The 71,173-nt window shown below is 47.3% G+C and overlaps 4 protein-coding genes, 1 long non-coding RNA gene and 1 other non-coding gene across 7 annotated transcripts; 5 read left to right on the top strand and 1 right to left on the bottom strand.

The window, feature by feature from the left end:
* Positions 1-9,041: 9,041 nt before the first annotated feature.
* Positions 9,042-9,113, top strand: Trnap-ugg (transfer RNA proline (anticodon UGG)). The gene has a single exon. It is a non-coding gene; the product is annotated as a tRNA-Pro (tRNA).
* A 14,710-nt stretch (positions 9,114-23,823) lies between these two features.
* On the top strand, positions 23,824-51,514 carry LOC135817655 (lipoamide acyltransferase component of branched-chain alpha-keto acid dehydrogenase complex, mitochondrial-like). Of its 2 annotated transcripts, XM_065330880.1 has the most exons (11): positions 23,824-24,038; positions 24,147-24,212; positions 25,835-25,904; positions 26,112-26,190; positions 28,350-28,413; positions 28,810-28,939; positions 33,621-33,697; positions 34,474-34,536; positions 34,817-34,895; positions 46,576-46,660; positions 50,559-51,514. In XM_065330880.1, the coding sequence occupies exons 1-10, from the start codon at positions 23,994-23,996 to the stop codon at positions 46,629-46,631; spliced, it is 729 nt and encodes a 242-aa protein (XP_065186952.1). In that variant the 5' UTR covers positions 23,824-23,993; the 3' UTR covers positions 46,632-46,660; positions 50,559-51,514. The 2 variants fall into 2 exon arrangements, with proteins under 2 accessions (XP_065186952.1, XP_065186954.1); XM_065330882.1 differs by lacking the exon at positions 46,576-46,660 and having other exon boundaries at positions 23,826-24,038.
* Positions 30,049-32,518, top strand: LOC135817657 (uncharacterized). The gene is made up of 2 exons (XR_010553570.1): positions 30,049-31,606; positions 32,318-32,518. It is a non-coding gene; the product is annotated as an uncharacterized LOC135817657 (long non-coding RNA).
* On the top strand, positions 34,921-41,705 carry LOC135817653 (uncharacterized). The gene is made up of 7 exons (XM_065330878.1): positions 34,921-36,455; positions 36,811-36,890; positions 37,102-37,185; positions 37,337-37,420; positions 38,063-38,146; positions 38,293-38,376; positions 38,748-41,705. The coding sequence occupies exons 1-7, from the start codon at positions 36,448-36,450 to the stop codon at positions 41,663-41,665; spliced, it is 3,342 nt and encodes a 1,113-aa protein (XP_065186950.1). The 5' UTR covers positions 34,921-36,447; the 3' UTR covers positions 41,666-41,705.
* On the bottom strand, positions 41,982-45,461 carry LOC135817654 (uncharacterized). Its single transcript, XM_065330879.1, has 3 exons — positions 45,329-45,461; positions 42,917-43,207; positions 41,982-42,766 (listed from the first exon to the last, which is right to left on the bottom strand). The coding sequence occupies exons 1-3, from the start codon at positions 45,444-45,446 to the stop codon at positions 41,982-41,984; spliced, it is 1,194 nt and encodes a 397-aa protein (XP_065186951.1). The 5' UTR covers positions 45,447-45,461.
* An 8,659-nt stretch (positions 51,515-60,173) lies between the features above and the next one.
* Positions 60,174-69,617, top strand: LOC135817656 (lipoamide acyltransferase component of branched-chain alpha-keto acid dehydrogenase complex, mitochondrial-like). The gene is made up of 2 exons (XM_065330883.1): positions 60,174-60,515; positions 68,813-69,617. The coding sequence occupies exons 1-2, from the start codon at positions 60,411-60,413 to the stop codon at positions 68,978-68,980; spliced, it is 273 nt and encodes a 90-aa protein (XP_065186955.1). The 5' UTR covers positions 60,174-60,410; the 3' UTR covers positions 68,981-69,617.
* The last annotated feature ends 1,556 nt before the right edge of the window (positions 69,618-71,173 follow it).

The following is a 71,173-nucleotide window of genomic DNA, read 5'->3' as shown; positions in this document are numbered from 1 at the left end:
TTTTTATTTCACTTCGCACATTCAAACGGGATGACGACCCAATAAAATGACGGCGAAGGCTTAGCCTAGAAGTGGCTATGGAAGAACATAGTAAAAGCTATGGAAGCACATAGTAAGAGAATAGGATACTAATAACTGCGGGTAAACGGGGGGAGAGAGAGAATACGATGTATCTGTGATACTACGTGCGGGTTACTGAACTGCACGGGGAGGAAGAGCAGAGCGATCAGCAGCAACTCCAACTACTCCCTACAGGCGTATGGTACACATGCATGCTTAAACTCAGGTAGCCGGGTAATTGTGCGGACCTCACCAGGGAGAGCGTTCCACAGCAGAGCACCAGCAACAGAAAATCTACGCTGACCGCGGCGGCTACGGTTTGCCTGGCTTAGTAGGCCATTTGACTGCTGATGGCGGGTAGGGGTGCCTTGTGCTGGGGTCAGAAGCTGGGCGAGCACAGGGCTGGTGCGGGCGTGGATGCACCGCCAGATGGTGATCAATATTTTCTGCCTGTAGAGCTCGCTGACACGGTACAGGGAGTGAGCAGTGAGCAGCGGCTGCATGGCTGTCCGGGGCGGGTTGCCATCTATACAGCGGATGGCTCTGTTTTGCGTGGTTTGCAGTCGTTTCAGTTGACCCTCTCGCATTGCGGCTGAGAAACAGCAGGAGCCATAAAGCAGGTCGGGCATTATGACCGCCTTCACATACACCTGACGAGAGCGTCTTGATAGGCTTCGGCGTGCCCGCCACAAGGCGCCAATTTTCTTGGCAACCTTGGTGACCACATAGTTTACATGGGTGTCCCAATCTAGGCGATTGTCAAGGTGAACGCCGAGGTAGCGCGCAGAAGACGCTGAGGGGAGGAGACAGTCGCCGCTTTTGACTGTTACTTCCTGTACATGCTGCTGGGGAGAGATAGTCAGAACCTGGCTCTTGGTGGCGTTCAAGATGAGGCCTCGGGACTTCAGCCAACCGGCCAGAGCAGTTGCCGCTGTGGTGAGGGTTCTGGACGCTTCCGCCGCTGAGGCCTGGGAGTCGTACAGGGCTATGTCATCTGCAAATTGTACACTTGGCACAGGCCAGGAAACCAAAGGGACATCGCGTGTGTATATACTGAAGAGGACAGGGCCGAGAACAGAGCCTTGGGGCACTCCGCAGGTGCAAGCCAGAGCAGGGCTGGTTGAAGGCGAGATGAGGATCTGCTGCTTGCGGCCGGACAAGTAGTCGACGAACCAACTAAGGGCTTTTCCAGAAATTCCAACCGCAAGGAGGTCTTGAATTAACTTGTCGTGCTGCACTTTATCAAAAGCCTTCGACATGTCTAATAGGCACAGCCCTGTGGTCTTGCCACTGTCTCTCGCCTTCTGCAGATTATCAGTCAGCACACAGAGGGCGTCTTCCGTGGAACATTTCTTGCGGAAGGCAAATTGTGTTTCGGGTAATGCCTGGGTCAAGTCCAAATGACGAACTAACTGGTGTTGCACTACCCTCTCCAGCAACTTGGACACTATTGGGAGAAGGGATACAGGTCTATAGTTGGTGGGGACTGATGGGTCACCGGCCTTGTACAGTGGCACGACAGACGCCAATTTAAATGCGGATGGAATGGTTCCAGTCCTCAGCGAGGTGCAGAACAGCACAGCAAGAGAATATGAAAGCAAGTCAGCACACTGCTGTAGCAGAGAGCCCGGTATGCCGTCACTACCTGTGGCTTTCCGCGCATCCAACTTCTCAAGGAGACGTCGGACGTCAGCAGGAGTCACAGGATCAAGTTCGGTTAAGGAGACGAGTCCAGCGGGACCGTGCGGGGTACAGAGTTGTTCAGGACGGTTGGGATCGGTGACAATGGAGTGGAACGTGTCGGCCACCTCGCTGATGCTACAACTAGGATCTTGGCGGCGACGTGAACGCCCAGTGACTGCATTTAGAATGGCCCAAGACTTCCTAGGGTTGGCCACATTTTCTTCGCACTGACGGGAGAAGTACTCGTTTCGCTTGCGCCGATACGCGTTCCGAGCAGTGCTACGTGCTTGTTTAAACTCTGCATACAGTGTGCCGTTTGTCCTATCCTTCCGCCAACGACTGTGCAGCCGCCGTTTACGCTGTTCGAGCTGGTGCAGCTCTCTGTCAGACCAGGGAGGTATCGCCCTCCGAGAAGGCTTAGAGTTGTGCAGCGGGGCATGCTTGTCCAAAACGTACAGGAACTTAGTGTGCCACTCTTTCCACATGTGATTTACATCATTGTGATCCGAAAAATCATGTAGAGAAGCCTCAAGGATATCTTGCCGAAAAGAGTTAATGTCAACACCACGTATATTCCTGGTCAGCCGCGACGTCGTGGATGACGCGGGTGGAACGTCAACGGCAAGCTGAATAAAGGCTTCCACAGCGCTGTGGTCACTAATATCAGTGGGCACAACCGTTGCTAGGGACACTAGCGCCGGGTTGGTCAATATGAGATCGATCATCGTGCCTTCAGGGCACTGTGGAGTTTCACGGGTCGGCTGCATGACGATGTTCTGGAGGCCAAACGCAGCACAGAGGTCGGTGAGGTGTTTGTGCTGGGGTGCCGGATGGGCTGGGTCCATATTTACATTAAAGTCTCCAACTAGGGTCACGGAAGAAGACTGCACAGCTGCTCGTACAATATCTGCTTCCAAATCTGCCCAGTAAGACACTGGCTCCCCCGGTGGCCGGTACACGCAACCAACCAGGTGCCGACCTGGTTTTCCGTTTATTTCTACCCAGACTGTTTCTGTAGATTCAGAATGCAGATCTGGGCGGGATCGAACTGGGAGATCTTGACGGTAGTAGAAGCAGACTCCGCCACCCAAGCGTTGAGTGCGGTCTTTTCGAATCAGATTGTACCCGTCAATACTGAGCTCTCCGTCTGTGATTTCGGGATCTAGCCATGTCTCTGATAGACCCAAGATGTCGTACTGACGCGTGCGGATGAGGCTGGCAATCTCTGGCAGTTTGTATCTTAAGCTACATGCATTGAGCGTGGCTATTTTTATGCCAGACTGAGTCGGCGTAGATGCATGGGGTATAAAAGGTGGTGCATGAGGATTGAGAGGGAGAGTCATAGTAGGGGCTAAATGTTGATGCAGATAGATACAGACAAGTGCGGAATAAAGTTAAGCCAATGAGACAAACAATGCAAGGCGCGCAACCTCTAACAACTTACAAGCTGTCCCTTCGCCTGCTCCCGAGCTTTCGCTGTGGCATACTCATCCGAAGCCTTGTGACGAGTTGACGAATGGCTTTGCTCTCCTCACTCTCAGTCACCTGGACTCCCTGCTTTGTAGCCGGAGTAATAACACGCGCTGGGAACGTGTGTTTCCCACGAGCCAGCTTGAAGCCTTGGTCATCGGGTGATGGGTGACCAGCTTTGCCTCTACTCATCGGGAACGCGGGTGTGGATGAAGATGTGGGGGCAGTCGCCTTGGTTCGAGCACTCGTGCAGGGAGTGTGAACTCCCAACGCATTGGCGTACGTCCACGGTTGTGGTGCATCAGGGACATGATCCTGTGCCTCCTTGTTCACACTGCCTTCTTGTTGCTGTTTTGCTGGTGTTGGTAGCGCTGCCACTTCTTGGTTTTCCTGCCCCTGCCCAAGTGGTTCTTGGGGTGGTCCAAGCTCGCTTGTTGACGTTGCAGCTCCCGGACTGGGCTTGGTGCCCTGCTGCGAGATCGCCCTGCAATCCCTCGCCACGTGGCCGGGGGTGCTACATTTCCAGCACGTGGGGGTCTGCCCTTTGTGCCAAACTCGCAGTTTGTACCGGCCTACGGTGATGGAGCTGGGGACAGCGATTGTGGGTACCATGGTGTAGTATACGATACCTGTACTGAAGGTGCAGCCCTCAACCGTCTTTTTCTCGTTTTTCGCGGGCCCCAAGAGTGTCCCAAAACGACTCAGTGAAGACGCAATGGCCGACAGCGCCATGTCCTCCGGAACTCCAAACACATGCACCGTTTCAGCAGTGCCATCCCCTGGCAACAATTCCAAGGTCTTCCCTTGGGCCGACAGTCCGCGGGAGAGCAACGTGTCACGGGCAGCTGTCGAGGCAAGAGTTACTTTACACGTACCTCTCCTGCCCTGAATATCAATAACTCGGATGTCCGTGCTCCGAACCCCTGCTCCGAGAAGCAGCTTGACGAAGAAGGCATGGTCCTCTGACGCAAGATCCTTAGTAAGGTTGATGCAGCAACTCCTGGAGGTACTGCTAGACATACTTGGGACATAAGCTAAGAAAACCGCAGAGCGAGAAAATCTGCATCCGCACTCAAATTTGAAAAATCGTGACACTGGTTCAAAGGCATCGAGGAGAAGGAACGACATTCCTTCCTGGTGTTTGATATAGTAAACTTCTATTCATCCATCACGAAGGAACTTCTCCTCGATGCCTTGAACTTCGCCCAGACGCAAGTGCAAGTGAGCCAGAACGATATGGACACCCTTATCCTGGTTATGCATGCCCGGAAGTCGCTGCTATTCTCAGATGGCCAGGTGTGGTCGAAGCAGGGAAGGGGAGACATGTTTGTGGGTGCATATGACGGTGCGGAGGCTTGTGAGCTAGTCGGACTATACCTTCTCGAGAAGCTCACTGCGCACCTCAGCAGACAGTCTGTGGGTCTGTATCGGGACGACGGTCTGGCAGTACTGAAGGACGCTAGTGGGCCTATGCCTTGGCAGACAGAACAAGGAAGCAGGTTACTGAAGTCTTCAAAGCATGCGGGCTGAAAATCACGCGGATGATTGCGTCCAATATGAGCACTGTCAATTATCTGGATATCACCATGTGCTTACGATCGGGAACATTCAAGCGGGGTGGAAGCCACACAGGAAACCCAATGACGCCCCCCCCCCCCCCCGTATGTGAGTACTCAGTCTAACCATCCGCGACAGGTCCTGAAAAACATACCAGCGGGCATCAACAAGCGGTTGTCTTCGATATCAATCTCCAAGAAGGAGTTTGAGGAAGCGGCGCTGGAGTATGCCAACGCACTTGCCGCCGGCGGACACACCACACCTCTAACCTACAGCGATGGCGACACGCAGCCGCGTAGAAGGAAGGGGCGAAAGCGAAACGTGACTCTGGTTCAACCCTCCATACAGTGCGAACGTGAGAACAAACATCGCCGGACAGTTTCTCGCGCTGATATCGAAGCATTTCCCCAATGGATCCAGATTGAGAAAGCTCTTCAACCGCAATACCGTAAAGTTAAGCTATAGCTGCATGCGGAGTATGGAAACCAGAATAAAAGGACACAACAGGAAAGTACTACAGTGTGCAACCGAAACGTGATGATTTACCATGCAATTGCTGTGTTGCAGCGCTATGCCCACTGAATGGTGCGTGCCGGACCACCAACATGGTGTACGTGGCAAGCATCAAGTCGGGCAGCACCTTGACTGAAACATACACTGGGATGTCGGCGCCAGAGTTCAAGAGCAGACACTCCAACCACATGACCATGCTAAGACATGAGCGCTACGATAGCGCCATTATAGATAGACCTTACGAGATTTCCTGGGCTGTCAAGGAGCGTGCTAATGCCTACTCTAACGTCGCAAGGCGCTGCAACTTCTGCATAGCCGAGAAGTACCACATCCTAGCATCAGACCGCAGTATCTCGCTCAACAAGCACACGGAGATTGTGTCCAAGTGTCGCCATGCTGAAAAGTTCCTGCTTGGCAAGTACAACGGCACGCGGTGAGACCTAAATCACTCTTGCTAGGCCCGCTGAATCCATGTCTGAAATTCCTCACTCTTGCTTACACACATCGCTGCCTCTGTAACACCACTGCATAGCCTTAGCCTTAGGGTTATTATTATTATTATTATTATTATTTAAATTTTGAATAGGGCAATCCCCACAGGCCTAAGGCCTTTTTACAGGGTACCCTATGTGGTCACGTATAGATTTGCGGAATAGTGAAAGCGAGGAGCAAGAGCGAATGTCAGCTGGAAGAGAATTCCAGCGGTCAGAAGCCAGAAAGCTCAAAGCGAATAAGCCATAACGAGTGCGTGCTTTAGGCAGAGCAAGTGAATCTATGGACTGGGAACGTGTATGGGCAGCTGTGCGTGTTGTGGCAGAACGAAGGCAGAAGCAATCAGAGAGCAGAGTGCTACACATGCCACGTATGGCCCGAAAGACAAGAATATACAGTTTAAGCTGATAGCGCAGTGCAATAGGAGCAAGGCCATATCTGGTGTGTAAGACTGAAACATCATAGTGCCAAGGGAAACCAAAAACAATCCTAACAGCGCGGTTAGCAATACGAGTTAGTCTATCATGTTGTGTGGTGTGAAGGCAGTGTACAAACGCATTAGAACCATATTCGAGGAGTGCTTGAATAAATGAGCAGTAGAAGGTCTTTCTCGCAGCCGGTGTCAGATTGTCCCTGATCTTCCGGAACATGGCAAGTTTTGTTCCGACCTTTTTCTCAACTTCAGTGACATATGAGGAGAATGATAGATGTTCGTCAATGGTGAGGCCAAGATACTTCACCGTTGGTGTTGGGGATATGAGGACATCGCCGAGCCGAAGGCAGATGTTAGGAGGAACACATTTTGTTTTTTGTCTTATGATGATAAATTGAGTCTTGGAGTTATTAAGATTGAGACCTCGGTCACGTAGGTACTCTCTGATGACAGATATGTCAGCAGAGAGATCATCAGTGAGTTTCTGCAAGTTTGTGCCTGCCTTATACATAGACACGTCGTCTGCAAATTGCCGAACCTTGCTCGTGATGGTACATGATGGCAGAGCTCGGACAGATAGGTTAAAGAGGGCAGGACCCAATGTTGACCCTTGAGGTACACCTCTTGTAGGTGTGTACTGTTCACCTTCCTGATGCTTCGTGACTACTCGTTGGCGACGGTCACATAGGAAACTAGCTATCCATTGCAGTGCAGTACCACCGACACCAATAGAGAAGAGTTCTTGAAGAAGGGAGGCATGATTGACTGTGTCAAATGCTTTGCTGAGATCGAGAAAAGCAGCGACAACAAATTGGCCCTTGTCTAGACATGCTTGCCAGTCGTTTGTTGTCGTGGCTAAAAGATCTTCACAGGAATGCTGCTTGCGGTAGGCGAACTGTTCATTCGGCAACGCGTTCGGAAATGATTCACCTTGTATGTGCGACATGATCTGCTCATACGCGCACCTCTCCAGCAGCTTGGAAGCGATCGGGAGGAGGGAAATAGGTCGATAATTACTGGGATCAGATGAACTCCCGCGCTTGTGAATTGGACGAACGTTGGCAATCTTGTATAAAGAGGGAAAAATACCTGATCTGAAAGAGAGGGTGAAGAGCTGGGCAAGAGAGGGAGCGATTTGTTTCTGGAGGAGTTTGTAGATGGACGGAGGTATTTTATCTGGACCACTTGCTTTGTGGCTGTCAAGGCGTTTCAAATGGGGGTTGGTTCACATATCGCCGGTACGCCCCGGGAGTCACCGGCGGCGGGCTTCTTGCAACCTCTCCCGACGCATTGCGATTGTGTGAACCAGTGCAGTCGTAACAAAAATCATACTGTAAAATATCGCAAGGGACCGCTGGCAAAGTTGGACAGTGCCCAACTCTTGCGATCTGCCCCGGCGCCGATCCCGTACAATTTTGACTAAAAGTGGTTTGTGAACCGTTCGCGCCGGTGATCGCGGCTGCCGGGAGCCAGACTTTTAATATCAAACCAATACTTGTCCTAAAATTTTCCTAAATTGAAGCTAGAGAGGAGGTCCGTTCGCCATTCTTGTAGTCGCTTCAAGGTGGCAAATAAGTCAGCATACCAGCCCGTCCTTCTCGGATGATCTGCTTGACCATTGTGCAACTTATGAGACAAATACAATTGAAACAAACAAAAAATATGATGGATACATTGGCAAGTTCTTGTGACTTCACCTACGTTTGCAAGCATAATTTCGACACAATCGCTTACTAGACTGCAATAAAATGTGTAGAAGTATTTTCATGATCTCCAGTAAAAGGTAGCACCGAGTGGCCATCACCGAAAGACCTTGAACTACTGAAGAAACAAAGAATTCAAGCTTCAATTGGCAAACCTGTCGTAGCATTTGGGCACATTCTGTACTACTTTGTAGGAGATTTGGTACTCGAACCGTATGCGCAACGGATCGGGAGCTGGCTCACCGCCGATGTCTTGCGGCGCCGATTTTGAACCAACCCATATGCATGTGATCGGATCTTGGCTGTTCATCCGGTATCAGTTGTCTGATGATTGCCTATGGGCATGACACTATTAGTTACAACGAACGATGCTTGGTGCTCTGTGACGTGTGTCACTTTCACATTAATATTAATTTTGCAAAATGCACCCCGTAGATCTACCGTATGAGCCATCGTACGCATCCCGGATCCCGTAGCGATTTCAGGTACGTGAGCGTGATGGGCGAAAGAACTCACTTTGTCCGTGAGTCGTGACCAGGTGACCAAGCAGCTGCAGCTAGCAGTCAGATCAGCAGGAGCTGTCTTTTCAGCTGGGCTAATAATTATAATAAATAAAAAATATGAAAAAGGACGTCGAATGTCTCAGTACTCTGTCAGTTTTGTGCCTAGTTGTTGCACTTTCTGACTGTATATAGTATCTAGTTACAGTAAGTAAATAAAAGTTAATTATCGTATCCGTTCCCGAAGGGAACTCACGACGGCCGCTAACACCCGATAAACCCTAGCGTGTGTGTCTAGTTACAGTGGTGGAGAGTTACTCTAAAACTCGTTTCCATATGACTGTCCTTTTCCTTTCTATAAATAAAAAATATAAAAAAAGTTAGTTAGCCGGATTCTAATAATACCCCCCCCCCCGAATTGGGTTCGAGGGGTGTGGTAGCATCACTTGCAATGCCATCACTCATATCAAGAGTATACTAAAAGAAGTACATCCCTGAGCGAATTGAAATAAAAGAATACATGTACAACAACATAACAACCCCCCCCCCCCGGGTTATGTACTCTTTATATAAGGCATCTGTCTGATTCTTTGGGACTTGGTGTTCCACCGGCCGAGGTAGCATGTGGTTGGCCTGTTGGTCTAGGGGTATGATTCTCGCTTTGGGTGCGAGAGGTCCCGGGTTCAAATCCCGGACAGGCCCATTTTTTTCCAAACTGAAAGTAGAAACTTGAAGTTGCGACTTCGGCGGTACGTTTTTTTTTTTTTTTTTTACTATGTTCACATTCCCAGCTCGAAAATAATAAAGAAAGACAATGATACTGAGACTAGGCCGAACGTGACAACTATTGAGCAGGGGCTACACGGAGACGCAGCAGTGATGGTGGGGCATTGATGGCTCTGCCGACCTGAGGTCTCGGCATCATGGCCAAAAACACGCACCAAAAACAAAAGATAGAGCTGTACGAGTCAGCAAAATGAAAAGAAAGGAAGGGTTAACACCAGCGAGTGTGCGGGAGAAACTGTGTGACTATTTAAAAGTTACTGAGAGGAGAATCATCATGGCTGATCATGGCGAGTCGGTTGTCTGAGCCAGTTGTGGTGCATAGATAGGGATAGAGGAGAGCGACGAGAGCATCATCATAGCGAGTCGACTGCCCAGAGCCAGTTTGTGCTTCGCAGATGGCGATAAACATAAGTTTTGAATGCTTGCATTCCCTTGCTGTGGGGCGGCTGGGCCAGAAGAGCGGCGGGGTTGATTGTTCCAACTAGGAACACACGCTTCTTGCCCAACTTAACACTTGACTGACTCACGACTGCCATCCGGAGCACACGAGGAGCACGTCGCACCTTCCACTCGGCAAACCTGCAAGCCCTCGGAAAGCACCACTCCCTCGGCCTGCTCAATACACAATCAAGTTGTCAAGTAGTTCGGCAAGAAGCGTGTGTTCCTAGTTGGAACAATCTACTTCATGACTATTACCGCCGAAGTCGCAACTTCTAAGTTCGTATTGTTGTCCCTCACGCGGACGTGCGACTAGTTGTTGGAGGTGACAGCGTTGAACTCCATGAGCGACTCTGACTCACGCTGCTACCTGGGGCTTCACGAGGTGTTTGTCGCGCTGGAAACAAAGTGTCTCTGTAAGTTTGTATCCCTGGTGATGGTTTGGCCTGGAGAGCAGTATAAGTGGTGCTTTTCAGGCACAATCTTCCTCAGCCTACTAGCTCAACTGTTACGGGGTGAATTCCCCGAAACACTGTGTATTGAGCAGGGAGTGGTGCTTTCTTGCAGGTTTGCCGAGTGGAAGGTGCGACGTGCTCCTCGTGTGCTCTGGATGGCAGTCGTGAGTCAGTCAAGTTCGGTAAGAAGCGTGTGTCCCTAGTTGGAACAATCAACTTCATGAAAGTAGAAAGCATCTTTTTGGGTGGGGGAGGGTCCTAACTAAACTTCTTCCTTTCGTGAAAATTATTATGATAGCCCCATACGGGGGTCGCCATGGCAAATATTAATAATTGTAATTACAAATGACTATGATGTACTTAGTACAGTCATGTCAAAAACCGGCCTTCGACACCGAACACACAACTGCCTCAAGACCGGATAGCCGCTTCAGCCACCGCCCTCACGACAGAGCCTCAGAGGTGTCCATGGCTGGCAGCGGACGAATTCGCGCGCCCCGCAAACAAGCAGTGCTGGATCTCAGAAGGGCAAAAGACAGTCGACACCGGATCCACGACACGACTTGGCTGTACGGCTCCTTCGTCTTCTCTGAGATTAGAGACGCAGCACGCTTGTAGAACTGAGCTGGTGGCGGATTTCCCCATCCCACCACTGGCTGAGAAAACCAATGGTAGGAAGGTGTCATGCTCAACATCCCTGACGCGGTGACCCGTGATAGTTTCGACGTTTTTCCTTCTCATGGCGCTGGTACGGTACGTGCTGGTGAGTGAGGAGGTCCGATTCGATTGTGCGAAAGGGTTGAAAACCCGTACATCAAGAAACACACGCTCGAATCGTCCACCCCACACACAACTAGCCGCCACATCCAATTGGGCCTGGTCGTCAGTGATTGTGGTTCGGTACTGCTGCCTTTCTCCAGTAACTGTTAGCGGCTGGAGTCGAGGCTCGACTGCCACATTCGTGGCAACTCTCTTGAGCAGGTTCGCTGTCACGTCACAAAGCTCGTTGTGACGGATTGTCGGGTAGCCGCCAGTGCTGCAGGAAAGAGCGTGGGTTACACCGAATGGCTCACCACACACACGCTGATGGTAGGGCTGCCATCTATACCGCAGAGCTAGACTATCCATAAACTCACTCTTGCTTGTCTTGGATAGTGAGAACTCATGAGCCTTCAGTGGACGGCAAGTAACTGTTAGTTAGCCAGCTGGATGCTCGATTCGCGGGCCAGGTGGATAGCGCTGCAGGCTTTCAGGAGCTGTGCCAGGGAGTCGTATAGACGACTCCCTGAGCTGTGCTGATGAACGACGCAGCAGCCTCCTGAATCCGGCGGCGGGCTTCATTGCGTACTTCGAAGTACCTTGATCTTCATGTGGCTGACGGTGACACGCCGTCTGAAATAATGTTCTGCCTAGTACGAAGAGGTACAAACAAGAATGGACTCGGATGGAGAGCCAAGGATAAATTTATAGAAAATAATTCTGAGAAAGGACCAAGGCACTACAAGTTACGCTATAATGTCCATTAACACCACCAGTTACTAAACAATCAGCTCATGCAATAACATTGCATTCCCCTCCTGGGAGACTTCAATTCCAAAGTGGGCCGTAAGCAATGTTATGAAGAGTGCCTGGGAAAATACAGTAAAGGCAAGCGGAATGCCAATGGAGACGCTCTCATTGAATTTGCGCAAATGAACAATCTTCTAATGAGCAATACGTGCTTCCAACACCCAAGCAGACATCTAACCACCTGGGAGGGCAAGAGCCCAGCCGGTAAAAGGATCTTCAATCAGATCGACTTCATACTATGTAACTCGAGACAAAGAGCTATGCTGCAGGACGCCAGGTCATACGCTGGCACAAGAACCTTTTCTGACCATCGCCTAGTTATGGCCCGTGTAAAATTTAAAGCTCTTCACCATGTGTGGAACCGAGGCAAAACAATCCGCAAACGCAAGTTCAACACCATGAGACTGGTCAATGACAAGAAAATGCAGAAATTATACCAAACGAAAATGGAAGAAGCGGCACCTCAACTCCTCAATGTGGCAGAAGCAAGCGCAAGACTCACGGCAACATGCTCATCCATTCGCAAGGTGGCAACTGGAGTAGTCGGATACACACCGAGCAGAAGCAAGCTACCCTACGCTACGTATGAGGTAGACAAACTCTCAGAATTGCAGAGGAAGCTGCGTATGGATCTTAATAGCACACCAAACATGAATAGAAGAAATGAGCTGCGAGTGCAGCGTAACAGAGTGCAGAAGGAAATCCGAATCCTGTCTCGACAGCTGGCGTTGCAGCATCTTGAGAGCCGCATCAGAGAAGTGGAGTCGCTCAAGAACGGGCCAATGATGTTTGCAGCGATAAAACTGCTGAAACCAAAGTGCCCACGAGATTTAACCATTGTAGACAACAACGGCAAGGCTGTCCTTGGGCCAGGAGAGCAAGCGGATAGAATAGCTGAGCATTACACTGGGAAATTCTCTCCTACTGCTGCAGAGCCAGCGGTTACGCCATTCACAGGAACACCGAAACCCCTCGATAAACCGATTTCCACAGCAGAGGTAGCGAGCGCAATGAGTCGTCTAAAGAACCAACGCTCCTGCGGGCCTGATGACATACCGGCCGAGCTGGTCAAATACGGAGGCCCAGCACTTGCAGAATGCCTAAGCAGCATTTTCAACGATGTATTCACTCAGCACAGCCAAGCGTCCCTTGGAGATGGTGTACTAATCGCTCTGCATAAGCCAGGTAAACCCAAAGACCCCATGAACAATTTGCGTCTGATAACATTGCTGACTACTGCCAGAAAAATCTTGTCCCTCATCACACTTAGCCGGATCAGAGCTGACGTAGAGCGATATATATCTCCATCGCAAGCCGGGTTCCGTCAAAACAGATCAACCGCAGACATTGTGTTTTGCAAACGGATCCTGGCATCAATTGTTGAACGCTTCAACACTACTATCTACGTGCTAGGGCTGGACCTGAGCAAGGCTTTTGACACAATAAACCGCACAAAGCTGCTTGATGTCATGGAGCAAGAGAAAATTGGAGACGCGGACGGTTTACGACTGGTTACAGTTTTGTAGGTACCTGCTATCTGGCACGGCGCTGACAGTTCGCGTGAACGAAGCACAGTCCGCACCTTTTGAGACAGCTCGGGGGGTCCCCCAGGGCGATGGATTGTCACCGGTACTGTTCACGGTTTATTTGGAAGCAGCCCTACGAATGGTACGTGACCGACTGCCAGCCCGACCATCAGCAGACAACATTCTACCTGAAGAAACAGCTTACGCCGATGACGTAGACTTCATCTCCACATCAAAATCATTCCTTACCAGCGCCCTACCCGTCATCGCAGGCGTCTTCTCCGAATGGGGTCTTACCGTCAATACCAGTAAGACTGAATGGATCCGTATTTACCTGGAACCCACTTTGGGAGATGCCACCTCTACAACATCTAGAAATGTCGGCACAACTCGTGGTAAAGAAGCTTGGCGACAGGTGAAGACACTCGGCTCGCTATACGGCTCCGGGGAGGACGTAACGCGCCGTATTGGCTTGGCCGCAAGAGCATTTGGAGACACTCTGAAGTTATGGTTCAAACACAACCTGCTTTCTACACCCATCAAAATTCGTTTATACAACACTTTCGTTCTACCAATCTTGACCTACAACCTTGCTTACCATGGCCTGTCCCGTGCACAAGAAAAGCGCCTAGATGTGTTTCATAGGAAACAGCTGCGGTGTACCCTTGGAATTACCTACCCAGATGTCATCTCGAATGCAGATTTATATGCTGTTACTGGCCAGTGCTCTGTATCTGAAATGGCCAAGCGGGACAGGTGGAAGCTATTAGGACATATATTACGCCAGCCAAGTGACATCCCTGCAAATGTTGCTCTCACTGCTTTCTGTACATATGCTACCAGTCAGCCCTTTCGAATAGGTGCACCCCGCTCTTGCCTCACCACAAGTCTCCAGCGAGACGTCCGCCTCACACCTATCTGCATTTTTAAGCCCAGCTGCCTTTGTGATCTCGGCACCTATGCCCGCGACAGAAAACAATGGAGTAACATCTGCTCAGCCATTTAGTCTAGTACTGCTCTTCTTAAATCTGACCTTTATTACAAGACTCTTCTTTTCTTTTTCATTTCGTTCTCCCACTCTCACACACACATGCTCACAGTTAATTCTGCCGTCGTGAGTCCCATTCGGGACGGATACGAGAATAATAATAATAATAATAATAATAATAATCCCCTCCTAATATCACATAACTTCAAGTTTCCAAGTTGGAAGGCTGTTGGAGTGCGCATCCAAGATGTGCTAGAGCTAATAGCCAGTTAGTTGTAGAACGCCAGTACCGTCGGTCAGTGTCGTGCAATGTTATCGCATGAGCTGATTGTTTAGTAACTGGTGATGTTAGTGGACAGTATAGCGTAACTTGTAGTTCCTTGGTCCTTTTATTTCACACAAAAAGGCACAACAGAGGTTTACAGATTTGTCGCAACTCAAAGTTTCTTGCTCAATGCAATCATCAGGCGACTATTACACTCCGCTGGAAGAAGGAAGTGCACAATAGCAGCGCTTCCTTCTTGCTACTGATAGTGCAAGCGTTGTGATGATCCCTGATTAGTCTAGACGTGAGGTTTTGTCAACCCATTCTCCTCGTTTGCCGTCTACAAAAGATACCCGTTCATTGATTGTCCACGGATCATTTAACTGGCTTCATGTGATCATTGATCTTTTAAAATCGTCTCCAAGCTTCAGCTATCACTTATCAGTGTAACCAAGAGTACATAACCGTGGCTATGTAGTCTCGTGGTGTAAGTTGAAAGTTGAACTTGTATGCTTCCACGATCACTGCGCCGAAGGTTCAATATGCAATAGAACCTCGCCATGCCCATGGTCGTTTACTGCTCTGGAATCACGCTGCAAATAATAGCAAGAGTTTATCATGGACTCTTGATATTAAATAGGACGTAGACAATTATTATATCTTCGCACAATGCCACATCATCAGTAGGATCGTGTGCTTTAAACATAAAACATGTAAAATTTAGAAATACTTCCATGATGTTTTTAAAGTAAATAAATGGAGCAAACACTCATCCTTTGTAAAGGTTTAAAACATTTATTTTAATTGAGATGAACGTTGTGAAAAGCAAAGATGGCCATTTAGAAGTCCTCCAGGATTTTAGCAGAATAATGAAGAAGCTGTTGAAGTTTCTCCACCTTTGCCTTCAGATCCTTCTTTTCCTGCTCGAGGGTCGCCGCCTTTTCGCTAAGGGTAGCTATTGCTGCCTTGTCGAGTTCTCTCTGCTGCTTATAAGTGTCGAGCCGCTGGACCAGCCGCTCTGCGTCCATGGTGTACACGTGAAAGCAAAGTCGAAATCAATGATCGTTGAACCACAATGCCAGCAAGGGACAATGTCACATGCAAGATTGCTAGTTCAGAAGACGGCACGGATCTCTTGCGATGCTCGTTTTTATAGTGTTGCCGTCCAGGCCAGAGACATGCACACATGAGCGAAAAGAAACATTTACCTGGTACGGAGAGGGTGTACGTATTTTGTACGACATCATACAATTCAATGTACACTGTGATAGTGGGCAGGGATTGCCCTCTCCTTGTGTCTAAACGATAACGTTGTAGCGACCAGTAGGCTCCGGCGGATAATGCTAGCATTATATCTAGCATATTTACTTATTTAGCACTTTCTAGAAACTAGCATTGCACTAGCATAATCAGCAGGTTTTGCAGAAAACTAGCATATTCTTGCGAAAACTAGCATATTCTTGCGAAAACTAGCATATTCTTGCGAAAACTAGCATATTCTTGCGAAAACTAGCATATTATTGTTGCAAAACATGGGATCTTATTGTAGTTATTGTATACCGATTACCGGTAGTGACTTTACTCCCTCTCACCCAGACGCTGATTTTTTGGAAACAAGTTTCTATACTTCCGATGGGAGAATCCGACATGGCAGTGCATTTCAGCGTGGCCAGGTCAAATTGTAGAATATCGCATCGAGTGAATTGCTTTATCTGAGAGAGGAGATGTTCGTGCCCTTGAGACCCGAAGTCCCGTTTCCATACGACAAAATTTAGGAGCTCTGCGCTCAGCGCTTTTTCAGGGTATGAATTTCGGGTTGTTCTGGTCGGGTCGCAGCGTCGCGGACTATTCCATCGTCTTCAGCGTCGAAAAACTACTGGCCATGTGAAATTACAAGGTGGTGAGACGCTTTTGTCTTCCTCTACGAGCGAATTTGTTCTGCGCTAGCATACCAAAGTATGCAATTTCGTACGCGCACGGACTGTGCGGTCGTTCTCGATTCTCCCATCACTCCCATCAAGAGTACATAGCTACAGTGCATTTCAAAACTGTAGACACGTAGGGTTTTTGAAATATTTCAAATTTGGCTGGAACTTTTTGAGAATAGTTTTCGGAATATTGCTCAGGATCGCTCCACAATTACTCTCATATAGTTTCTAAAGGATTGGATAACAGACGCCCAATTTGGAAAAAATTATGCACAAAGTGATCACAGATTTTATGTGGTATAGATGCTGGCATAACGGTTTTTGCCTAGGTACGCGTCTATACTATAGTTTTGAAATGGACTGTAGTACTCTTGCTCCCATTCATTAAAGGGGAAGTTAAGGCAAAAATTAAAATTTCACCAGTTGTAGTCTTCGGGGTGCTGAGTCGAATGGTCTTGGTCCGAGAAAGCTGAGACGCTCCCTTCCTACTTGAATCCCAATCGAACTCGCGCACTTCCACCGAAACTGGGTGACTGCGCCCTACTAGATGGGGATTTGTATGCAAAATGTCACTAAAAGCGCCATTTCGTTCTTATAAAAGCACGGATGACCGCGATTCGATTGGCCCATATGTTGTAATCTTTTGGACGCTGAGTCGACTGGTTTTGGTCCGAAAAGGCTGCGATGCAGCGTTCCTCCTTTATTCCCAATCGAACATGGTTGAAGAAGCGGTCACGTGCTCCTGGGTGCCCAAATCACCTGGTCACCACGCCAGCAGGCGACAACTTTCACACCAAGGTTCAACTCGAGTGACAGGACTGCACCCAAAAAAGGTCAAACAGGCTAGTAAGTTGTACCCTGCAGGCACGGTGACCAGCTGACTGGTGTACGCAGGAGCACGTGACCGCTTGTTCATTATTATTATTATTATTATTATTATTATTTCTAATTTTCTTTCACCGCCCACGGCCGCACAAAGTCCTTGGCTACAAAAAAAAAATTAAAGTGTCTCCAAATCTCTCAAAACCAAACTTAAAACTCCTTTCCAAATTTTCGCCCAAGAGGGCATCTTCAGGGATATGTGACTCTTGTGAACAAAACAACAATATACCAACAACAATATACCCCGCGCCGTGGGCGCGGGGTATCTGCAGATTGTGCAGGAGAGATCCGGAGTTGCACACTCTTGTTTATCTACTCTTGCTTAAAGGGGAAGTTAAGGCAAAAATTAAAATTTCATCAGTTGTAGTCTTCGGGGTGCTGAGTCGAATGGTCTTGGTCCGAGAAAGCTGAGACGCTCCCTTCCTACTTGAATCCCAATCGAACTCGCGCACTTCCACCGAAACTGGGTGACTGCGCCCTACGAGATGGGGATTTGTATGCAAAATGTCACTAAAAGCGCCATTTCGTTCTTCTAAAAGCACGGATGACCGCGATTGGCCCATATGTTGTAGTCTTTTGGACGCTGAGTCGACTGGTTTTGGTCCGAAAAGGCTGCGATGCAGCGTTCGCCCCTAATTCCCAATCGAACATGGTTGAAGAAGTGGTCACGTGCTCCTGCGTACACCAGTCACCTGGTCACCGTGCCTGCAGGGTACAACTTACAGCCTGTTTTGACCTTTTTTGGGTGCAGTCCTGTCACTCGAGTTGAACCTTGGTGTGAAAGTTGTCGCCTGCTGGCGTGGTGACCAGGTGATTTGGGCACCCAGGAGCACGTGACCGCTTGTTCAACCATGTTCGATTGGGAATAAAGGAGGAACGCTGCATCGCAGCCTTTTCGGACCAAAACCAGTCGATTCAGCGTCCAAAAGACTACAACATATGGGCCAATCGCGGTCATCCGTGCTTTTATAAGAACGAAATGGCGCTTTTAGTGACATTTTGCATACAAATCCCCATCTCGTAGGGCGCAGTCACCCAGTTTCGGTGGAAGTGCGCGAGTTCGATTGGGATTCAAGTAGGAAGGGGCTGCTAGCTGCTGCTCTTCGGAGGTGTCCGCGTCCCAGCGGTCCGGGTGGGACACTTGTCCGTGGCCTTTGTACTGGAATCTGTGTGAGTAGTCACTGAGTACACACCTGGGTACCGGGTATGGACAAATCCCTGGTGCGCGGGGCTCCTTTTTTGTTCCTTTCCTTTTTATTTGTTTTTGCTGAGAAAGAAACGTTGCTGGATGGAAAGCTTTCTGTTCCCGCCAGCGCCTTTGCTCTAGTAAAACATTGCTGGCTGATAATGGTCATTGCTCGTGCTGTCAACTTAGAAGGTGACGGGAAGCTGGGTTTCTTGCCATTTCCAACTTCCTGACTCTGAAAATGTAGCTTGAACTACTTGTAAGAGCTCCGAATATTTCAGTTTTTCGATGAGCCAGACCTATTGTTGCGACCTGCAGAGATGAGGAGCAAGTGAGGCGTTGGATTAATGCCAATAATGGTGTTTATGGCTCGGACGACGCCAGCGGTTTTCACTTGTCGGGAGGACAGCCAAGTTGGAGCGGGCAGATGACACATTATTAACTTTGAGCATTTATAGCAGAGTGGGTGGCTTGCCAAAGAGAATCGTCTCAGTACTTCATGGTTACTAGTATCTGACAAATGCCTCTTATTGCTAGTCTGCACTAGAGCATTAGCAGAATTGATCATGTCACAAGTAGTGTCAAGACTTGATGTCCTACGATTATACTCAGATCATGTTGCTACTTCACGGGAATATTCGTCCTGCCACTGTACACTCTTCCAGAATTGCATGCAGAAGTCACATGCCTGTCACAGTTTGCAAGGGACAACGCGTATGCACTGCTTACGGATTCAAGCGGATGGAGTGCAGACCAGACAAGAAGACTTAATCCGGCTATTCAAATAGCTTGGGCTGCTAGACTCCTGGAAACATGGACAAGAATCTAAACCAGTCCACGGAAACAATATCACGCCACACAGGAAGCTAAATGGCAAACCAATCAAGTTCTTTGGTAATGAAGCCGTTCACCAACATTGTCCGGTTGCATGGCTAATGTCACTCAAACAAGACCAATGGATGTCACATGTACCTAAAAGATACGCTGTTGATCAACCACAACTCCAATACCACTGAGCAGCGTCTTCTATACAGATCCAATTAGATATTCAAGTATATGAGTGGAAGTTGCTGGTATAGTCTCTCCTAATGACCGCGTATTTGGCATAATGTTCTCTATACTACACTCTAGAGCTACTTACCTTTTCCGACATTGAACTCAGGCAGTGACCACTCACCCGCAGAATGAGCCAATTGACACAGAAGCTAAGTACCATGTGCATCCGTCGCAAGAGAAACACGCAAGTCTGCAAGTGAAGTGGATGTACACCCACTGATTTTCTCTTATGCCGATATCAGACATGACCTGAGTGAAACGTTTGAAGACTTGCACCACATTACTGCACAATTCCATATAATTATTGCGAGGTCTTGTGAAATGATTCTCAATGCGCACCCGGTCTACGCCACACGGAATACATCGGATTATAATCGCCAATACAGCTGCCTATGTCTGTCTCTCTCTGTCTGTCTGTCTCTCTCTCTCTCTCTCTCTCTCTCTCTCTCTCTCTCTCTCTCTCTCTCTCTCTCTCTCTGTCTCTCTCTCTCTCTCTATCTCTCTGTCTCTCTCTCTCTCTCTCTCCCTCTCTCTCTGTCTCTCTCTCTGTCTCTCTCTGTCTCTCTCTCTCTTTCTCTCTCTCTCTCTCTCTCTCTCTCTCTCTCTCTCTCTCTCTCTCTCTCTCTCTCTCTCTCTCTCTCTCTCTCTCTCTCTCTCTCTCTCTCTCTCTCTCTCTCTCTCTACCTATACCCAATCTGCGGACAGAACTGTTTCGTCCTTTGTGAACTCATCAGCGCAGCACAGAGAAAATGAGGCCGAACCTGATTGCAATGAAAAATAAATTTTCCAAAGCCAGATTTAATTTTCCACCTATCAACTCCCTTCTGTGTGTATGCGCGTGCAAGGGTGCAGGGTATATGCGTACATATCTTCTCTCTCTCTCTCTCTCTCTCTCTCTCTCTCTCTCTCTCTCTCTCTCTCTCTCTCTCTCTCTCTCTCTTCCTGTCTTTACCTGGTTTGTGAATCGGCTTTTTTTCGGCTCACTGTTTTATGAGCTCACCTCACTATATGTTTTTCTGCTGCTACCTACTTATATTATAGTAGTTGTCTGATGATCGTAGTAATATGTGAAACTGAAGAGTTGTGACACAGCTTCCAATCTCTCTTGTGTTGCTTGGGCTGCTAGACTCCTGGAAACATGGACAAGAATCTAAACCAGTCCACGGAAACAATATTTTTTCTCCTGTCTCTCCCTAAGAACCCTCTGTCTCTGAGTCTTTGTGTGTGTCTCTCCTTTTGTCATTCATTATGCCTGTGTGTCCCTCTGTTTCTCAGAAAGTCAGAGACAGATTCTGTCTCTGACTTTCTATGTCTCTCTCTCTCTGTTTTTCTCCTGAGTCTGTCTGTCTCTCCTGTTTTTCTCCTGAGTCTGTCTGTCTCTCCTGTTTTTCCTTAATGTTTGTCCCTCTCTTTCTGTCTCTGTTTTTCTGGATCTGATCGTCTGTCTGTTCGTCTTTGTCTGTCTGTTTTTGTCTCTTTCTCTCTGAGTCCGTGTCTCTATTTGTCGCTCTTTATGCGCATCCCTCTGTTTCTGTCTCTGTCTTTCTGTGTCTGTCTGTCTCTATCTCTGTACCGGCCGCTGTTCTGCACATAATTTAATCGTGTGGCACCACATACGTGGCTGTGTATTTACCTATGCGTGGGACATTCACACCCAAACACACACACGCACACACACACACATACACATACATTGTCTGTCTTTGTCTGTTTTTCTCCTGATTCTGTGTGCCTGTCTCTCCTGTTTTTTCTTAATGTTTGTCCCTCTCTTCTTGTTTCTGTCTTTCTGGGTCTGATCGTCTTTGTCTCTTTCTCTCTGAGTCCGTGTCTCTGTCTGTCGCTCTTTATGTGCATCCCTTTGTTTCTGTCTCTGTCGTTCTGTGTCTGCCTGTCTCTATCTCTGTACCGGCCGCTGTTCTGCACAGTCATAATGAAATCGTGTGGCACCACACACGTGGCTGTACATTTATCTATGCGTGGGACATTCACACCCAAACACACACACGCGCACACACACACATATATATATATATATGTACACACACACATTATCTATCTCTGTCTGTTATTCTCCCGAGTCTGTGTGTCTGTCTGTCTCTCCTGTTTTTTCTTAATGTTTGTCCCTCTCTTTCTGTCTTTCTGGGTCTGATCGTCTTTGTCTGTCTGTCTCTTTCTCTCTGAGTTCGTGTCTCTGTCTGTCGCTCTTCATGCGCATCCTTTTGTTTCTGTGTCTGTCTCTTTCTATCTCTGCGCCGGCCACTCTTCTGCACATAATGAAATTGTGTGGCACCACAGACTTGGCTGTATATTTACCTATGCGTGGGACATTCACACACGCACACACACCCAAACATACACACACACACACACACACACCCAAACACACACACACACACACACTCGTACGCTCGATCATACAAGTACATGTAGCACTGCAGAAGTCACATCTGAGATATTATTAAAACTCTCTCTCTTTCTCTCTCTCTCTCTCTCTCTCTCTCTCTCTCTCTCTCTCTCTATGCCTGCCGCTGTGCTGTCATACAGACAGTGAAATTGTGTGGCACAGAACACGTACATGACTGTATATTTACCCACGCGTGGGACATTCACGCATGCACACACACACACACACGCACACACACTACTACTACTACTATAGCATGACTGCCCACTGGGCAATGTCACCCCCGGAGGGGGCACACACACACATGACCTGCAGCAAATAACATTTCATAGCTACAAGACCTTCAAAGAAAGTCATGGTGTCAAGAAGATATACAATGTCACGTAGAAGGATAATTGTAAAACAGCTTGCTGTCTAGAGCATTGGTAATATAAATTATCATATAATACATGTAGTAGGGATACTCTAGAGAGTCAAACTATCGGATAAATTAATGGCAAGCGAGAGTCTCTACTTTTTACAGTAGAGTGGGTGGGTATGCAGACCAGCGTAAGTCATAACAAAAAGCGTAACAAAAATCTGGCAATGGATCATGTGTGAGCGACCAAAGAGGCGTACATCACATGTCCTGTACCACTATATGTATAACCACACACAAACATCCAGGAGAATTTCACGTACCGATGGATCTATCATGCTGCCGGGATCCCTCATATATCTCATACTGTGGTACATAACCCTCGGAGAATTGCAAGGACCTAAATACGGCAAGCAAATCAGGGATTTTAGGTGCAAGACCCGTTGTTCTAGTTGTCTAGACTGCACTGTGTTCTTGAAAATACTGGGCCTCCACGTTGTATCTGTTGATGTGGCATCCGTTGATCTCGTTTGATTAGTAGTAGTAGTAGGCATGCACTGCATTACATTTTGATGAAAGGTTCGATAGCTGATGAATGGGTTTATCATTTGGCTTCCTGTGTGGGTACTGTTTCTGTGGATTGGTTCGGAGCAATGTTCAGATGGTCCAGGCACCAGGCCAATTAATTATGGCAGTCCAAGCTAGTAGAATATCCGGATCACTTTCTCTCATCTGGTCTACACTCCATCCGCTTGCATCCATAAGCAATGCAAACGCGTTGTCCATTGCACACTGTGACAGGCATGTAACTTCTGCATACAATTCTGGGAGAGCGCACAGTGGCAGGTGCTGAGACGATCTGCTATAAATGCTCAAAATAATCTGTCATCTGCCTGGTCCAACTTGGCTGTCCTCCTGACAAGTGAAAACTGCTGGCGTCTTCAGGGCCATAAACACCATTTTTGGCATTAATCCAACGCCTCCCAAGGCTAGGCCCTTGCTCCTCATCTCTGCAGCTTCTAACAATAGGTCTGGCACAACGAAAAACTAAACTTGATACTTGGAGCTCTTAGTTCAAGCTACATTTTCAGAATCAGGAAGTTTCAAATGGCAAGAAACCCAGCTTCTCTTCACCATTGGCATCACGAGCAATGACCATTATCAGCCAGCAATGTTACTAGAGCAAATGCCAAAGGCGCTGGCGTGAACAGAAAGCTTTTCATGCAGCAACGTTTCTTTCTCAACAAAAACAAATAAAAAGGAAAGGAACAACAAAGGAGCAACACCGGGGATTTGTCCATACCCGGTACCCAGGTGTGTAGTCCCTGGAAAGCAGGGAGTCGTAAAATACCGGTATTTTACGACTCCCTGCTGGAAAGGCTCTCCCACAGATTCCAGTACAAAGCCTCAAAGGCCACGGACAAGTGTCCCGCTGAGATGCGGTCGCTTCCTCGGACCGCTGGGACGCGGACACCTCCGAAGAGCAGCCTGTGACGTTTATTTTTTATGAAAGAAAATCCGCAAAAATAGATAAGCTTGTCCCTTTAGTCCTATGTACTCTTGCTATTACCGGTAACGTAAGCTGGTAGACTCTACGTGTGTTCTGAGCTGAGTGGCTCTGGCAGCTTTTTTGTTTCGTTTTCTCGTTCAGTTTCTCTGGCGAGGCTGAGAGAACTCAGTGGAATAGCAGTACCGTGAGTTAGAAGCAGGGATTTTGCAGGAGATCAATAGTTGCAATACGATGTCGCTTTTAGGTCTTGGAGGCCGGAGATCTGCCTTCGCTCGCGTACGTGATTTGAAATAGCCAGTACTGCTCTATTTGAGTTTATGGTCATAATTATGTCATCTGACATTGGTGTTTCCACCCCGGCTTTCACAACATCTTCTTGCACAGGGCCTAAGATGCGTCAGCTGTATGTCCAGAACGAATTGCACAAGAAAGGCTGCAAATGCGCACAAGGTACTAATACTAGGCCATTCACACGACGTGCAAACATTTGCACGCGTGTGACCAAGATAACACGGGCAAACCGTGATCCAGTTCACACGGTGCTGGGCAAACTTTGCAACCGTCAATGTATCCATCGTGATTCGTGACCCCCCGAAAGTTAAATTTTGAATTTTCCTTTGTTCAAGCACTGCATTTGCAGTACGCACTTTCAACAACCGACACTTTTCCTGGCGTGCAAAGATAATCGCGAGCAAAAGGGCCTCGGCCAAGATAAAAAATCTGTTGCTCGCGTGTGTCCAAGTTTATCGTATCCGAGTAAATATCCTTGGAAACGGTACGATAAAAGTAAGTTTGCCCGTCGTGTGAATGGCCTATTTACACACGCTAGCTACCTAGTCCAGCGGCCCAAACTTCAAAAAAAAATTCCGTTTCAGTCTCAAGCAGACAACCTGGGTTCTTCACTACGGCCTAAAGTATGTATACCTGACCTGGATTCCGCTTGTTGTCATCTTCAGAGTTAGGGCAGAAGCTCAGGAGAAGCCAATTTCTCCGGTCTCGTCGGCGATACTGCGCACCATCTGGGGGTGGACAGTTCACGGAAAGGAGCGCCTTTTTCAAATTTTTGAAGATGACGACGACACCAACAGGATACTCTTTGAAATGTAGAATTGCATTTTCGTTTGGTAGTTGCATAGTAGTTGCGTTTCGCGCTGTTTGAGTGCCTCCTGCCCACCGCTCACAGCATGGTAGACACCTTTTGACATGATGGAGGAAGAGGCCGTGGAGCTTCTTAGGCCTCGTCCTGGGAATGGCGTTGTATCGCGGGAGTTTTGCTTGTGCCATTGCGTTCAATGCATCGCAGGAAAAGCAAACCCGATTTACTTTGCAGAGTTGGGAAACTTTGTTTGAAGCTGAAAAAATTGTACTTCTACAAAGTGTAAGCTTTTCAGAAATTCACAGTACAAGGTATTAATAAACTGCATTGAATAAATAATCCTGCAATTTACTATAGTGCCTTTCAAAAGTCCAGACTTCTACAGACTAGACTTTTCGAATAATTCGAATTGGGTTTGAGCTTTTTGAGAAATTTCTTCGGGATATTGCTCAGGCAATTCCCCCAATTTATTATTTTTTTCTCATAACGGTATAGATTTCTAAGCGATTGGATAACAAACAACCAATTTCGGAAAATTTATGCACCAAGTGATCACAGATTTTATGTGGTATAGATGGCTGGCCTAAAGGTTTTTGAAACCAGAGGTCTATTGAAACTCACTATTGCATACATTTCTCTATTATAAATGAGATGCGGGATCTAGGAATGGTGAACTTGGCTATTAGAGAGGTTAATTAAGATGCACGTTATTTCCAACGTGACACGGAAGTTCAGCTCGCGTTATTTGGCCCGCGCGTCGAAAAACAACGCCAGTGACCTGCAGCTCACGTCGAAATTTGGAGTTTTACGTCAAATTTGACGTGAAATTGCGCGTCACATCGGAAATAACATGCATCTTAACCTCTCTATTGTCTTGAATGCCACCCATTCCATTTGCCTGCAACACACTGGCACATGTATTAGTATTTCATAGATCATAGGCTGACTCCGAACTCTTCTTTTTGTCTTTATCCAGCATTCAATAGTGCGCCCTCCATTAGCCAGTCATCCCTCCGTTGGAGCGAGATACTTCCAAACTGCATCATGTAAGTTCTTGATTGCTTGCACTACCATCTCAAATGTGTCCTCCTGTCTGTAGCTGTGCTTGCTAGAATTGCTTCAAAGTACCCCGTGATCTGCCTTTCCAACTATGCGCTTGCTTTGCGCGCCTGAACTGTATGCATTGCACGCGTGGTGAACTGTACACATCTTTTGCTTTGGCTTCGTGTGCCTTTCTGCACCTGACATCGCAGGCCGGCACGCCAAGGTTGTGAAGCCCTTCATTCTGATCGATATGCAAGACGGAACGAGGCAGGTAACAGTCACTGAGTGGTGAGCTCGTATAGGCGTTGTGTACTCATACATGTACATGTGCATGTGTGAATGTGAATGTGGCTGTGCACGTGATCAGGGCTGCAGTTAGCTAGCATAGGTTTTGTCACTGTTGTGCCATTGTAGCAACTGTACATTCTGAGTACCTCGGTGATTGTGCATAGTCATGCAAGTAGCCTCGAGTCAAACATCCATGATGTGTGGGCTCATAGCTTTGTCTGGTCTTGAGTGGAACCTGCATTGCTACATCAAGGCCGAGATGATGCTGAATACACACAGATACTGTCTTATGCTCTTTGTTTGCAACTGGGTCCGTAACATGTGACCTATCCTGATTGATCGATACATGGGTTTGTCTTGGCTTGGATAAAGTCTGATCAAAGTGCAAAATGTGGACCTTTCAGAGCTGGTTGTTGGGAATTGACGTAATCATTTCCGTCTGTTCTTCCCTTGTGTTATGCCTCGTACAAGGGGTCGTCCACAAATATCGAAGTTTTTTCACAAAACGAAATAATTTCGTTATGGGGTGGGAGGGGGTTGACCAATTTCGTTTCAGAAAACACTGATACATGTACAGTAGGTATCGGTTATAGCGTGGGTGTTTGAAAAACGACATTTGATTCTTATTGCCGATATTTCTTACACACGATAAATCACGTGTGACACATCATATGCGCGCACGCTTGGCATGTGGACACGTGACGTAGACTCTTCACATGATACACACGGATCAATCAGACTCGCGGTCGTGCTAGGCGACTGCGGAGCAGCGGATACGAGAGAAGTCGGAAGAAAGAGTCCGACTGGACAGAAAAAGTGATTCTCCAATGCTCCCTTGGACATAACTCTCTTTTTGTGTTGAATATTATTGTATTGAGTATGCACAGAGCACAGATGTTATTACAGGCGATACACTTTGCACTAATCTGGCATATTTTGCTACACAAAATCCATTCTTAGGGCCGATATATTCCACTATGCGATAATACTGCTTGTAAGAATAAATATACACATAAAATATGTGTTATGATTATGAAAAAATGAGTGTTCATTCTTGTAAGCAGTATATTCTTGTTTATCACTCTCTTATTATTGACCCCCACAGAAACTTGTGATCTCTAAGCGGTCAAATATCAGCATATATTGACCGCTTATATTGACCACTTATTATTGACCACTTAGCCCGAGGACTTAGAACTTTTTCCTCAACTAATTACTTAGAAAAAAATCAGAACTGAAAGAAGAAAAATCTGAAGCCAAATGCTGGGATTTGAACCCAAACTGTCAGATTCTCAGTCAAAGAACTTGGGGAACATACTACAAGAGACAACTGAAAACTTTGGTTTACACAGAAGTAATGTCCAATGTAAATGGCATATGTACATACTATTATACTATTACAATAGTATTCCTTTCTTCCTATTGCAAAGCAAAAACAGTTTTAGGTATGCTATGTCGTGATAAATCTATTATTGCCCTCATAATCGGTCAATATATGAAATATAGACCTCGTAAAAGACCTCGGGGGACCTCGGTCTTTTACTCGTTCTATATTTCATATATTGACCTCTTTAATCGTGCAATAATAGATACATACGACCACACTATAACCGATACACACTGTACACGGCTATAGGATCAGTGACACACTAGTCACTTGCGACTTTTGCATGTATTATGTCAACATTTTTTACGTTCTGAGGGGGAGGGGTTAGGTCCAAACTAAAATAATTCGTTTGGTGAAAAAAGTTCGATATTCAAGGCATATTACTGTACTGATATTATTTTCTTCTCACTCTAACCACAAGTACCTATTACTGTGTATTTGAGATATCGGCGATATCACTGGCTTCTTCCTATTCCTGTGTTCATTCCATGTGTGTGTGTGTGTGTCTTTGTGTGTGTGTGTGTGTGTGTGTGTGTGTGTGTGTGTGTGTGTGTGTGTGTGTGTGTGTGTGTGTGTGTGTGTCACACGTCTCCAGTACCTGGCTCAACACAAATGCAAGAAGTAACTCTGCCCTCCTTGCCTCTTTGAGGCACTGCATCACCTTTAGGTGGCAGTTTCAAGGTTCAAGGTGTGTCTGTCTGTCTGTCTGTCTGCCTGTCTGTACATGTGTATGTTTGTGTGTGTGCGTGTGTGTGTGTGCGTGCGTGTGCAGGTTTGTGAAGCCCGGAGATGTCGTCGGTAGAGCAGTCCCGATTTGTGAAGTCCAAGAAGATAAGGTGCTCATTTGTGTTCTTAAAAGACGCTCAAACCGGTGTGTGTGTGTGTGTGTGTGTGTGTGTGTGTGTGTGTGTGTTTGTACATGTGTGCGTGCGTGCGCATGGGTATGAAGTCAGGGTAGAGGACAGCAGAATGGCATTAACTCCAATAACGACACAACGTTGACTGGTAGAGCCTGCTGAGTAGCGCTGTGAATGCTGACTAAACTGTAATACTATTCAGCCGCCTAAACGTGTGTCTCAGATTTCGTTTGCCAATTGCCGAGATGTTCTCCATTGAATGTGTGGCTTTATTTGAAGGATTTGTATTTTTTTGCCCCAATCTGTGATCTTGTGCTGGTTTCTGTTGGATGTTCGATCTGTGATCTTGTGCTGGTTTCTGTTGGATGCCTTCAGATGTCTGCTACCCTGAAGAGCCCAATGGCTGGTGTAATCAAGGCCACGTATTATGAGGTTGACCAGATAGCAAAGGTCGGGGCCAAGCTGTTTGACATCGAAGTGGAATATGACAGTGCCGTGCCCACAGGTACGTGCATGCAGTAGTTGTACATGCAATTCGAGCGCAGGCACACATGTTGTGTCCAGGCTAGCACATACACCGGCCCTACCGGCATGTGTGCTCAAATTTGTCACATTCACACATGGTAGCCCATGTACCCTCTGACCCTATCGGAGAATAGAGCTGGCCATATGATGTACATGTATGCAGCAGTGCTTTACTGCCATTCACCGGTTGTGTTTCCACCGCCTCTTTTGTACACATGAGATTAGCATACTGTACTGGTGAATTAAGTTGCAGCGGAGTCTTGGCACGAGGCGTTTTTTAAAGGGGAAGTTAAGGCAAAAATTAAAATTTCACCAGTTGTAGTCTTCGGGGTGCTGAGTCGAATGGTCTTGGTCCGAGAAAGCTGAGACGCTCCCTTCCTACTTGAATCCCAATCGAACTCGCGCACTTCCACCGAAACTGGGTGACAGCGCCCTACTAGATGGGGATTTGTATGCAAAATGTCACTAAAAGCGCCGTTTCGTTCTCATAAAAGCACGGATGACCGCGATTGGCCCATATGTTGTAGTCTTTTGGACGCTGCGTCGACTGGTTTTGGTCCGAAAAGGCTGCGATGCAGTGTTCCTCCTTTATTCCCAATCGAACATGGTTGAACAAGCGGTCACGTGCTCCTGCGTACGCCAGTCACCTGGTCACCGTGCCTGCAGGGTACAACTTACTAGCCTGTTTGACCTTTTTTGGGTGCAGTCCTGTCACTCGAGTTGAACCTTGGTGTGAAAGTTGTCGCCTGCTGGCGTGGTGACCAGGTGATTTGGGCACCCAGGAGCACGTGACCGCTTCTTCAACCATGTTCGATTGGGAACAAAGGAGGAACGCTGCATCGCAGCCTTTTCGGACCAAAACCAGTCGACTCAGCGTCCAAAAGACTACAACATATGGGCCAATCGCGGTCATCCGTGCTTTTATAAGAACGAAATGGCGCTTTTAGTGACATTTTGCATACAAATCCCCATCTAGTAGGGCGCAGTCACCCAGTTTCGGTGGAAGTGCGCGAGTTTGATTGGGATTCAAGTAGGAAGGGAGCATCTCAGCTTTCTCGGACCAAGACCATTCGACTCAGCACCCTGAAGACTACAACTGGAGAAATTTTAATTTTTGCCTTAAGGAGGTTCGCGACGGTTAGCGCCATGTTGGATTTCCGAATTTTTTTCTGAAAAATACTGCCTTTCGGAGTGGAAAAATGGGACTGGATCATGCACAGAAAATAGTTTGACCATGACTTCGCAGTGCTCGAGTCGAGACAAGATTTGAGGAAGAAGCTCAGCCACTAGTGGACTTGCGGATTTGTTTTGACATTGGTGGTTTTTGGATAGCTCGGTTCTCCTGCTGACGTGTCCTGGAGATAAAGACGCGGGAGAGTAATCCGTCACCCACGACGCGGCCTCTCATTCTGCGTACTGGACGATGCAAGAAGCCGAGGAGGGGGACGCTTCGCAAACTCAAACGATCGATCGAGTTCCTGAAAAACGGAAAGGGCGATCTCCATCACTAACGCCACTGGATTCGACTCCCGCGAAGAGGTCGTTCAGTGCCCCTCTTCACGGTCGACGAATCGTTCATCTCAGGTATCTGGCCGTGGGATTGTCTGCGTGCCAGAATCCTGGATGTGGCAAACCTCTGGCGCTCATTGATTGCGTTGAAGAGAAGAGGTACGACCTGGGCAGCGTACTTGTCATTCCGTGTCAGCAGTGTGGGATGGAGAATTTTATAGATACAGATAGCCCTGTAACTGCTCAACACCCTGGCCCCCGTGCTTCCACAAGCAACACCAAAGTTGCTTTGGGTAAGTGCGTTTTTCAATCTCATAAGATTTATTCATGATATTTGGGAGTCATTGGCACCCTATGGTTATGGAAATGTATGAGCACACTGTATGCGCGGCGGCCGCGAGCGTCTGTGTGTTTGCATAGACCTGCATGTTTGTGCATGTGTGCACCATACGCATGTATGAACATGCACATGCATATGCGCTCATGTGGACGTGCCCTCGCACACATACTATACACACGTGCATGACCGCTCCCAGGGCATGTTGGTGTTACATGTGTATGCGGGCATCTCCACTCATGCACATGAGTGTGCACATGCATGTGGGTGGGTACGCACACGTGCGTGAATGTATGTGTGTGTACGCGCGCGTGTGTTCTATTGCGTGTGAGAGCATGCATGTGTGTGTGTGCGTGTGCGTGTGTGTGTATGTGTGCACGGATGTGTGTGTCGATGGTGTGCATTTTTGTGATTGGTGAACACTCTGATCCCTAAACCGCGATACCGGAGCTCCCAAGCTACAGCCTCAGATTGATTTATAGTTCATCGTTGGGAATGAGTTCGCTGCTCATGATGCTGTTGTGGATGTTGCGGCCCTAGCTGAAATTGTCGAAGCTCGCCCTGATGCCAGTATCCTGTAGCACTCTGTCACTTTTGCATCAGCATGTTCGGTGATGGAGTTAGCAGAACATCAGCAAAAGCGGCTGGCCACCCTTCAACCGTTGGTCCAAGCAACGTGCTTCTCTAAATCAGTTGCAGTGCGGGCAGCTGCCAGTGGGTTGGTGATGAAGCACTTTGTCTTGTCCTACAAACGAAGTGGTGAGCCAGCCATTTCCAGACTGATGAAGGAGCAAGTCGGAGGTAAGAAGCGGGGGACAGTCTCAAGGAAGATTATATTAGTGGTGGCTGAACACCTAGCAAAGAACCAGCAGCAACCCAACTGTAAGGAACGCCCTGTGGCACAGTGCTTCACTTGTTTGTGCGCACCGTAAAATACCATCATTTTTGCCAGTGTGGGGACACGTTCTAGCTCGCATAGTTGAAGAACAAGAGGACTCAATGTTGTCTGATTCGTTCCAACATGTCAGCTTTCATTGTAGTTTGATATGGGGCAGTGCTAAGCGCTATCATAGCTACATGTACATGTATCACAACCAAGTGCCAACAGGAGAGTAATCATGGAGAAAAGTACCTATCGAAAATGCGTGCACCCAGGGTTTTCCGGCAAATTTACTAGTTCAGCTATTCCATCCTTGTATTGTTCTAAACGCCGAGGGCTCTAGTGAGTTTATGCAACACCTAACAGCCAAAAATCCAATAAGTTATGACCAAAGCAGCAGCAGAGAAGTACAAGCAATATAGATACGTGAATTTACCAATTTTAGGCAAATTTTGACAGTTTTTTGGATTTTTCTCCAGAATATGCACGGTGACCCCTATTTTCGCCGCGGTAAACCTGTTCCAACCCACTTATAGAACGTGTTTGAAGTATCCACATATGGGGCAAACTCAAAAATAAGCTGCAAAAAATATTCAAAGTTTCATTTTTTGCGTCTTTTTGTTCTTCTCCAGGAAATGACGACCTGGATGCCATCGTCAACCAAAGTGTACATTTTTCGGTGTTGATATCATCTTCGTCAATACCTCGAACAGTCTGTAAAATTTTATGTCATATTTTCTGTCCTAACTGATGTTATGGACGATTTCTCATCAATTTTGGGATTTTGTGTTATTTTGTGTCATCAAGGAAAATTGTGTTTTTGGCAAGACCTATTCGGGCAATTGAAAAACTGATGTTACTAAGCGAAAATATAAGGCTGTACCTATTCAAACCTGATGTCAGATTGGGCTGATGTTGAAATTAAATTTTTGGGGCTAACTGTCCCGAACCCCCTTAACTTCCCCTTTTTAACCCTTTGTGAGTCCACTGGTTTTGGAGAAAATGATCAAATTTTCCATTCCGACAATAATCCCCTGTAACTCCACAGTTTTTGAGAATTTGTATTTACAAGTTGTGTTTTTCTGAATGGAATCGTTCAGCGCCACCACGTCCATGAGCAGCAACGGGAACAGGAATAGCAATATCGTCAGCCGAATCGGATCCTATTTCCTCCAAATCAGAAAAGAGATCGTCATTCAAGCGATCTTCCTCGTCAGACGAAACAAAATCGTTGTCCGAGTCTCCTACCTCGTCGCCTGAAGAGCAAGCGATATCCTCTACTGGGAGATCTGCTTGGTCCGCGTCTTGTATTAGGCGAAGAGCCTCGTCTGCATCCATTGCTGGAGAAGTCAAAATTCTAATTTTGACATATCGCAAAATCACTTTCAAAGCGTGCTATCAAAAAAAATTTAGTGGCGACCTACGTCATGTGTAGTACCTACGTCACGGAAATCTTCTCAGCTACGCGGTGGTGAAGCCTCGGCGCGATGCGGTAAACCAGTCAAGCGTGACGATCAAAAATGTCACGCGCATTTGAAACGAGCGAACTCGCTCGTTGAGTGCACAAAGGGTTAAACACTTCGCCAAATTCAATGTCTTTACTCTTCAATCAATTTGCTGGAGGGAATGCGCTGCTATAATCGGGCTGGCATTTTTCTCCCGACCTGACTGTGCTGTAGTACCAATTGTTGTTGATAACAGTACATGTGACATAGCACCGCAGAATACTGATACACTGTCCCGGTGTCCGCTGCCCTGTGGGTGAATTTGAGTGTGAGAAGAAATTACATTCTGCCTGAACATGCTGTTTGCTAAACATTTGCGTGTGCAGAGCTGAAAAACGACCCTAGCGTTCAAAGGCAAATCAGAAGGAACGAGGGCAGCAGTCGTTTCAAAGCGTTCAACTTGCTGTGTTTTTTTATTTGTCGCTCACAGAAGAAGATCTACCGGTAGCAGCACCAGCAGCATCAATGCCAGAACCTACACTGAATACACCAAGCAGTGACTGTGAGGTATGGATATGGCATGGGATTACTGATTTATGCAATGAGTGAACAACCTTTTTCAGAAGAACTGAACTGCGCTTTTCTCTGCTTTCAAGTTGTTCTCTGGCTTACATAGACCACAGAGATGATATTCCTATACTTCTAGTATTGTTGACAGCTTGAACGTTTGAAAAATGCAGTTTCCCCATTTTCTTTTCACCCCATAAGTATAACAAAATGCGTAGGTATCCGCCATACAATCATTTATGGGGTCAATGCAATCCACGTAGGAACAACCAACTTCATCACTAATACCACCGAAGTTGCTACTTCTAAGTCCTGGGGTAAATGCATGCCAGAGAAAAAGCTTGGAATAGAGAAAATAGCACTTCTTCAGACTTCTGTAAAAGTCTTTTTCACCTCCAAAGTGGTTTGATCTACCTTGTTTAGTGGAAAGGTTTGTCTTGCTACTCCTTGATTGAGCTGTGTGCCCTCCGCCGCCGGGTGCTGAATTGTGTACCGTATTTCCCCGAATATTAGTCGCACCTCTTTACACTAAAATTCAAGGGCGAAAAGGGGGGTGTGACTTACAATCGAGCATGACTTACTACTGAAGAGAATATATCTAAACAATATGGCTCAAGCCTGAAGAAGGGGGTGCGACTTTTAACCGGGGAAGTAAGGTATGCCTGTAAGTAACTGGATTTCACCTGCAGCAGCTACATTGTATAGATGCAATGCTTTGTGGCTTTCCGTGCAAATTGCTTATCAGTTAATTTCATTATTTCCTCTGCCCTCCTCAGGATCTCGGCAGAGCTCGGGTACTTGCCACCCCGGCAGTGAGACTAATAGCGCGAGAGAACAATGTGAGTTCACTGCCATGAATAATGACTGTGTCTAAGTTGAGTTCTGCTGGCCTGGCCACCTCTCTGTGTCTCTCACACTCACTCACTCTCTCTCTCTCTCTCTCTCTCTCTCTCTCTCTCTCTCTCTCTCTCTCTCTCTCTCTCTCTCTCTCTCTCTCTCTCTCTCTCTCTCTCGCTCGCTCATGTCTTTAACTCTCTATTCCTGAATACTTTGGAACTGTGGCTATTTGCATATGTTGTTGTTGCTGTTGCTCCTGCTGCTGCTGTGGTGCAACAACAGGTTGATCTTGGCACTGTTCCTGCCTCGGGCAAGCAAGGGCGTGTTCTGAAAGAAGACATTGTTTGTTTCCTCTCTGAACGTAAGACCGACATTTCAGTATGTGTGTGTTGTGTGCGTGCGTGGGTGTGCGTGTGCGCGTGTGTAGAATTACAGGCCCCAATGTGTGAAGTATTTGGCGACTAGACTCTCTTGTTTTGGTGCAGGGAGTTGTACCACAATATTGAACGTCCTTCGTGGCATGTTGTACCATGGGTTGCAAAAGCTGAACTTTCCTCAGCCGTGCCAGTCATGTGTAGCAGTTAGCTTCGCAAAGAAGTGATGATGTGAATCTTGCTCTGGGCGCCGCTGCATGCACAAACCTCACATGCACATACACGTTCTATAGTAGAGCCGGGGCCCTGTGAGGTACAAAGGTCCCCCAAATAACACAACTAATATATATAAGGAACAAGTTTCAACAACCACATGAAACTGGCTCTTATTAGGAAACCCCAGGGGAAAATGGGCACATTGCAAACACTGATCTGGTTATTCCAGTGTACCAGGCCGATACGCCGATGCAGCCAGAACATGTCGTACTGCCAGAGTAGAATTTTGTATTCAAGCAAAAAAAAGGATAGCATGTGAAGAGCACTTTTTTAGGTGCAGCAGTAAACAATTGAACTTTGCAAAATGTGTAGGAATGGAAATCTTCAGTGTTTCCGCTTTGTTGTTGTATTCAGGCACTGCCGTCGTACAAAGCACAGTCTTTCTCTGGCCCGTCCACTTCCCGGAAAGCGTGCATGCAAAATAATATTATTATTGTTATACGCTTCACTGCACTGCATGCCCAGATAAGAAAGAGAGCGCATGCCAAATATAGCAGAAGCATTCAAATGACTCCAACCAGGGACATCTTCATAATGGCAGGAATAATACAGTCGACCTATCCTTATAACGATATTTGCGTCAGACCAAGAAAGATTGTTATAAGGGTAATATTGTTATAGGGGTAACTGGATCATTTCATACACATACGTCATAATGCATGGCTTTGGTTCATTTTTTACACTCTTCATAGCATAAAAAACTGACATACATCATTTTACATGCACATTATGTACATAGCAAGGTGCCCACTGGTGCCCCCATTGCATTTCGTCATGTCCCAGCGACTTATCAAGTGAAGCTTGCCCTACCTGGATAGTGGACTCTACATATTCCCTGCTAGATATTGTTATAAAATGGAAAATGTCGATTGGTCAGCCCATTTTATATTGTTATAGGGGTAATATCGTTATAGCAATATTGTTATAGAGGTAAGGCATTGTATACACAAGTCAGTGGAGTGATTTGGTTTGGCAGAAAAATATCGTTATAAGGGTAATATCAGGGAGTCGTAAAATACCGGGAGGCGACACGCCACACATTTCACCATCCGAGGATTGCCGCACTCGACCCGCGAAATTTGAAGCGTGATTGAAACGTCGTCGTCATCTTCTTGTTCTCAATTGTTTTTGCTATATGCTTCGAGGCTATTCTGGATCTCCAGAGCGAAAGCTGGTTGTTTCTGATACGTACCACGCATTACCTTAGGTTGAGCCGTGGCTTTTAATTTTTTTTTGGAAGTTCACTGCTTTGGAGACGACGGAATGTCAAGGTAAGTTATTCACGAAATGTACTCAAATTTGAATTGAGTCAATGCGAATGACACCCTGTTTTCGGACTAGTTCTCCACTAAACACACCATGCCCATGGCCCCTTCATGTTGTCCAAGTTCCATTCTAGGTTTGTGTGAAGTTTCGAGATGAAGTTCGACGATGTACTCACCTTTCCATGGAAGGGAAAAAAAAGTAGCATATCAAACAGAATCCATGCAGTATTTGATGCCACTATCCTCATTCTTCTGCATTCAAAGTGTTTCACATCTATATGGCCCATGAACTGCAAACAATATTCGTCATTTCTTAACTGTTCATAGCTGTTCATAACTGTTCTGAACACATTGCCTTCAGGAAACGTAAGGCCGAGTCGCCTCACCGACTGAGCAAAGTTCTCTGCGACGAAAGTCACACTATCGGCGAATGCACTCAAGGTGAATACCCGTCAATATCCTGTATACTGCTTGTACCGCTTATCACAGTAGCATACACACAAGCACACATACATACACACACACACACACACACACACACACACACACACACACACACACACACACATGCATGCTCGTGCACACACAAGCGCAAAATTCACATATCACTGGTTCAGTTGTTTTTATCTGTGTCGTATTTTGTCTTATACAGAGCTTCCGAGCCACGCAGAGTCACCTGACCAACTGAAGAAGGTTCTGTGCGACGAAAGTCACACTATCGGCGAATGCACTCAAGGTGAATAAATACCCTGTGGACTGCTTATACCACTTATCACAGAAGCACACACACACACACACACACACACACACACACACACACACAAGCGCAAAATTCACATATCACTGGTTCAGTTGTTTTTATCTGTGTCGTATTTTGTCTTATACAGAGCTTCCGAGCCACGCCGAGTCACCTGACCAACTGAAGAAGGTTCTGTGCGACGAAAGTCACACTATCGGCGAATGCACTCAAGGTGAATACCCTGTGGACTGCTTATACCACTTATCACAGAAGCACACACACACACACACACACACACACACACACACACACACACACACCATTGACCATTGGACGCCCATCGCCAGAGGCGATGATAGCGATGCTACAGCAGAAGCCATAGCAACTTGTGCTGGGATTGCACCATTCAACAGCTTGCAAGGCTGAAGAATTGACCACCACTATTCAGCCTGGTCTACACCACACAGCTTTGAAGTGGCTTTTTTCTGGCCAGTGAATCCCTACTTTTTGGTCTTTTTTTCTTCTTTTTTCCCGCACACACATCACACCACATACTCCGGCATGCACTGGCTGTTGGTAACCACCCAGGAGAATGAAAGAAAAGTCAGGAAGAGTCTGAGAAAGAGAAGAAAGACGTGTGTGACCATAATCGTCGGGAATCGAACCCGCAACCTATCGATTGGAAATCGCTGCACATACCACTGCACCATATGGGACACACACACACACACACACACACACACACACACACACACACACACACACACACACACACACACACACACACACACACACACACACACACACACAAGCGCAAAATTCACATATCACTGGTTCAGTTGTTTTTATCTGTGACGTATGGTGTCTTATACAGAGCTTCCGAGCCACGCCGGGCCACCTGACCAACTGAAGAAGGTTTTGTGCGACGAAAGTCACACTATCGACGAATGCACTCAAGGTGAATACCCTGTGGACTGCTTATACCACTTATCACAGAAGCACACACACACACACACACACACACACACACACACACACACACACACACACACACACATATCACTGGTTCAGTTGTTTTTATCTGTCTTCTTTTGTCTTATACAGAGCTTCCGACCCAGACTAAGTCACATGACCGACTGAGCAAAGTTCTGTGCAACGAAAGTCACACTATCGGCGAATGCACTCAAGGTGAATACCCGTCAATATCCTGTATACTGCTTGTACCGCTTATCACAGTATCATACACACACAGTATGCGCACGTGCACTGCAGAGCATGTAGTTGAGTTATTAATACTCAGTCAGAACATCAAGAGAATCCATGAAATGCCTGCAGAAAAACAAACAAACAAGGGAAAGCAATTTATTGGAACGCTATGAGAACCACCCCACACCCCAAGTTATTGCACATAGCCAGTCGTATCTGCCCGTAGTAATGGTCAGACTTGTGCAAAGGCTACAGGGTTTGATGCACCCTGTGCAAATTCGAACAGGTGAATGCCATAACAAAAATAATCGTATCACCAATGTTCACTTTGTGTTGTATTTTGTCTTATACAGAGCTTACAACCCACGAGGAGAGAGCGGAGAAATGCTCGGCCCCTGGCAATGACTCGAACGCAACAACTGGGGCACCACTGTCTTGGCGTGGTTCAGTACCACCCTCAGTCCGCGAAATCCTGGTCTACGCGGTCCTGGTCTACAGTGATAGTCAGGAACCGTATAGAGCTCGGCTTCCGTCCAGCAAGCTCTACTCCTCTGCTGTGATGGTCGCCAACCAGTTCCTCCAGTCGAGGGAACAAATTAGTGCCATTCAGCTATCGAATTATTTCAACCGAATCAAGAAGCCTGGGAACTACGGAAAATATCTTGGACGCCTGCGGACAACACGCTTCCGCACCATCATATCGTCCGTCGTGGAATCGTGCAACACGCAGTTTCGGAAGGCAGACAGCAAGTCTCTAGATGGCGGCGAGGTGTTGGAGGTGAGGAAAGTCGTTGAGGGTGCTATCAGCCAGTGGGCCTCACCACCCACACCCCCCACACCCTCCACATCACCTACACCTGCTGCCATGGACTTCAATGGCATTGCGGCGCGCATCAACAGCATGGCACGCTGGAAGGCAATTGAAGACGATGACCTAAAGGCACACTATTTTAGCCCAAGGCCTGGCTGTCCCCAGCTAACTGTACTGGTGAAGAGAGACTTCACATTCCAATTGTTGATGCAAAGTAAGATCGTTGACATGACCAGAATATGTAAGCCTCCGGAAAAGCTTCTCACCTGTGAAGATATAGAGACCGTCGTGTTAGCCATCGAGAGAGCCGATAATTGCCAGGGCTGCAGATACGACAAATACAAAGATTGGATTGAAAACCGGCTCGATGGTGGAACGTTCAAGAATTCGTCTGGTGCGGTAGTTGGAAAACTCGAAACATGTGAACCAACACCATGCATACGAACAGTAGCATGTCCTATACTCGTACCTGCTGGTACTAGTTCCGTTTGCGCTGCTTGTAAAGCTTTGGATGGTACCCTGAGAAGAGGCTTGTCCAGATTTAAAACCCGAGGCACTGAAACAAGCCCACATACCGCCTTCATCCATCTACCCCAAGCCAAGCTTGTTGACATGCTACGTGAGAGGCGGGACAAGACTAGCCTCGTGACCAGACGATTGGAGCGCCTTGTTGCCTCCAGAGAGAGAATGGAGACTACAAAGCACAATGAGGAGTATGCATCCATATTTCGCCAACTAGAACCAGCCATGAATGCAGTGCGTGAGCGTGTTGAGAACCCAACTTGCAAGTGGGCAACTTGCAGAGAAACCTTTTCAACTATAGATGACCTGCAAGTTCATATCCATTTCACTCACCTGAATATCGAGGAGACCTCAACACAACGTCAGCCCCTCTACAAATGCCGCTGGGAATCCTGCAAACACACCGAATTCAAAAACAGGCAGGAATTCAAGTCTCACATCACAAGGCACACTGGACGACAGGAGGATTCGTTCTTTGCCATTCTTCTAGCTGACCAGGCAAAAGCATTATCAACATCGCCCGAGCAGATGCGTTGGCATCCAGCTGTACTACGGTGGTGCCTTCAGCAACATTCCCGGTCGCAAAGAACTTATGAAGTGCTGAGGAACAGCGGGTTTCTGCGTCTGCCAAGTGGGCGAACACTATCGCGTTATTGCAATTACACACAGCCAGAAACAGGCTGGAAGCCAGCAAAGATGGCAGAAATGCGTCAACTATATGAGAAATTTATCGAAAGTAAACGTGGCAAGGGTGATCGAAGTTTCATCGGCGGCCTCTACTTCGACGAAATAAAAATCAAGGAGGGACTCGTCTGGGACTGTGGCACTAATGATCTAATCGGCTTTGTGGACAGCGAGGAACCAGTTGTTGACAGCAATGATAAACTGGTCGCAACACATATTATGCAGTTCCACTTCAAGTCCCTTTTCTCTAATTTTAATTTCCCCTGTGCATACTTCAATACGAACTCACCCACCTCCAGTTCCATAAACGACATGTTCTGGACTGGCGTGGAGCAGCTCCACAGTTATGGATTCCGGGTACAAGTGTGTTGCTGCGACGGTGCGGCCAGCAATAGAAAGTTCATGATGGACAACCAGGCACTTAATAGTGAAAACCCTGGCTCCACCCTCAACCCGTACGGAAACTGGCCACTCTTTTTCCTGTCAGACCCGACCCACCTCATTAAAAAGATGAGGAACAATTTCTCAAAGAGCGGATACGAGTCATGGTGCACACGCCTCCTAACCATTAACAACAAGCCTATACTGTGGAGCCACATTAAGCAGGTACTCAAGCGGGATCAGGGGAGAATGGTCCAATGCACACCCTTGAGGGAGCAACATGTTCAACTGACGTCCTTTTCTAGGATGAGTAGCCGGCTGGCGTACGACGTATTTAACAAAAGAGTGGAAGAGGACATGCAGGACAACCAGCAACAAGACACAATCTCTACCAGGGAGTTCATGCGTAATGTTAGGGCACTGGGTGATGTGTTTTCGTCCCATGAGAAGGTTTCGAACCCACGGGACAGTATTCCCCGCGCACTGTCGGCGACAATGCAGTGGTTTGACCAATGGCATACACAAACGGAAAAGGTGCCAAAAGCATTCATCTCACACCAGGTCTACACGGATATGAAAATAACGGCTGGTGGATTTGCAGGACTGGTACAGTTCAGAACATGTGACCCCAGAGTGAAACACCTTAACTTGTACATACTTCCCCATCGATTGACACAAGACTTTGTTGAAAACTACTTCAGCCTACAGCGTAGCACAGGCGGTGCAAACCAGAATATGACAGCCAGGGCATACGGCTATCAAGCTAATGCTATTGCTCAAACCCATGTCATACCCAGCAACCTCGGGCGAGCTGCTCTTGATCTGCCCTTGACTATGAGGAATACCAGCAACGCCCCAAGTGCGAGCAAATAGTGCACCAACCATCGTTTCATATCAAATCGCAGGCGGCCATGGTGTAAGTTGCAGTGCATGTAGTGTGAGGACACGAGTTGTGCAAACTGCGTCAAAGCTGTACTGTAATACAAATGACACAAGTGTAGGTAACTCACCCCAGGATGATGCAGAAGCTTCGTCACTTGAGTGATCTTCTCGGCTTTGTTAAATCGGGATCCTGATGTCCCTCCGAGATACTTCATGAGGGTTGACAACTGCAGAACTGTGAGGTTTTCCAATAATGATTCTGGCTTTGATTCTGTTCGGAGGATTGTAGCAGCAGCTTCCACATCGTTCATCCGCAGTTTCTGCCGCACGATGCCTTCAGCTGGTGGGGCCTGAGGAGACGCTTCTTTTTCTTTTCATGCTGCCTCAAACCTGTGCGCAATGCAATCGACTGGTTAGCCGGCGATAGTCCATACTGCTTCAAAAGCTGCTTCTGCTTGCTCTTCATGAAGTACCGGATAACAAGTTTCAGGAAGTCATAACTGCGATTCTTATCTTGGACTATATCATTAAACAGTTGGCGGATGAGGAGATTTGCTTCCAGGTGCTCTTGCATTGCACTCACGGCGTGTTGCTTGTGTGTGTTGAGCATGCTGGGGAACTGGGAATGGGTTATTAAATTAAGCTGGTGAAACAAGGAGCATGCAGCAGGCACAAGTACAAACGTATGCTTCTGCTCTTCATGCTGTGTTGCAGCTATGGGTGCTGCATAGCCATGGTCACTGAGCGGTTGGTCATTTCTGGGCAACGCTTGATGCTCAGATGTTTGGAGAATGGCTCCAAAATTCTCCAAACAAGGCTGAAGGCTTGTCACGGCATCCTTGCCAAATAAAGGTATAAGCTGCAGCAAGTTGTCGTTGCGACACCTTGCTCCTTCCAGCTCACGCCGCACGGCCACCAAGCACCAACCACCATGGTACTTTTCAGCAAGGTGAGACAAATTGTCAATCACCGGTTCGGGGATGGCTTCAGCAGCTTTGGATGGTGCTATTGACGCTTTCCTGATAGCAGCGGCAGCCGTGGCATGCAGGTAGCTTATCAGATTCGCTAGCACTGCAGATGTAACTTCCAAATCTGAAGAAGAGAAAAGAAAAAAAAGACAACATATAAGGACTGGTGGTTGCAGAGACTGTACTAGTATTCAAAAGCCAGCGTTTGCATACCTAGTCTGCATACCTAGTCAGAAGCCAATTTTTTTCCAACATGCATGCAAAACGCACTGACCTTCACAATTGATTTTCACTTCGGGAATAGCTGTTGCGATGACGGACAGCATTTGTTGCCATGCTTGCGAAATATCAGCACCCTTGCATGCCTTCAGCTGGCACACTTCCTGGCGTAGCAGATTTGCAGTACCTGATGCCTTCTGTAACCGTGTCGTAATAACATGCAGGAATGACTCCGTCGCCTCAGTAACACTCGCCTGTCTCATTGTCAGCAGTTTGCAAATTCCATGGATCACTGCACCTTCCATAGGCCTGTACACCATGATGGCACTACCACTCTTACATCGATCTGCACATAGACAAAGTATGGTTTGAGGATGGAGGTTTACATCATCTACGGTGATGATACATACTAGGTACACACGTAAATTTTCAGGACTTCAATAAATGAGCCAGAGCACGCGAAAAGGGTGCTTAGCCTCAAATTTTGGAAATTGGGTTTTTTAGTGCACCATATACCTGCAAGCTTCACAAATCATTTAAAAAAAAATTAGTCAAAAACTCCCAGTAAAACCTAAGTTACAAGCATTTGTGTTGGTTGCGGTCTGGCGGTCGCAAACACAAAAGCACGCCTGCCACGCTAGTTGCAACAGATGTAACGGAGAATCATTCTGGACAGTATTTTGTCATGGTTTGCCATCTAGCACCAAAGAGCCATGTAAGTATCAGGTAAGAAGCATCTCTAGACCAAACACTTCACACAATTTGTAGTGTTTACGACATTATTAGTGAGGACTGGCTAGTCCCGGCCAGAATATCAATGTGCCGCAAAAGGCAAATCCAGCAATGCATGACACACATGCAATGGTGGTACACAGTCAGTAAATTACTCGTAGTATAAAGAGAAAAAGGGAGATTAAATTTCAGAGAAGCAAATCTGATTGATTGAGAGAGAAAATTTAAGTTCACAGTGGTGAGCGGCTTTGTACGTCAAATATGCAGGGAGAAACACTGGCGGTGTATCAGCACGACCACGTAACGGCGCTGGATGTGGTATACCGAAGTCCTGAACGAACGCTGATATAAATTCCACACATCGTTTCACATCGGCGAAATGGAGGGCATTGTGAGGACGGCGATGAGTGTTGCCATGTGTCCTGGGCTCAATACCATGCTCCTCAAAGTGCTTGCGCAAGTTGTCCATGCGCTTTGTGCCGATATTGAATACATGACGGAACGCAGTGACGCACACCGCACACCGGCAGACCTTGAAACGAGTACACAATTTTTTGTCTTTTCCTCTTCCCAGGCTGGTCAGTGTGGGCAGTGTGCTGCGCAGAGGACGACAAAAGCCCAAGAATGAAAATATCGCTCTCAGGCTTCTCAAGCTCGTGCATCGAAAGAATGGACGCTTGAATGTCAGCAGCGCTAAATTTCTCCAAACAATTCTGTTTGCAACAATCTTTTACAGCAGCTGCAGCAGCGGCTTGAGGCTGAGCATGTCCTTGCTGCTCCTCTTCAACAACAGCTTCTTCAGCATCCATGTTCAGGTCCAGAAAATCAGCAGCTAAAGCTGTCGAGTTGTCAGCTCTGTCCAGGAAGTGCTCCAAATTCTCGCATCGCTGACATCAGCAGCAGCGCCAGTAAAGTCATCATCGTCGCCAGCAAGTACACATTTCGCGTATCCACGTACTTTAGCGTATCCCCGTACGTAAATTCATCATCGTCGCCAGCAAGTACAGCAGCTAGTGTCTTATCCACCGTGAACCAACGACGACTGGCCATGTTGAAGACAAGGCTTGAAGCGCATCGAAGGAGAATCAAACTAAAACTTCAAAGCGCGATGAAAAAGCACTGATCGAGTGCATGCACCCATCCGTGCTTTGCGCAAGTCGATGAACACCGCCAGCAAGTACAGCAGCTAGTGTCTCATCCACCGTGAAACAACGACGACTGGCCATGTTGAAGACAAGGCTTGAAGCGCATCGAAGGAGAATCAAACTAAAACTTCAAAGCGCGATGAAAAAGCACTGATCGAGTGCATGCACCCATCCGTGAAAATCAATGTTGCACGACGATGCGTGGGCCGATTTTTGATCTGTGAAAAGTACATGACAGCTGAGTGTGATGGCTATCTCGAAAGCTAAACGAAATCACACGGAATCGCCAGCTTACTAGTGTAAGCCCGCTTGAAATCTGCGTAAGTTCATCGAAATCGTGAAAATTTGAAGTGCAACTTCAAACGCGTTTTTCTCAGTTCAGTGTGCAGTGAGCTAAGCACCCTTTTCGCGTGCGCTGGCTCAAATATCCTGTCACAGTGAACAGACAATGCATCGTGGGCAGACTAGGATGAAAAGGATGGTGTCGACCACCTAATTTATCGGGTCAGTTCGGGCACTTAGGTATGCTACAGATTATACATTCGTGTCCACAAGGAAGAGACAAAAACATGCAAACGAAAGAATCTCACCTGTAGCCCACAGCTGAACATCCCCACAACTCAGGTCACCAAGTGAATACGTGGCGTCATCTTCATCTTCCACGGTGGACTCATCACTTTGGCAGTCATCTCTGTCAAGCTCCATCATCCTTTACTTCGAAGGCCAAGGCAGAAAGTATTATTACTTAGAAAAACAAAACGAACTGCTGACACTGGATTCGTTGTGTGCAGGATAATTTTATTGAGTTTTCAAATTTTTTGGACCAAACAGCGAACGCGTCCTTTTGCATGACCTGCGCCGCTTTGACCTCATGCCATGGGAAGTCCCTCGCCATGCAGCGCGTGAGGTCTCAGCACTCGTGCCCGAGCTGAGGCAATCATCCGACGCGGTTGTGCATCTCGTGTCGCCTCCCGATCCCGGTATTTTACGACTCCCTGGGTAATATGTATGTATTACGAGGTATATTAGGGAGGTTTAGTTCCCACGTAACGGAAACGCGTACGTGGGTGATCCACGTAAAGTGGATGAAGGGCACCCACGTTGCAATGTTGTGTTTAGTCACACGGAACAAACAAAAGCATAAAGCGAAAGGCCCAAACCTGGTCAAAGACGAAGCTACCCGGGCCTAAGAAGCTCATCGAATATTTTGATTTCGTGCTTCGGAAACTTCTTCAGCTGAGCACCCTCACAGCTTGCACAATGCGCTCCATTCTGATTTTCACCCACGTTCTGGCGGAACGTGGGTGAGCCTCCATACACGGCATGTCGTGAATCAGAAAACGTCTGTACGTGGGTCACTGAGTATCACGTGGTACACCCACGTAAAGTACCCACGGATTACGTGGGACTAAACCTCCCTACTATGTATCAGATTGCAACGACCAGGAGGCTCTTAGTAGTGGCTGCAAATGACCGATATCCGTCACTTGCAGCTGTGCATCAGAGACCTGTAGCTGGCCTGAAGAGTTGTAAAATTACTCCTTCGTAGCCGGGAGAGTCAGAGCGAGGGCGATTCACGGCTTGGTCAAAAAACTGTCGGCCTGGAACGTAAACGTGGATCTGCCGACACAGTTCACCTGGTTCACACGCCTGACCTGGCATGCTGCCTTGCGTGAAAGGAACATTTTTCCGAAAGCAAGCTTCTTCTCCAAAATTCGAAATTTCTTTCCAAAAATGCCGTCGTCCTTGACCTCGAAGCTGAATGTTGTTAGGACAGAAAATTAGCGAAGATGTAGCCGACCCATTCTGGCAAGCCGTGTGCCCTCTGGATATGCAGTTGTTCGCCATGGTCAACAATCTTCTTCTCCTTCGTTCGTACTTTCACTTTCCTGACCACGAATATAAGCGGTACCCATGCTCAGGTTAGTGTTTATTTGTCTGTCTATGCACATACATGTAATACAATGTACTGTTCGTGCTGCAGGCACTGGCCGATCATGGAAATAGAGGAAGCAGCCAGCTTTCTTTGAATTCTCGTGCTTTCAACAAAAATATGTACACACTTTCCTTGGCACCTCTTTCCCACCGCCACCATGCATGCACAATCGAGCTTGCTTTAATGCCCTGCAGTGCAGAATGCTCCCACCACCGCAACTACCACCGCCGCCACCACTACCAGCAGCAGCACCACCACCACCACTGTGACCACCACCACCACCACTGTGACCACCACCACCACCACCACACCACCACTGTGACCACCACCACCACCACACCACCACCACACCGCCACCACTACCATCACCGTGACCACCATTATAGAAGCATTGTCGTGCACGGCACGTCTGCAAGAGAAAATAATAGTATGCCAGTGCTGTAATGCCCTGCAGTGCAGTATGCTCCCGCCACCACCACCACCACTAACGTTATGGAAGCATTGTCACGCACTGTACATCGATCCACAAGAGAAAATAATGCCAGTGACTTACTAGCACCTCCATGCTGCATGCGGACCTGGACACAGCACTGTTCCCTCTGCAGGAAAGGGGCGGGGGGGGGGGGGGGGGGGGGTGTATTTCATTGTCCCTGCCTGAAGTAATAATGACTACATGACATCATATCCAGCTAACTTTGCCGGTAACGAACGACCCTTGATCGGGCATGAGAAAAGTGTTGGTATTTGGGAGTTGTCGTCATTCACGGGGTTGAAAATATACGGCTATATTGTTACTAGGTCTGAAGATAGTGTCACTATCCGTGGGTTGTTATACCCGTGGTTGACTGCAGATACGTTTGGATTATTCTATGAGTATATGAAGGGTCTACGTTAAATATTTTCCTGAGGACATAGCACGAGGAAATTATGGGGAATGCAGTACATGTATAGAATGGTGCAATCCATTTCTCCCAGGGCACTTTCCCAAGACTCCTTCTAATATTCACTCTTGGCGCGACCCTTGTGAACTGAGCGGGGTGTATCGTTGAATATACCACTCTCAGAACGTCTACTGATTGGCTGAAATCGCCCAAATCATACCGTTCCATGGATCAATGCATGTCAGGGAGTCGTAGCACCCAAGGAAACAACACGAGATCATGATACCCAAAATGATGTACTGTAAAAGCGGAAATTTTCAGTGGTGTTTTATTTTCGGTAACTTCGGTGCCGACAATTTTTACCGAAAAAATGCACCGAACTTTTTCGGTACTACTTAGTGGTACTAGCACCCTTACCTGGAAAGCGGGTATTACCGAAAATTTCCCTCCACCGAATCGCCGATTTTGGAGAATTCCGAAAATATTACACCACCGAAAATTTCTGCTTTTACAGTACACAGATTGGATCCATGGAGATTCTACATGATCTGTGGTTTATGCAACTCGTGATTGCGGACTTGACCCACTGGCCCCAAGCATGGGTCAGTCAAGCGATGCTATATGCGAGCATGTATGTATCGCACTTGCCCCTAAGGCAGTTAGGGCAACTGTCACTGGCAGCCCAGGGTTGAACCCACATTATTGATTTTTGAAATTTTCTAGGGTGACACGAAAAGCTTCATGCACTGGGTGGTCACTCTCTATTCATGTATACCACTCTGCCAATAGTGCATAGAGCTCTCTTTTGAGCTGCCCAGCTGGCCCTCGTTATGATTTAGGCTGAAAGTCTACCGTGCCGTCTCCCTTATGCTATGACTTTATAATGCATATGTACAGAAGAAAAATCCCGGGACTCCGTTGATGAAATTCTGTTTTGTCAAGTGGGCATTTTTGATTATTGTGAATGGCGTGTAGTGCCATAGTACAGTTCCTTTTGCTACATAACGTTTGCACAAGTCACCTTTCAGCAATTGAACTAGGAAGATCTATGTCTCTGATCTTGTCATTTGGCCCGGCTGGTGCTGTGCACTAACAACCATTGTCAGGCACCCTCGAAAGACCAACAGCGATGAGTTCATGACCCAAGCATTATTTGGGCCGTTAAGTTGACTAAACGGGAGTGTAGCAAGCTTTGATCGGCGTGCTTGTGAAATGTTGTCCGAGCTGAATAAATTCTATCTCCTGCGGTTTAGTACAACAGTTTCACACCTAATACTGTAGATTCGACGTCTCCAAGAAAAACCTCCATGGAGACTGGAAACTATAGCAGATCATAAATGATGCAGCAGCTCAGCTGATTCCTCAGCTCGTGTCTAGGTTCATGTACTTTGGTAAACGTGTTGTGGCAGACTCCATGTGCAAAGCTGCATACTCTTGGGGTTATTGATTCTTGCTGATAATTCCATTAACGTCATTGCATAGATATGAACATCATAATAATTGAATGTTGGCAAGACCCAACAAGGTGTCCCTAATGACTTACATCAGATCTTCACAAAATGCACATACTGTAAGACATGATTAATTTTTATAATATACAATCATGTCTTACAGTATATATTATAATAACGAGGAAGCAAATCTAACGTTTTAACGGATGACATTTCTTCGTTATAATAGATCCGTTGAGGCCGTACTGCTTCATATATGCTGTGTGTGGATATGGCAGAATACTGCAAAATTGTTAACATATCTTCTCGTTAACCTATGAATTTTGGACAATCGTTAAATTTGCGACTCGTTATAACAGCATGTCTTACAGTACATCTTGAAAAGTCATATTTTGGTTTCACATACACGTCACATTTCTATCACAGAGATCAGTAGCCATGGGCCATTGGTGGCAATACTGGTAGGAGTCGCCCGAGGCTTAGCCAATAATTTCCGTTCTATACCCAATATACATACCCGAACTGGGCAAAAATCTATCCCATTCCTTGGTGCTGACCCCTTTGATGCGCCCCCGAATCCCTTAGCATTATTAGTACCTCCAATTCATTTCATCATCAGCTCACCGCATGCTCAGTACTGTGTTGTAAAGTATGCAAATTGTCGACGCTTTTAAATTGCAGCCTCCCCAGGGCAAAAACACATCTCGGCCACATTGAAATTTCAGCCTGTGCTGCTGATGCCTGTATACACTGTCACATTGAACCTTGCAAAACAAATTTTAGGCTACAAATGCCCAGTAAATAAAAGGGGAGAAGGCACTGAACGAAGTGTCAACTTACGAATACAACCTACGAATACAACCTCAGTGCAACAACATGCTCTTTCTCTTTCTGCTTGTGTAAGCAGAAAGAGCACGTTGTTGCACTGAGGTTGTATTCGTAGGTTGACAGTGCGTTCAGTGCCTTCTCACCTTTGGTTACGTAATCTTGTTACCTTTTGCGTTTCCTCTAGTAAATAAATGACAACCGCTCTATTCAGTTGCTATTCACTCCTGGCGCATGCGCTGGACGCAAAATTCTTTTATTGGTGATGTCGAAAAAGTATGCGGTTGTCAGTTGACAAACCCCCTTTTATTTACAATTCAGTTGCGTGATGTCCACCACTTTCCGAATTAAAAATGCACAGGCCGATATTAGCCGAAAATAAAATATGCGCCGAATATGCAGTACCTTGCGCACTCTGTTAGAAGACATTAGGGCTACTGGTAATGAATGCTCAAGTAAAATGATGAAGTACAGTAATACAATACTATAGGGAGTTCATTTGGCATGAATGCACCAAGCCAACTCTCCTATACAAACAGTATAGTGTTGCTGCCAAAAAATATGATTAGCTAAAGTTGCCTTTTTGCATTATTATGGTTGAACTTTTTTGCCTGTAGCCTCGTTCCCATGCTGTGGATTTAATCACGAAATTTGTTAGCAAGACGAAGAGGTTTTATGTGAGCTTACTATTATTCTACCTGCACTTGCTTTTATCTTTTTTGTGCAGGACTCTGAGAAGCTGGAGGGACCCCACAAACCTCAAGCATTGAGGATACAACTTTTAACCAAGAACCAGGCAACATGATGTGCATGTATCACGTTCGCTGTGATTGCATCGTTTCAGGGTACACTGACAACATACTAGTACTAGTAACTAGTCCTTGATTAGCAGCAGTGGCCTGAATTATTGCCTGGCCGCTATTCATATAATCCTTTGGTGCTTACTCATCGCCTTGTTCTGTCTCTAAAATGGCGTATGGGTGTTCTGAGGCTTGTAATATTTGCTCAAGCCGCGCATTGGCATTGGTGCATGTCAGTAAATGCCAGCCACTGCTGCCTAGCTCAACATGTTTTGTATGATATAGAGTGCGCTCTGTGTATCTACAATCGAGTGACCTGCTTGTGTGGGCTAACTGTAACTACACCAACAGTTGCACTAGTATGTGCACTGTGCTGGCACAGTGTATCATACTCAGTCTTGTCACTTCTTCTCCCACGTTTACTGTATTGTTTAATTCACTGTACACATCTTGCCCAGCTCCTCTAAGGCCACACAGAATTAGTTTGTTGTTTTGGGCCACTACACTCAGCTGGTGTAAGGTTGGTCTGCTTCTCTCTTCCTTCTCTTCGACGTGTCCAGCCAATCATTCATGTCAAGCTTTGCATAACTTAGATCACTGTATATACAGTCACCTGGCTGGAAACGTCCATGGCTGCAAAATCCCATCTTTCTTGAGGGATCCCATTTTATAGAGTGGACGACATTCACTTTCCTGATAGACTCACCTCAGATGTTGGTACACTGTATTGTACCCATCCCTGATTTGTACATGCACCACTTTTTTGGCAACTCCGAACAGTGAGAATGTCTGCTGTGGATAGTTCTCATGCTTTAAACTCATTCGTAAACAAGTACGGTATAATACCACCAAAATGTAGTTCATTACAAGTCGTCGATTATGATCCTTTGTTGAGACGAAAGCTTCGGGACCTGGGAGTACTTGTGACATACCCATATCATACTCTCTCAGGTTCTGAAGCTGTGTGCTGTGTGCCAGGGGTTATGGCGATCGAGTGCATGTATGTTCAGATAAGGGCTTGGGAAAACACTCATCTAAAACATACTCATTTCCTCATGCATACTTTCATTTCTCATTCTTTTTGGCACACACTCCAGCTCCTCGAAATTATCATGGGATGCATGTTGATGACAGCCTGCTGCCATGCAGCCTGAGCAGTTCGGACAATCAATCATTCGGATAATCAGCATTCTATATTACTACAGTTGTAGCAGCTGTATTTCATGTACAGTACTACAGTAGAGTCAGGTGCCGAAGAACGTGTTGCCCAAGAATGTCCAGCCTGAAATGCTAAGAACACCACCTTAAGTTTAAAGGAATGGCGGTGTTGGTTTTCCGGTAGCTTTCGGGATACATAATTATGATCCTAACATGATTGTTTCTAAGAACATGCTACAAGAGCGCAGCCGGATGGCTGAAAAATAAGAACACCCCAGGCTAACCTCTTGGACACAACGTTCTTGGACGCTCGACTCTACTGTAGTATGGAAGAACACTCTTCGGCAGGGATGTTACATGTTAGAAATCATGCGTACAAGATGCCTATTTAAGTCTGCTCTTCTTTTATGACAAGCTTTGGCATGCATACAGCTCTTAATAAATCCCAAAGGTGGAGTGCAATGACATGCATTTGGAACCGTGATCACTAAAATCCTGCGCTTACCGGTAATTCTAAGATTTAGAACTATAAGTGATGTTGCACACCAAAGAACGTCGTTCCGAGGGCCTAGGCCGGGGGCGTTCTTGGAAGAACATCATGCTGGATTGTAGATAAACTATATAACCCGCATGTGTGTGATAACAAAAGCTGCGTTACAGTGCGGAGAAACTAGTATAACATACTAATATCACCAGTAGGTTTTCTAAACTTCTTGTTCTATACTGAGAATATTCCAGCGAGTGAATCCAGAGCAAGTGCTATGGAAATGGACTAGCGAGAGCTCACAATAGCCAGACAGACCCACGAGTCCTTTCTTGAACCGAACAATAATCATCTATGGCATTCAACATGCAGTTTGGGAAGCCATGCAGTCCTGGGACAAATATCCAAATGCATTCTTGTCTCCAGACCAAACAATGATTGTTATCATATTTGACAATTTCCAACTCTACGACCACCATGCCAGCTCAAGCAAAAAGAAGCAAAGGAAGACGGAGATTTCTACTTGTGCAGCCATTAAGGGAGGAGCACGAAGGCTGTTTCAACATTACATGATTCGACCCTGCCACGCACTTTCCAAAAGTGTACTTATCACACACCACGTGAACTCTTAGGCTGTTTGCAGTGCGATATACTTACATGTGCATGCCCTTGCCACACATTCACACTCCAGTACAGAACATAATTATGCAAATATGTAATGCACATAATGTAACATTCTACGCTTGAAAGCAGATCAGCATTCGAACTTTTTCATTGCCTTCAGGCTGCAACAGCATATTGCAAGAGGGCACAATGGTCCAACCCAACATCTTCCAGTGAACACCATCGGCCATGGCAGTACAGACCATCTGACATTCACTCACACCACCCACATAGAAGAGAAGCAATGTTGATACTTCATAGTTAACACGTTACAAATACTACTGAGGGTGCATATAGGCAGTACACCAGGTTCAGGATGCATTGATCCATTCTTCTGATTCAACTACCTTAGCTGCTCATTTGATCTATGGCTATGCATGCTGTCGTCAGTGAGCCACATCATTGCGAAAGACTGATGACGGAGAGATCATTGCGCGTGTGTAGTCACAATACTATCAGAGAAATACGTTTGGCAAATATAGGAATACGGTGGACAAAATTGTACACAATAACCTGCCTTGAAGCAAATCTCAGAAAGAAAGCGCTGTGCAGATGCATGTCAGCCGCTTCAAATTCAGTCACTTCGTGAGATCCAATATTCTTCCAACTGTACTGTTCAGCCTTCGGTGATCCACAGAGACAGACAAACAATCTGTTCTGTCCTTCCACATGAGAAACAGAGAGTGAACATGTTCCAGTTCATTCCAGTATGAAGGTGGCGGATACAGGCAATGAAAGTCATCGTTGGGCCAACATGACCAGCCTTCAGACATGAGTTCTCAGAGACCTTCGCTCATGATAATGGTATTCACCCTTGGCTACAATCCTGCAAAACACGTGAAAAGATTGCAGCAAAACAAACTGGATGTTATAAAGAAGCAATTTAGGAAAACTGAGCCTATCGTATTTGTAGTACAGTGAAGCTAAGATACAACACCCAGCAGGCAGGCAAACTTGCTAATATCCGATGAATTAGCATGCCTAGTCATGGCACACCGGGTGCAAAATATGCAACCAGCATAACGTTTCCACCAGTATTGATAATCTATCGTAACGTTATTATCAAACTACATAACTGCTAAGAATGTGCAACTACTAACATAAGGTGCGATCGGCTTCGAAATCCAATGATTATGAGCAAGCGCGCATATATTTCTACATGTGCCATGTAGATAGAGTGTTTCATCAGGTTCAGTAGGCATGGATCCACAGTTCATTGTTCTGCTTCAACTACCGTAGCTGTGATGTACAAGTTTTGATCTCTGGCTACGCATGATGGTATTAATAAGCCCAATGGCCCACAAAAACCGAAGTGATGAAACTTTCTGCCATGGGCAGAGGGATCATCGAGTTGCCCACTCTTGGTTATGTACTCATGCCATTACCAACTATCAGTGCACAAGTACTGCTACGCCCTCACTATGATCCATTGCAACAATATCACCAGGCACATGCATGCTACTGCACCCATTAAACCAAGAGTCGCAAATAGGAAAATCTTTGCTGTGAACCACAGCTAGCTATAAGGTGCTTTGAGTCCATTTTTGCGGGAAAGTTGCACTGCATGATGCACAATACCACATTGAGCGAAATTCTTTTTTTCACATAGCATGAAGTGTCTCTCGAGAAATGCAATGCACAATGCATAGCACATCGCAGAAAAATCTTGTATTGCACCTGTAGTCTAAAACTGCTTGCCAGCCAGAGCTCTTGAGTCACATGCACCAGCATGCAGGAAGTGATGCCCATCACGTGTCACCCAACCTAGAAGTGAAGCTGGACTCAATTTCCCGTGATACGACCTGTGATGGAGCTGCAACAACCAGCGATGCAAGTTTGCAGTCCAATTATTTGAAACTGGCCCGCTATGTTGCTGAGAATGTACTCAAGGCAACATTTGAGAAATTACCTTTCGAAAAAATGTTCGGTACAAACATGGCCGGATATTGTTTAAACTTTACGGTACTGTGTGAAGAAAACAACTATTTTATTGCATAGACTATTAAAAGGAGCTATCCAGCATTATCCATAATTTTCACGAAATGAAAGAAGGACCCTCCTCCACCCCCCCCCCCCCCGATTGATGTCTGTAAAAAAAAAAAAAAAAAAAAAAATTTCACGGTTCGCGTGAGACTCGGCCAAAGGCCCAGTTTTCCGCATCCGCAGGAACGCCACCACCCTCTTGGATCAAGGCGCAGATGCAGCTCCTAAGCGGTGGGAGGTGAGTAGATCAGACCCACCACAAAGTGGTCAAAGACCGAAAATCCCATTCACTGCATCCATGTTTCCCTCGTGCCAGTGTCTGTAATATCAATATTTTTTCGAAACGAAACTCCCCTTGACCCACCCACAAACGAAACTTTTTCTCTTCGTGTAAAAGATCGACAATTATGGACCCGGCATTATCGATAATTTTCACGAAGTGAAAAGTTTAGTTATGAGTAACTTGTGACCGTCCCCCACCCCCACCTACTCACCCCTCAACGAAAAATAGCTGGAATGGACTAGTGTTTCAGCTATCAATATTTTTCATTACGAAACCCTTCTTGACCCACCCGCCCATGAACGATTTTTTTTCTCGTTTCAAAGATACTCAATCTGTTAAAGATAGATAATTATGGACGGCCCCTAACGTACCAGATTAAAAATGAATGGACCGTAGAAGATTGTTTGTGATATCACACGATCAGAACAGGTGACAACCAACACTACATGGCTGTATACTTGATGTGCTGCATTTACTGGGTGCAACGCAGGGAGTTGTAGCATCTAGGTAGACGGCACAGGTGACTGTAAAGCTAAATGACATGGGGTTCGACCCAGGGGTTCCTGTTTCAGCCACCCTTGGGGCACCATTGGGCAGATCTATACACGCTCGTACATGGTATTGCTAACCTGGGCCGTTCTCAGGGTCAGTAGGTCAAGGCCGTGATCGCGGGTTGCACAGATCACGGAGAACCTCCAAATCCTGACCCAAAGTTCTATAAAGTATTGTGTAGTCTCCCTACAGTGTAGGTGCTATGACTCCCTGGTGCGATGTACCTGCTGGTAAATAGACAAATTGCAACCAGGCCATAATTCGGATAGAGCAGACGATCCTGTCCTGGACTCTGTTCCACATTCAAAGTATCTAGACTCATATAGTGAGGGAGGAATATTGTGGTACTGACTCCGATTTTCATGCGCTAAGAAATTATCAAGTACATTGTATATGTAACTGTAAGTGATAATCACTCAAAGTACGAAGCTAACAGTAATATTCACTGGTTAGAGGGAAAGGCACAAACGGGAAAGGTCTGAAGAAAGAATTGACTGTCACCACCAGGATTCGAACCAGGGACCTTCGCTTGAGGCCAGCGATGCTCTAATCACTGAGGTAAGGTGTAGCCGTCATCTCAGCCGAGATCGTTCAACATTTTCTTCAGACTTCGTAACGCACACTAACAACATCAGCTAATGGTATATGTACTCTTTTTCGATAGTACATGCAAGCTCTACCTTGTGATGTTGAGCTCTCTTCGTTTGGTGGGGGTACTCCGATCGTCTAATGTGAACCACAGTCCACCTACAATTCTACATTTGCAACGTTGTCCAATGTGCATCGGCACGCATTGTACATAACTGTTACAGCAGAGTGTAGATTGTCCGCACCCCTCGGGCGCACGCTTTCTCCAGGGGGTTCGGATGGGGAAAAATTCGGATAACGGAGCAGTCACACATCCATCTAAGACTTGCACATTCCTTCACGTTTCCATCAGTTCTCACATTCTCTTCACAGGAACTAGACACACTCTAGCTCCTCAATCTGAAAACTGGCATTTCGAATAAGTGATTGTTCGGAATATCGGCATTCTACTGTACCGTAAAGTCGCGGATAAAAGCCGGGCTTATAATATAAGCACATAAGCCGCTTTCTCCATCAGGTTTTAATGCAAACCATGCTTATTATGCACCACTGATATTTTTGCCAGACTTGTATGCCAGACTTCTACTTGCGACACGCGTAGATCTACCACTGACTACCGGTATGGCGGCAGTTTTACTATGCACCATACATAGCGCATGCACTCTTGACCCACCTGATCCGCGCTTGCATAGAGCAAGGCTTCTACGCGCGACGGGCTTATATGCATTCGACCCGTTTGATTTTCAGGCTTCTATCTGCGATGTGCTTGTATGCAAACCCGGCTTTTATCCGCGACTTTACGGTATTCATATTCACGCTCTGGAACAGGAGATCCTAGTTCGACTCAGACTGCCCTTTCCATAATACGTTTCCCATGTACTCGCAGTTCTTTTATCGGAACATCTTTTCTTCCCAACCTCAAATCCTGTGCAACACCGGTTGGCTTTCCTCAGTTTCCTGAATGGTGTTACCTCTCAATAGAAGCATGAGTGGCCATTTAATATACCGGTATAATAAAACATGTCCATAATTATCGGAGAAAGGATCGGATGTGGCTAAATAATTTGAAACTGTCCACCTCTCCTCAATGCGCTCTTGGCCCACATTTACCACACCATAGCGAGGAAGTTTGTTCTTGGATAGATGCTCTACATCCTCCAGACATCTATCCAAGAACAAACTTCCTCGCTATGGTGTGGTGAATGTGAGCCAAGAGTGCAGTGGTGGACAGTTGCAAATAATTTTACTACAATGTGCTAAGCAGAACAGAGGCACTAGCACCTGGGTGGAAACTATTCTGAATTTTGAATGCCAGGGAAGGCTGAAGGATACCCATGAAACCACTGCCAAAGCAAACACAAATTTGAAAAGCATGCATGGTGGCGGTGGGAAAAAGGAGCCAAGGAAAGTGTGTACATATTTATGTTGAAAGGATGAGAATTCAAAGAAAGCTGGCTGCTTCCTCTATTTCCATGATCGGCCAGTGCCTGCAGCACGAACAGTACATTGTATTACATGTATGTGCATAGACAGACAAATAAACACTAACCTGAGCATGGGTACCGCTTATATTCGTGGTCAGGAAAGTGAAAGTACGAACGAAGGAGAAGAAGATTGTTGACCATGGCGAACAACTGCATATCCAGAGGGCACACGGCTTGCCAGAATGGGTCGGCTACATCTTCGCTAATTTTCTGTCCTAACAACATTCAGCTTCGAGGTCAAGGACGACGGCATTTTTGGAAAGAAATTTCGAATTTTGGAGAAGAAGCTTGCTTTCGGAAAAATGTTCCTTTCACGCAAGGCAGCATGCCAGGTCAGGCGTGTGAACCAGGTGAACTGTGTCGGCAGATCCACGTTTACGTTCCAGGCCGACAGTTTTTTGACCAAGCCGTGAATCGCCCTCGCTCTGACTCTCCCGGCTACGAAGGAGTAATTTTACAACTCTTCAGGCCAGCTACAGGTCTCTGATGCACAGCTGCAAGTGACGGATATCGGTCATTTGCAGCCACTACTAAGAGCCTCCTGGTCGTTGCAATCTGATACATAATATACCTGTGGAATATTGCATGCTTGTGCATGCTTGTTAGATATTGCATTGTAAACCTCTTTTACGGGCCAATAAAAAATAGTTAGATATTGCATGCTTGTTAGAGATTGCATGAATAAGAGTATTGTCACAAACTAATGGTTCGCACCAAGCATACATACAAGCATACAAGCAATTGATTATACATGTACAGTCTTCTTTCTTCTTTCTTCTTTCTATCGTGTCTTCTAAAGTATTTTACTTACCTTTTGCGCCATGGTACGCCTACGACGTTCCCATGGTCTTCACGTACGACATACGGTTTTGGTATATACAGAAGCCTTGCTTGGTAGTTAAAGGGGAAGTATACCCTAAAATCAAATTTTCACCAGTTGTAGTCTTCGGTGTGCTGAGTCGAATGGTCTTGGTCCGAGGAAGCTGAGACGCTCCCTTCCTACTTGAATCCCAATCGAACTCGCGCACTTCCACCGAAACTGGGTGACTGCGCCCTACTAGATGGGGATTTGTATGCAAAATGTCACTAAAAGCGCCATTTCGTTCTTATAAAAGCACGGATGACCGCGATTGGCCCATATGTTGTAGTCTTTTGGACGCTGAGTCGACTGGTTTTGGTCCGAAAAGGCTGCGATGCAGCGTTCCTCCTCTATTCCCAATCGAACATGGTTGAACAAGTGGTCACGTGCTCCTGGGTGCCCAAATCACCTGGTCACCGCGCCAGCAGGCGACAACTTTCACACCAAGGTTCAACTCGAGTTCAACTCGAGTGACAGGACTGCACCCAAAAAAGGTCAAACAGGCTAGTAAGTTGTACCCTGCAGGCACGGTGACCAGGTGACTGGTGTACGCAGGAGCACGTGACCGCTTGTTCAACCATGTTCGATTGGGAATAAAGGAGGAACGCTGCATCGCAGCCTTTTCGGACCAAAACCAGTCGACTCAGCGTCCAAAAGACTACAACATATGGGCCAATCGCGGTCATCCGTGCTCTTATAAGAACGAAATGGCGCTTTTAGTGACATTTTGCATACAAATCCCCATCTACAGTAGTAGGGCGCAGTCACCCAGTTTCGGTGGAAGTGCGCGAGTTCGATTGGGATTCAAGTAGGAAGGGAGCGTCTCAGCTTCCTCGGACCAAGACCATTCGACTCCGCACCCCGAAGACTACAACTGGTGAAAATTTGATTTTAGGGTATACTTCCCCTTTAACATGTTTTTCGATTTTGACAGCATGTTACAAGGCGAGGACGCGTAGTGCTCCTGACTACAACCATAAACCGGTTGGCAGAGTCCCGGTCTTGCGACCATTTGAACCGTATTGGGAAAACCCAGGTTCGGACCCTCGTTACTCTACGGGTTGGTAGGATTTTTATAATTTTCGTTTTTTGTGTTGTAGAAGTCGTCGTGTTGCCGCCGTAGTATTGTTCACGTTGCTGCCGCTGCAGGGATCACGTCTGGAAGGATTTGTGATGTTATTTTCTTGTCTTCCTCTGTAATTAAAGAGGAAGACAAGAAAATAACATCACAAATCCTTCCAGACGTGATCCCTGCAGCGGCAGCAACGTGAACAATACTACGGCGGCAACACGACGACTTCTACAACACAAAAAACGAAAATTATAAAAATCCTACCAACCCGTAGAGTAACGAGGGTCCGAACCTGGGTTTTCCCAATACGGTTCAAATGGTCGCAAGACCGGGACTCTGCCAACCGGTTTATGGTTGTAGTCAGGAGCACTACGCGTCCTCGCCTTGTAACATGCTGTCAAAATCGAAAAACATGACATACGGTTTTCTAGCCCTTTTTCCTGGAGCTTGTCTAGTCTCCTCGTGTCGTTTCTGTTTTCATTGGTTTTGGTTTTACGTTGTCTAATGATAACTATCATAAGCAACAGTTTGAGTTTGAGTCTAAGAGAACCCAAGATGCGCTCGCGTTGAGCCAAAGCAGCCTTACAAAGATAGCCTTTTGTAAATTGGTCCTTCGAGCCGGATCGCCGGATTCGAACCAGAGAAGACTAGAGATGGCAGATAGTATTGGTCCGCAGCAGAAGATCGCCAAGGCTAAGGCGAAGACGGAATATACTAATGTCCGCCGTGGGTTGCTGGTGTCCATCGTATCGGAAACCGTGAGTGTCGAGGAGATTAAATATGGGCTACTAATGCTCGAGAACAGGATGAACTCCGTGATGGAGGTTGTTTCAGAGCTGGCAGATATATTTTGCAAGAATCCTACTTATTTAGAGAGTTTGGCAAAGGAGACTGCAGAATTAGAGGTGTCGTACACTGAGGCAGTGACGCAGGCCAGCACTACTTTAGCAAATATCAGCATGAGTAGATACAACAGTGCACACACAAGCGAAATCACGGGGTTGCGATACACCCGTCACCCAGAGAGAGTTCAGGCATACAGTGCGTATCGGTTATAGTGTGGTCGTATACAAGAATATACTGCTTACAAGAATGAACACTCATTTTTTCACAATCATAATACATATTTTATGTGTATATTTATTCTTACAAGCAGTATTATCGCATAGTAGAATATATCGGCCCTAAGAATGGATTTTGTGTAGCAAAATATGCCAGATTAGTGCAAAGTGTATCGCCTGTAGTAATAACATCTGTGCTCTGTGCATACTCAATACAATAATATTCAACACAAAAAGAGAGTTATGTCCAAGGGAGCATTGGAGAATCACTTTTTCTGTCCAGTCGGACTCTTTCTTCCGACTTCTCTCGTATCCGCTGCTCCACGGCCACAGTCGCCTAGCATGACCGCGAGTCTGATTGATCCGTGTGTATCATGTGTACGTGTCCACATGCCAAACGTGCGCGCAAGCCGCGCATATGATATGTCACACGTGATTTATCGTGTGTAAGAAATATCGGCAATAAGAATCAAATGTCGTTTTTCAAACACCCACGCTATAACCGATACCTACTGTATTTGGAATCCATTTCAGCTACAGACAAAATACGAACTGCACAGGAGCAGCTCCAGTGGAGTAGCAGTAGCATGCAAGAATTAGATACATCCAGCACGAGTCGTAGTGTACAGGCCAGTGGCCAGAGTGAACCCAGTACTAGTGGTAGTACCGTACACATTCCCGCATCGGATGCTAACACCGCAGCTACGGAGCTTGTGTTTGTAGGCCAGGATAGTGCATGCACGAATGATTATGTAGTCATGTCCATGCCTGATGTATCTGGTATCCCGTCAGCAGCTACAGGGGCCACAGGGCCAGCAGCGCGCGACCTCGACCGGAACAACGTCCCAGCAGAGCAGCGCAAGCAGCAACAACCAGGTGCCGGTGTTGGCGTGAGTACAGATTTGCGTCTGGCTGTGAGCAGTAGTGACACCGGTACCAACCCTCGACAGTCGTCAGTCTCGTCACCGTACGACGTCGGACGTCAACAGATCATGCAGAACACGACGAGCACGAGTACACCAGTCTCGAGTGCTGGTTACACCAACACAACACGAACAAACGACGATCGTACATTCACGATCACAGCTGCAACACCAACGCTGCAGTAGTATTGACATAGTAGTATTGACATATCCGCGGCAAGCCGCTTATGTACAACGGCATGGGAGAGGATAACAAAAAATGAAAATATAATTATTGTTGGGGAAATCCACGCTATTATCGAATATTCAACAATGACGGGTGTGGGGTTATACCAAATTCCCATAATGTGGAAGTACGTTATTATTGTTGAAAGCACTAGGTGATCTGCACTCTACAATGTGACCTGTGCGATTATATCGTTGAATGATTGCCTGTTCCGAGCCACCAAACGCAGTGTCTCCAGGTCCTTCAGACTCCGGAGACGCATGGACGTTGCCTTAGCTAATTCGTTGTCTATCACCACTGGTAGGGTGATGCGCGGGCGTCCGAGCCAGCCCCGATTCTGTCGCTGGAAATACGCTGTCATGCTCACCTGTGCTGGAGTTGCTTCAGGGAGGCGTAGAATATGACCAAACAGTTTCCACCGTGCTCTTCTGCTTAGTACGGATATTGGCTCGGCATTGCAGCGGGCATATAGGTCTGTGTTGGAGATAATTTCCGGGTAAGATATCCCTAATAGACGGCGGAGCTGCTTTCTGTGGAACGCATCCATTGCTATAGCATCCCGGGATGAAAGCACCCACACGCCGCAGTTGTAGGTCAAAATAGATAGCACAAATGCATCAAACAACCTCAGGCGGGTTGCTTCAGAGATAACTTGTCTCCGCATCCACAGGTTGACAAGTGTGTTGAAGGCAGCTGCGGCTTGCTGGCGCCGGCGCTTGAGGTCTTCTGTGACTCCGTACAGTGAACCAAGCAACCGGGTGGACCTCCATCGTTCCTCACCTCTTCTTGCAACATCCTCTTCTTGGTATAGATGGGTCCACTCGGTCTTGGTAGGGTTGATGTTGAGGTTCCACTCTTTGAACACTACCTCTGCCTCTGTTAGTGCGCACGCTAGATGTTGACGGTCCGTGGAGTACAGGTTAACGTCGTCCATGTATGCTGTTTCGCAAGGTATGGACATATCGACAGTCGTGTAGGCTGTCCCTCCAATATTCAGTATGGCAGGTCTTGGCGATATCCTGGGACGCAGGCAACGCATGATCAATTGCTGCAATACGGAACAACAACTACAACAACACAGACTCAGTTCAGCCCGTACACTAACTGCGAGTGGTACGTCGTCGAGAGTAAACACAACGAAATTTGCTCAGGGTTTCGGCACCGCGACTGACCCAGCGTCCGCTTATGGTGGTTCAGCAGCATCAGCATCAGCCTCTTTTGGAGCACATTCCCACCTGGCCCCGGCCTCTGCGAGTACGATCCCCTACGGTAGCCGCTTGCCGCTCGACGTACTCGGAGTGCCACAATTACAAGCGGCCCAGAGTCAAACCCCGCAATGGACGCAGCCAGATACGGCAGCTAGCCAGTGGCCGCCGCCGTGTAGTACAACTACAACGCCAAATTTAGCTGGTTCGACACAGTGGTCACCAGTTCCACCTGCAGCAGTGTCGTCCAACAACGCCGCTTTTGGGGTACAGAGTCTACAGACGCAGTACAATGTCAGTGGTTTGTACCCATCACCAGCTCTACCTCCACCAGTCAACGCCGTTTTTGGTGGATCGCCTGCACAGAATGGAAGTGCACTGTACCCAGGCCAACAAGCAGCATCCAATTATGGCCCTTATGGCGGAACCCCAAATGGGTATGGATTGACTGGACCAGTACCAGGATTCACACCTGGTCCTTCGCATGCACCGCAAGGCAATCCACCATCAGACGTTTACCGTCATTTAAGAAAGATCAAGATACCAACCTTTGGGGATTGCCCTATTCAAAATTTAAGTAATAATAATAATAATAATAATAACCTTTGACGGCGACAAAAAGCTATACGACACATGGCGTACGTCTTTCAACGTCTGCGTCGATCAACAGCCTCTGTCACCGGAGCTGAAGCTGTTGCAGCTCAGGCAATATCTGTCCGGTCCACCGTTGAAGACTGTCGAGACGTATGGTTACTCGGCAGCGGCCTACGCAGCAGCACTCCAGCGACTTGACCAAAAGTACGGAGGTGAGAAGCGCAAAACAGCCGTCCACATGTCCGCGCTCCAGGACATGCCAGCAATCCGTGAGCGTGGCACAGCCAAACAGCTTGAGCGTTTCGCAGATCTTGTGCAAGTCGCCAAGATTAACTTGATTGATGCTGGCCGTCAGAATGAGCTGTCGTACGGTACGTTCTGCACTCAGCTGCAGCAGAAGCTGAGCCAAGATCTGTTAACGGCGTACCACCGGTGGCGTTGCGATAACAATATTGTCGAGTCGGTCGACTCGCTATTGCAGTGGCTAGTACGGGAAGCAGATTTCCGCACGGAAGCGGAGGAGACCCTGCAGAGTGTCTCGCATAGCGTTGCAGCCACACGTCTGATGAGCAAGCCTGCCAAATCAGACATTTCCACAGCAGCAGCTCTTACCGTCACCTCATCGAGCGTAGAATGTGTGTTTTGCGGCAGCGGACACGAGTCCTCGCAATGTTCGTCCATCACAGACATCAAGCGCCGCAAGGAGCTGATACGCAAGAATGGTCGTTGCTTCATCTGCCTGAAGAAGAACCACATGGCTCGCGACTGCAAGTCCAGGCTGAGATGTAGCAAATGTGAGCATCGACATCATACGTCCATTTGCGAACCCAAGTCGTCAGAGCAGCCTGGGACTGGCGCGAAGACATCATCCCCGCCATCTAGACAAGGCGGAAGTGGAAAATGGTCGAAGTCAGTGTTTTCGTCAACAACCGCAGCTACTGTCAGCGACAGCGGAGCTGTATTTCTACAAACTGCACAGACCTCGGTGGTCTCGCCTCAACGTCCAGATCGAAAAGTGCCTGTGCGAGTAATGCTAGACGGTGGGAGCCAACGCTCGTATGCTACATCATCGGTACTGACTCAGCTGGATGTGTGCCGCTCCGGTCAAGAACGTGTAGTGATAAACGCGTTTGGCGGCGAACAGCCAAGCCCAAGCACACTCCGGGACGTGGTCGAACTGGACATTCAGTGCGTCGATGGCAACCGGATTCGTGTCAACTGCATCGTCGTGCCATCAGTCTGTGCACCCGTGCAAAATCAGCACACCGCAGATGTAGTCACAGCTTACGAGTCTCTACAGAATCTCAGTCTCGCCGACAACTGTGGCGGCTCAGCTAGCATCGACATTCTACTCGGCGCTGACGTTTATTGGCAGATCGTCACGGGCGACATCGTTCGTGTAGATGATGGGCCAACTGCTCTCGATACTCGCCTCGGGTGGGTTCTGTCCGGACCAACAGGCAGGTGTAATTCAGGCATCATCTCCACTAACGTCGCAACCGTTCACGCTTGTGACGTCGAACCATCTACCGTGCAAGATCCAGACAGCGCTTTGGTCCAGCTACTCCAGAAGTTCTGGCAGCTTGAATCCATCGGCATCTTGCCTAATGAACCGGATACTCTGCAGCTGTTCCAACAGACCATCCGCTACGATGGGCAGAGGTACACGGTCAGGTTGCCATGGAGGGAGGATCATCGCGCGCTTCCAGACAATTACAGTCTGTCCGAGAAACGGCTGCAGTCAACACTCAAGAAACTGCAGAAGTCACCAGAAATTCTGAAGGAATACAATGCAGTAATTCAAGAGCAACTTCAGAAGGGCATCATCGAGGAGGTGCCAACTACAGAGCACGACGTGGTGGGCGAAGTACATTACCTGCCTCACCATCCTGTCATTCGGCAGGACAAGACCACTACGAAGGTTCGTGTGGTGTACGATGCCTCAGCCAAGGTGAAGACGCATCCGTCCCTGAACGACTGCATCCACACGGGACCACCGCTGCTCGAGCAGATCACCAGCATACTGCTCCGGTTCCGAACGCATGCGGTAGCCTTCACCGCAGACATAGAAAAGGCGTTCTTGATGGTTGGGATTGAGACAGCCGACCGCGACGTCCTACGCTTCCTCTGGGTCGACAATCCCACAAGCGCTCAGCCGGTACTCAAGACGTACCGATTCACGCGTGTTGTCTTCGGTGTATCCGCTAGCCCATTCTTATTGAACGCTACCCTGCAACACCATCTCGCCAAGTTTGATCCCGAGTTCACTACGAAGCTGCTGCAGAGTCTGTACGTGGACGATGTTGCGAGTGGCGGCAACAGCAATGCCAATGCGTTGGAATCGTTCAACCGTGCCAAGAATCACCTTGAAACAGGCGGATTCAACTTGCGCAAGTTTGTCTCCAACTCCGCTGAGTTGAATGAGATCGTCAATGGTACCGCAGCGACACCACTGTCGACTAACGGTCTGCCTACTGTCGCCGTGGACAACGACTCGTATGCCAAGACCATGTTGAACGGCTCATCCGCAGCCACCACCAAAGTTCTGGGCATTCCATGGGACAGGACATCTGACCGTCTTACGTTCAGCGTCGACGAGGTGTTCAGCACGACCAAGGTCGACTCGCCAGTGACTAAGCGCCAAGTCCTATCGGCGTCAGCCAAGATGTATGACCCCCTCGGACTCCTGGCACCTATCACCATCACCCTCAAGGTATTTCACCAACAACTATGCCAGTTGAAGATGGGCTGGGATGACCCATTGGAGGGAGAGTGTCTTGGCAAGTGGCAGACGATGATACGGGAATTGAAGGCCATGCCACCAGTCTCATTGCCACGGCACTACGCAACAGACGCGAACGGCAACATCACACGTGTCGAGCTACACGGTTTCTGTGACGCGTCCGAGAGAGCCTATGCAGCAGCCATCTACATTGTGTTCACGACGGAGGTGGGCACTTCAGTACAGCTAGTCGCGGCAAAGACTCGTGTTGCGCCGCTGAAGCAACAGACCATTCCCCGCCTCGAGTTGCTTTCAGCACTGGTATTGGCTCGCCTGATGGCATCCGTCTCATCAACGTTGGCAGAGCTGAAGATTGATCAGATTCTCTGCTGGTCAGACTCCCAAGTGGCACTGGCATGGATAGCTGGAGTGGAGCAAACATGGAAGCAGTTTGTGGAGAGCCGGGTTACAGAGATCCGACGTCTCGTTCCGACGTCCTGCTGGAGGTACTGTCCAACATCTTCGAACCCAGCTGACCTGCCGTCACGCGGAGTGAAGCCCAGCGAGCTCACCAGTACCATCTGGTACACTGGTCCAAAGTGGCTACACGAGCCACAATCCCGAGCAGAAGTCGACAGCGGCTCCGCAGCATCGCAGTGTGAAGAAGTCGAGAGAGAGCGGAAGGCAACATCTACCACGGTCATGGCAGTCGGCGCTATCCAGCAATCTGGTGCGCACCCCGGCGCCATGCGTCCGAAGAGAGATGCTGCCCGGTCAGCTGATAAGGCCAGACAGCAACTGATTAATGCCGGCTCCTTATAGAGCTGCAGCAGCAATTTTCTGTGTTAGATGAGAGCATCACGTTGTACCATGCTCGGTACTCTAGGATCATCACGCTGTTGTAGGAACGAGTCAGGTACATGTAGTACACTAATTTCTAAGCTCTCATCTGGAGGGAGTGTGGAATATTGCATGCTTGTCAATAGTGCATGCTTGTTAGATATTGCATGCTTGTTAGAGATTGCATGAATAAGAGTATTGTCACAAACTAATGGTTCGCACCAAGCATACATACAAGCATACAAGCAATTGATTATACAGTCTTCTTTCTTCTTTCTATCGTGTCTTCTAAAGTATTTTACTTACCTTTTGCGCCATGGTACGCCTACGACGTTCCCATGGTCTTCACGTACGACATACGGTTTTCTAGCCCTTTTTTCTGGAGCTTGTCTCCTCGTGTCGTTTCTGTTTTCATTGGTTTTGGTTTTACGTTGTCTAATGATAAGCAACAGTTTGAGTTTGAGTCTAAGAGAACCCAAGATGCGCTCGCGTTGAGCCAAAGCAGCCTTACAAAGATAGCCTTTTGTAAAATATCGTTCTAGAGGTTATCGTTATAAGGGTAGGTCGACTGTATCATTACGTTTCTTCGGCTGAGAGCGCATGGGGGAGAGGAGAGAATACTGAACAGCATTATGACAGAGTCGCACAAGCAAGGTCGCACTTCCTTCTCTCCCTCTCTCTTTCTTTCCTTCCTTCTTTCTTTCTTTTTCTGTCTCTCTCTCTCTGTCTCTCTCTCTCCAGGCGCGTAGGCAGGGGGGTGCTAAAGCACCCCCCTCAAAAATTTCGACCATGGGTCTGGCTTGGCATGCAGATGGCTGACCGTACCACACTAAAATACCTTCCGACGCCCCTGCTGTGCATGTATCATCAAACAGATTCAGCTTGAACTGTGGGTCTTGACTTGATTTCCAGTCACCAGTCACCTCAGACCTGCATACTATTAATTTTTCTTGCTCTCTATCTCTCTCTCTCTCTCTCTCTCTCTCTCTCTCTCTCTCTCTCTCTCTCTCTCTCTCTCTCTCTCTCTCTCTCTCTCTCTCTCTCTCTCTCTCTCTCTCTCTCTCTCTCACTCTCACTCTCACTCTCACTCTCACTCTCACTCTCACTCTCACTCTCACTCTCACTCTCACTCTCACTCTCACTCTCACTCTCACTCTCTCTCTCTCTCTCTCTCTCTCTCTCTCTCTCTCTCTCTCTCTCTCTCTCTCTCTCTCTCTCTCTCTCTCTCTCTCTCTCTCTCTCTCTCTCTCTCTCTCTCTCTCTCTCTCTCTCTCTCTCTCTCTCTCTCTCTCTCTCTCTCTCTCTCTCTCTCTCTCTCTCTCTCTCTCTCTCTCTCTTGCCAATAAGCGGATTTTTTTCGTTGTCTGATTTTTCCATCGCCACTATGGACATTTGTTCTGCAAGGCCTCTATGTTTTGTTACTTCAAAGCCGCTCTTTTGGTCTATGCTGTGTGATGATGGTACTTTTGTTCGGCGTATTCCAGGCGGTGCCACGGTTTGACAAAGACGACAATGTGGTCAAGGCGCGTATTCTGAACGTCAGCTGGTCCGCCGATCATCGTGTGATCGACGGTGCCACTGTGGCACGCTTTTCCAACCTCTGGAAACAGTACCTTGAGAACCCAGCCACGCTCCTAGCCGATATGCGATGAACCAAGCGGACACATTCGTTTTAACTTCAACTAACCCACTTTTTCTCACGCAGATTTAAATGATTCAAAGTCTGCCGATAACACCTTCTTTCTTTTTTTTACCACAATAAATTCTACTCTCGGAGTATAAAACAATTCACTTTTTGTAGGAATCTACGCACGCAAGGTCGAGAATGGTGTGTTTTAACTGCAGTCAACTGTTCTGACACTTTCATGTTGTCTGGTGATGGTGCGCTTGCACTTCAGTTGTTAAAAAAATTAAAAATACACTGTAGTAAGTATACGTGATGGGCATATGCCGCCTTGCACAGCAGCGTGTGCAACCATGGGGAGTCATTGGTGATGATCACGCTCTCTTCTCCTCATACGTTATTATTATTATTATTATCCTGTCACGCCCATAACTAGCTTGGATAGAATTTAGCCAGGCTTTGTGTCCCATGACCAGATGACTTCTTCAGCCTGGTGTGTGTGTGTGTGTGTGTGTGTGTGTGTGTGTGTGTGTGTGTGTGTGTGTGTGTGTGTGTGTGTGGTGGATACCAGGCTAAAAATAGTGGCGGTCAATTCATCAGCCTTGCAAGCTGTTGAATGGTGTAATCCCAGCACAAGTTGCTATGTCTAACATAGCTGTTCGCTATCATCGCTCCCGCGATGGGCATGTCTGAGGTCTGAGGTGTGTGTGTGTGTGTGTGTGTGTGTGTGTGTGTGTGTGTGTGTGTGTGTGTGTGTGTGTGTGTGTGTGTGTGTGTGTGTGTGTGTGTGTGTGCCTGATGACAGGAGCATTAGATAGGTTGCGCTGAACAAGACGACGTACATCTTGTCGTCGCGGGCGAGGAAATAAATCAGTGTCGACACCATGGTCACTTCCGATGTGACCACTCGTACTGAACCTCGTCCGCCTGAGCGCGGAGGCTCTGCAAACCCCCGCTTAGAGTTCGGCTCGCAACGTGCACCAGCAGCAAGGAGATTTGTGTTGTCCATGGGGACGTGGAACGTCAGAACTGTGGTGAACGTGGACGGCGATTTGAACACTGCCTCAAAAAATATCAAAAATTCAAAAAGACAACTCCGCGAGGAGAGAAAAATCGATCTTGTTTGCCGGCAGCTGCAGCGCTACAGTATGGACGTCGTTGGACTTCAGGAGACCCTCTGGTTTGGAACTAATTCCTACCAAGTCGACGACTGTCTCGTCTTGGCGAGTGGCCGTCCGACTCCGTCTGATGGGGAGTCGGCGCGGCGGGGTGAAGGAGTTGCAATTGTATTGCGCGGTCGTTGCAGGGACGCATTTGTTCGCGGTGGCTCGCAGTGGAAGGGGCACAGCTCGAGATTGGTTTCCGCCAGGGTCAAGTTCGAGTGTGGACGGAACCGTTCGCCGTTGTGTATTCACATCGCCGTCGGATATGCACCGACGTTCGCCAGACCGCGCGCTGAAAAAACTGCGTTTTATGACAGCTTGCAGACCTTCATTGACAGCGTTCCAAAGTCAGACCAGTATTGCCTTCTTGGTGACTTCAATGCTAGAGTTGGAGTTGGCGAGGCAGGGCCGGAGGAAGGAGTTCGGGAGTGGTCCGGCCAACCTTTGAGGGGGGTCCGGGAGACCTCCCCCGGGAGAAATATTTAAAATTCACGTGAAATAGAGCGAATTTGGGCATCTCTAAGGCTCCAGAAAATGCAGAAAATTGTAGTAAAAGAACACAAAACACAACTTTTTTTATCCATATCAGCCATACAGTGCCGGTCACGGAGTCACGGAGTTCCTGAGCTTCTTCGAAGCACATCACACGTCAGCAGTACAGTCGAGTCATGTACCTCTGGATTTTTTACACCGGTTTTGCACGAATCACATGGACCATCCAGCTGGGAAAGTGGTCCGGCCATGGCCGGACCAGCCTGACCGGTTCCGCCGGCCCTGCGAGGTGGATGATGAGTGGAGTGACGTGCGGGGGCAGCATGGTTTTGGTCGTATGAACTCAGCAGGAGAGGAGCTACGAAATGGAGCTGTTGTATGCAACACATTATTCAAGAAGAAGGAAATCCATAAACATACCTGGTTTCATCCACGCTACAAGCACCCGCACTGTATTGATTATTGCATCATACCACAAGCACATCGGTCGCAGTGTTTGGACTGCCAAGGAATACGTAATGCGGAATGCGACACTGACCATAAGTTTCTAGGCATGAAATATCGTC

Source organism: Sycon ciliatum, chromosome 5 (assembly GCF_964019385.1).
Source record: "Sycon ciliatum chromosome 5, ocSycCili1.1, whole genome shotgun sequence".
NCBI lineage: Eukaryota > Metazoa > Porifera > Calcarea > Leucosolenida > Sycettidae > Sycon > Sycon ciliatum.
The sequence above is the reverse complement of the archived record's forward strand: the minus strand, read 5'-3'. Positions and strand labels throughout refer to the sequence as shown.

Bases quoted from the DNA above. Each gene is read 5' to 3' on its own strand.
- LOC135817654 (XM_065330879.1), bottom strand. From the start codon at position 45,446: ATGATGGAGCTTGACAGAGATGACTGCCAAAGTGATGAGTCCACCGTG. The intron at 43,208-45,328 runs GTGAGATTCTTT...GTCTATGTGCAG, and splicing joins TGTTCAGCTGTGGGCTACAG to ATCGATGTAAGAGTGGTAGT. The intron at 42,767-42,916 runs GTCAGTGCGTTT...TCTCTTCTTCAG, and splicing joins AGTGAAAATCAATTGTGAAG to ATTTGGAAGTTACATCTGCA.
- LOC135817655 (XM_065330880.1), top strand. From the start codon at position 23,994: ATGTCGCTTTTAGGTCTTGGAGGCCGGAGATCTGCCTTCGCTCGC. The intron at 24,213-25,834 runs GTACTAATACTA...GTCTTTATCCAG, and splicing joins AGGCTGCAAATGCGCACAAG to CATTCAATAGTGCGCCCTCC. The intron at 34,896-46,575 runs GTAAGACCGACA...CTGGATATGCAG, and splicing joins TGTTTGTTTCCTCTCTGAAC to TTGTTCGCCATGGTCAACAA.
- LOC135817656 (XM_065330883.1), top strand. From the start codon at position 60,411: ATGGCAGATAGTATTGGTCCGCAGCAGAAGATCGCCAAGGCTAAGGCG. The intron at 60,516-68,812 runs GTGAGTGTCGAG...GGCGTATTCCAG, and splicing joins TGTCCATCGTATCGGAAACC to GCGGTGCCACGGTTTGACAA.
- LOC135817653 (XM_065330878.1), top strand. The intron at 37,186-37,336 runs GTGAATAAATAC...TGTCTTATACAG, and splicing joins TATCGGCGAATGCACTCAAG to AGCTTCCGAGCCACGCCGAG. The intron at 37,421-38,062 runs GTGAATACCCTG...TGTCTTATACAG, and splicing joins TATCGGCGAATGCACTCAAG to AGCTTCCGAGCCACGCCGGG.